Source organism: Micrasema longulum, unplaced genomic scaffold (genome assembly GCF_059751315.1).
Source record: "Micrasema longulum isolate JH-2025_06_02 unplaced genomic scaffold, ASM5975131v1 h1tg001605l, whole genome shotgun sequence".
Lineage (NCBI taxonomy): Eukaryota > Metazoa > Arthropoda > Insecta > Trichoptera > Brachycentridae > Micrasema > Micrasema longulum.
In genome coordinates this window covers 165,779-237,867 of record NW_028278786.1, presented here as the reverse complement: position 1 = coordinate 237,867, position 72,089 = coordinate 165,779, and the positions used below count along the sequence as shown (strand labels likewise).

Genomic DNA, 72,089 nt, shown 5'->3' with positions numbered 1-72,089 from the left:
GTAACTCTGTAAATGTGTCTGAATAATGGGGCCTTACTCATAAACTCGGCATAAAGTTACACTTAAGTATAATGGTGTAATTGACATGGGAATACTATCCTTATTCTATCGCTATAATACAGATGGTATTCCCATCTGAATTATCCCACTATACTTAGGCGTAACTTTACACCGAGTTTATGAATAAGGCCCATAGTGTTCGTAAGGAACTTACTCGTATGTACTTATATCTAAGATATTGTTTGTTTTTACGTAACATATTTTATTTTATTTGATTTCAAGTCTTCGAACTGGAATGTCGAGTAGTGAGTATTTTTGATACTTCTTTCGATGGAATAAAGCTGCCAAAGCTTCTCGCGATGTTTGCGCAGTGTACGGTGAAGATGTTATAAATTATTAACTATTTTGTTTCCAAAACAATGAAGGAGAATACATATGTTATTGGCTGATTCGTTCTAATTTTTTTTGGGTCCTCTTGTTTTTTTTGTTTGGCAAAAAAACGGACACAACTTATGTTAACATCCATACTTAAGGTAAAAGATTAATAATGAAACTTTCATAATTTAATACCGATCCCGATAATTCTCCGTCATTATTTTAAAGCAAATAACTTAAAATGGTATTTTTGTTACTATTCTTATTTGTTTTCTTTTTGTATTCCCTCGATTAAATGTCAACAAAAGGAGGTGTCGAAAATGCTCACTTTTGTATACTTTCATTGTTTCTCATTTTTTTTTAGGCTTGTAATCGAATCAATAATTTATGTTACGTAAAAGCAAATACAATTTCTTGGAGTACAGAAAATTTTCTTTAGAAAATCGTTTATTTTTAAAAAATTTGTTTCATTTTGGGTGCTCGTTTTTTAATTTGAAAAAACAAACAAAAATGATGTCAACAAATTCTTAATAAAATTTTTCAATGTAAAATTTATCAAATAATTTACGACAACATCAAACACGAAAGCAAACACTTTTGTTACATTGCACATAATTTTTTTTAAAATCTGTATTTCTCCATAAAAACTCATTGGTTGTAAATTAAGAAAATACAAATAGTTAAAAAAATTAAGATTATTGAATGAATGAAAAATTAAGAGTATTGCTAAGATTTATCTATTCCTCGCTCAAAATTTTTCGTATATTTGTTGAAAAATCTTGCTTGTTTTATCGGCTCTAAAAAGAACTTGAAATAACGAAATGGAAATTTTTACCGCAAAACAAACTTCAATTCACCTTTCCCTTGAAATAATATTATGAATCGTGAATATCCTGTCATCTTTTTAGATGTTGCATCCTCAATATCATGATTTTTTAAATCAAATGTTTGCGTTTGCCGCGATAAATTTGTATTTACATTGAAATAGTCGGCATTCCACTTTATACCTCGTGTACGCCATTATAAAATAATGAGAAACCGGAAAATCAAACAGTGAGTACGCTTACATCCATATTTAATTCATTAGCTTTAACATTCAGACTGAAGGCTAGATAAAATGATGTTTTTATTATTTCCGTGAGGTTGCGGTCTTTCTTGAATTTTTAGTTTACTTGATTCTACAGAATTTTGTACGTAATTTTATTATAGATCACGTAAAAATTTTTACAATGAAAATACAGACTACTCTCCGATGTTTGACATTATTTTGTTAAACAGGTGCGAAGGTTTTCAAGATCACTGTTATTAATATGGGTTCGACGTTTTGTTCGACGGATTTTTTCCGACGTTTCGGTTGCCATTGCAGAAGTCATCTTCGATGGTAGCCAAAACGCCGGAACAAATCCAACACACACGATATCACCCAAAAAATAAATATTGACAATTATGCTGTTACGAAAACTATTTTCTTCTTCTTATGGTGCCACCCTAAAAAGATAGTTTAAAACCATATCAATTTTGATTTTAGTTCTATTGTGAAACCAATCTCATGAGTTTTTAAGCCACGGGGCATATTCGTAAATACCCTATGCGTTATTTATTTGGGATGCTGCGGTATCATTCGGAAATACATATCTAATTCGTGATTTTTCGGAATCACAAAATCACCTCTGAGTAGCGCTTACTAACGTCATCAACATAAACATTCTTGTTTTCATTGGAGAATTTCGGTTACGTCATAACTGTCTTATAAAATTATTTGGTTTGCTTCGTTTATTACTTCAGGTGTCTCTATCCGGGATTCCAACACATCGCCAACGGATAACGCATCTAGTATTGACGTGTATGCAGCAAGAATATTGGTGTTGTTTTTACACAGAATTTTCATGTTTTCGTTTAACTTTTCGACGTACTTTGATTTGGACTATTTCGTACTTCCGTCTCCGCACAAAATGGCCAAACCACTCAAGTTTTCATTTCTCAATTGTATTTGTTACTTACTTCATCTGATCATTATGTGTTTTAATTCTTTTTAGTGGCGATCTTTGCCTTACCAAATGCTGGGGTATGAACCCCAGCATTTGGTAAGGTTTTCCAAGGTTTTTTAAGAATTACCAAACCCATTAAAAAACCAAGCACATTGAAAACTTTATACAACACTTTTGTGCAGTAACTTGGAGTTTGCATCCGTTGTGTGGAGCCCGCAATACATAACAAATATAGGAAGGATTGAAAATGGTCAACGAAATTTTTTTTAATACCTAGATTATAAAAACAATAAAACGCTTTGCATTTACAGTCAATCTACTAAACCAAATGGATTTTTTACATATAAAGTTTATAAAGTTTATATAAAGTTTATATTTGAAGCACTAACTTTGTGGTTATTTATTATAATAAAATAAATAAAACAACTTTGTTTTTAACCACTAATTTTTATTTTTCACCGACCGGTTTCAAAGCAAACAAGCTTCTTTGTCAAGGTTTACGTAACTAATGAATTGATTCCTTTTTATTTCATTTCTATCATGTTCACTAAATACTACACGTGAAATTAGATGAAAATAGATGAAATAAATCTTAATTATGCTTTTTATATAAATTATTAAATAATAAAGTAGACTTATTTAACCTACTCTCCAAAATTAATCTTAATGTCCCCTTTCGCGTGACAAGAATAGCATGGATGAAAAATTTTGAGACTTACTGAAAATACTGAACATCATATACAAATACGCAGATAAGGGTTGAAGTTTCTTTTATACTAAGTTAAGCACAAATTTTTAAAAGACAGTTTGTTCCCATATTTACTCTGACGTTTATCTATTGGGAGTAATCTCACTGATCATTGAACGAGTGTCGCTAAAATAAATATGTTTGCACTTTTTAAATCATATCTTTTGTTTTTATTCTGAAAGGCATATTTGGCATTTGTGCAATTTCAATTAAATCCAAAAATAAAAATTAATTTGTGACTGGTTTCATCTCTTAAATTTTTTTATCTTTATTATGTAATTAAATTTGTGTAAAAACGATACAAAAGTAGTTAAACCGCTGATTGTTGTGTTAAAAATCATTGAACAAAATATTATTGGTAAATAAATGAGATTATATTTTGTTATTTTAATTAGTTTTAATACGCAATATTATATTACTGGGGCTTTTCTTTTAGCTACAATTTAAGTATTTTGATGAACTAAATGACTTTAATGATATGAAATGTAAATATGTAGGTCTAATCAGGAGTAAATGTAGGTATTATGCGGAAAAAACTCACCTTAGTGCACAGTCAAGTGTCAAGATTCCTCGAACAGCTTAAACACTGTTAATGGCGTGGCGGTAAGTAATATAGGATAAAACTATTGCATTCACATAATAATGTAATAAAAATGCTAATAAATTAGCAATTACAACGTTATTCAACGGTATAACAATACGCTCATCAACTAAGACTTATACGATTATAATAATTACTCATAATATATTCATAATCGTCATACTCAAGTATGCTAATTACATAATTAAAATGATCTTAACCTAACATGAAAACGAAATCTACTTTATACAGTATTATTTTAGAAATTTGTACTGATTTTTATTCAACACAATTGAATGTTTTATATACATTAATATATTTAGCACAAATTAAATATGTACGTACACATTATTATATTTGTGTTTCGGTTTACATATTATAGGTAGAAGAGTTTGTGTATCTGGAAAGCATGTTTTCAAGAGATGGAAGAGTAGAAAAAGATGTTGAAAGAAGAGTGAATGCGGGCAACAAAATGAACGGAGCACTAAGCACAGTAATTTCTGATAAAAATATGTCAATCGAAGCTAAACTGGCAGTGCACAACGGAGTTTTAGTCCCAACACTAATGTATGGAAGTGAAACACGGAACTGGCAGAGGAAGGATGAAAACCGAGTGAACGCGGTTGAAATGCGATCTCTTAGACGAATGTTTGAGAAATCAATGTATGACAGGGTTACGAATGATGAAATCAGGCGAGAGTGTAAATCTGAGTCAAGTATAATTGATAAGATTAAGAAAGGGTCTCTGAGATAGTTTGGTCGCGTAAAACGAATGGACGACGAAAGAATGGTAAAACAAGTATATATGGTGAAAATGAACGGCAACGTGAGACGAGGACGACCAAGGAAGACGCGGCATGATTAGATAAACCAAAATCTTAGGTCTGGTCATGTCAAAAGCAAACAGAACCAAAGGGCATGTATGACAAGATGTATGAATGTGGAAGAGGCTAGGATTGTATGCCAGGATAGACGTGTGTGGCGGTCCATTCTCTCTGCCTACCTCTACGGAGAAATGGCGTGATAGTACTACTACCGGAAAACTTACAGGAAAACAATGCTCGAATACCTATTTATCAATATTCTCTGTCCTCACAATTTATGTAAACTACTACTATTATAAGAATCCGTTTTTCAAAAATGTATCAAATATCGGTTAAATTTATTTAAGGTTTACTAAAAATCAATTAAAAATAATTTAATATGTCAAAATTAAGAAATTGTAAGGAAATAAATCAATTTAGAATCTATTCAAAATAATTGATGTTTGTAAACGTTTAAAACACATAAATGCTTCTTACTTATTTTCTACGCAACATATTGTAGATATTACGAGGACGTAAATAAGAAAATCTTCGATAATTGAGTTTTCCTTTGCCCCATTTTTTTTTAAATGAGAAAAAAATTAAAATGGTTACTGCATTATTATTTTTTCAGCGCAATGCCTTATGAACTTTCTAGTTTAGAATATGCAGATTTTGAATTACCTGAAAATGACTTTTCGCTACCGCGCCATACTTATGCGCAATGTTTGTTAGAAGCGCATGACGTGTGACGTCAAAATGACGTGAAGCCAACTGCGATTCGTTTTGTATGTGCTCGTTTTTAAACTCGAAAATTTAGAAAGAAAATCTGTTTTTTTATACATTGTTTGTTTTTTTATCAGAATCTTAAAAATCCGTTCCGAGTATTTAACGTATTTTCTACTTTGTTTCCTATTCGCGAAAATACCCGATTTATGAAAAAAAAATGAAAAAACCTCATGCTTTAGTAATGGCCCCGATTACTCCCAATTACATATATCTTCAATTTTACCAACGAAGTAAAATTAAGTTTTCGGTGTGAAAAGCAGAATATGCATAAATTTTTTTTAAAAAACATTTTCAATTATATTTTACCAATGAAGATACTTTCAAAAGCCATGCAAATATACTCAACAATGTTTGAGTGTGTCTAAATGCCTGCAGACCGGCTGGATTTCCTCCCTAGGGAGCCACTCATATTTATTAAAATTAAATACGAGTGACTCCCTATGAAGGAAATCCAATAATGGAATTAACTTTCTCGCCATCCGCCTTTTGCGACCTTAGATAGTCAAATTTTTACTAATATTAGTAAATATTCGTCTGTAACCGCTTACCGACTTTTGATATCTACCGGTTTCGAGACGTCTCTTCGTCAGTTCATTAATTACACCAACATCCAAACACTAAAATACACTTAACCTTTAATATAATATATAATATTTACGAAATATTGTATCTACTACGGTGGTGGTAAAGGTGAAACTAACATACGTATTTTTTTGCATTGAAACTCATTATCTTTAAACCGTATTAAAATTTGGTTTTGAGCTGAGGTGAAACATTCAGTTCACTTACCTAAATTCAAGGTCTATATTTTTACGATATTAGGAAAAAATCTTTACCAATGCCCAAATTGAATCATAAAAATGCAAATATGCAAACAATAACGATTATTATTATAAAACTCATTAAAACAATCAAACTATTTATAATAGTCTTGAGTCAAGTAGGAAATAGTAAATCATCGTGAACAGCATTTTGAGTTTGTCCAAATTTTTGTAGACAAGGACTGGATTCAACTCCCCGGGGAGCTGTTTATATTAAAATATTACAACAGAGATGAAGAACATTTAAGAGAAGGTAATATATAAGTCACGCGTGACGTCATCAACCTTTTGGCCAGTTACGGGCCGTTTTATTTCTACCAAACTTAAATAGGAAATTATAAATTAAAACATTTGTTTCAGATTTTTATAGTTAAATGCTTGCATTCGTAAAAATATTCTTTAAATACTGAATACATGTAAAATCACATCCCCAGTTTATGAAAATACCTTATTGTGTCTTCCAGTTCAGTATTTATTAAACCTGTAAACAATTTAATTAAACGGGAAAGTAACGTTAACAATAAATGTCAATCTTAATAACTCTTTTAGGAGAGACTTCCAGTCATGTCTGCAAATATTTGGACATACTCAAAATATTATTAATAAAATTGATATTTAAATTTATTTCAACAGAGAGGGAAAACATTTTTGAGAAGGGAATATGGAAGTCTAGGCATTTACAGGGCTTATGAACTGTCATTGGCTGGTTTAAGTGGCTACTTTACACACTGTGTAACATTCACCATTTTGCCCATGTTTGAACATCCACATTTCCTCAACTCTTCCATCTGTTGACTTTTGTGAAGTAAAATAGCTGAAACTCTAATAAAAAAACAGAATTTTGGAAAAAAATTGATCGGAACCAGCATGAACACGATCACAATACTAGAGAAAAGAACAAAATTAGACTTCCATTTAGGAAAAAGGCAAAGTCACAAAATTCAAATTTATTTAAAGCAATTAAAAAGTATTACGAAATGGAAAAAAATATTTATGAAGAAAAAAACATATCAAAATTTGAAATAATGGTCAAGACATATGTGATAAACAATTTATAAATTAAATATATTTGCAATGTTATTATTAGAACACACATAACAATATGTATGATATGTGTGCCCTACTTTAAGATTTAAATAAATAAAAAAATATATAAAAAAACCTTTATCACGTGGGTGAGATTCATCCGGCTGAACCAAATCACCAACTAGGCAACGCCTGAAATTAACTTTCCAATTTTTATACTTCTTCTTTTACCAGGTAGTAATTAAACAATGTTTCAACAGAGATGGAATTCCCTCTCTTTTGAAATAAATTTAAATATGAACAACTCCCTAGGGAGGAAATCCACCCAGTCTGCAAGCATTTGAACATAATCAAACATTGATAAAACTGATTTTCATTTATATGAAACGGCTGCTTCTCAAAACTGTTTTTTTATCAGCTTATATTTGTAATTTTCACTATTATGTCGGAAGACTCAGATAACCATAAAAACAATCAAAGATAGATAAAAAAAAAAAAAACCACTTAAAAAAATTCAAGCGAAAGGGGTTTTCTTAAACATTCTTTTTTTAAATCATGACTGCGTAAAATTTCAACACGTGAGAGTGCTTGTCATTCAATTTCAACCCATATTAACATTACCTTCATCACTCTTCACGAAATTTTTGCGTGACAACCATTTCAGGAACGCGAGGGTTAAATTCCTGTATAATTTAAATTCTCTTTATCTCGTTTCTTACCATTTGTAAAAAAAAATAGAAAGGACAACATGAAATGTCTGTTAGTATTTACATTATTAATTTTTTTTCAAAATCCTGTGATTTTCGTATATTTTTGACAAAGATATATATTATTAGGTCATTAATTAAATCAGATATCCATTAAATAAAACTTGAATTGGGTAATAATGTATTACTCACTTTTCCTCATATCAACAGGAGCAAGCCAAATTTGTTTCAGGTGTAATAAAATGCATCTCTTAACCATGACAGATTTATTCACCTCTGTCAACGCATCGTATCGGTTACAAATGTTAAGACCGCATATAAGGACTTGTTTGGACATATGTTGATGATTGCTATTATTGTCTTTGATATTCATTTAAAACATTAATTTATTAACATATTAAAACAGAGATTAAGAACATTTTAGAAAAGGTACTTTAAAAGTATAATCATGTTTGTAGATGCCTAGACTTCTATATTACCTTCTCTAAAATGTTCTTCATCTCTGTTGTAATACGTTAATATGAACAGCTCCCCAGAGATTTGAATCCAGTCCTTGTCTCCAAAAATTTGGACAAACTCAAAATATTGTTCATTCATTTATAAAAAAATAGTTATCTCCCAACTCAATACGGGACATAAGTCCCATGAAGTTAGGATTTGCCTCAATAAATGTTAAATGAATATATTGTGAATAAATAAATAAAAAACATAATAAAATAAATAGAACAACTTTGTTTTTAACCACTAATTTCAATAACAACAATTTTAATTACAAATTAGTGGTTAAAAACAAAGTTGTTTTATTTATTTTATTAATATGAATAACCACAAAGTTAGCGCTTTAATTATAAACTTAAAATAAAAACACTTTATATTTTACGAACTTATTATGACTTTTAGGGCTATTTCTGTGTAAAGCCATAATAATCATAGGGAAAAAACTCATTAAATTAAAATAAATAATAACAAATTTTATGGATGTTAACATAAGTTTTGGCCATTTCCGACGAGTTGTAAATAACTATTATAAAATGAGAATTGGGTTGTGGTAGAGCGGAGTGCACACCTCGAACCCCTGATCCATAAGTCCGCGACACTAGCCATGGGACTATAACCTGGCTCACGAGATTTTAAAGATTTAAAAATAAACATGAAAAGTAAAACAATATGGTAAACTTTTTTAAGTCTTTCGAAAGAAAATGTTCTGTTTTAGTAGGTATTGTGTTTGATTTTACATTGAAAACATTAGTTTATTTGATTGATGATCTTCAAAACGGAATTTCAAGCGGACGAATGAGAGAATTTTTGACACTCCTTCTGTTCAATCGAGGAAATAAAGTTGCCGAAGCCGCTAGCGATATTTGCGCATTGTACAGTAAAGTGCTGTGAATGAGTGACTTATTTGTAGTAAATTAATGTCTCATTTATAACTCTTGCGCAATTCATTTGGAAAAAAAAGTATTTTTTGTTAACACCCAATTCATTTCATAATTATCATATAAACTTCGTTTAGTGTATAAAACAATAAAGGAATAAAAATAATATATATTTATCAATACAATCCAATATGTTATATAAATAATAAAACTTTAAAATTAAGAAAAAATTACCTTTAAAATTTATTTTTAAAAAGACAAAAATAATATTACCAACCTAATAATAATTTAAATAATGTTCTACAAAGTATAATTAATATGTATTGAAGTAATTAATAAAATAGCAAAATAACAGTTTAAAAAATACTTAATAATAAAACATCACTTAACTCTTACAAAGGGGAAATAAAGAAAAATTTTTCAATTAATAATTTATATTGATTATTTTCTTAATATTAACTTGTTTTTTGTTACATCGTAAATTATGCTTAACATTTTGATTAATTAACTAACCAACTAGTCCCAGAAAGAGTACAAAAATTGAAAAATATTTTTAGGCGTTGCCTATTATGGACGAATAACTCTGACAGATGAATTTTACCCGCATAAAAATGGTTTTAGCTCTTTAACTTCTCGAAAATCAGCAAATGGACAAATATAAGGAATATGGATGGTTAAACATAGGCGGGATGGTCAATTTTACACAGTGTGTAATGTGGCTGTTCAAAACAACCATTTCTTAAATAAAAAAACAAATATTTGAGTTCTCATGATTTACCCGAATCTTAAATTTTTTGATGGCCATTTTCAACGAGTTGTAAATAACTCACTATTAGAAAATGGGAATCAAGTTTGGGTAGAGTGGGATTCGAACCACGGACCTTTGATCCGTGAGTCGGAAACACTAGCCACAGGACCACAACCTGATATGAAAATGACACGAACCTAATGACAGGTCTTCTTTAAAATGTTCTCCATATCTGGCGTTAATCCAAATAACTTCCTAGGGAACGAAATACAGTCCTTGTATGCAAACATTTTGAAAAACTCAAAATATGGTGGTTAGTTCTTTAATTTATTTCATAAAAGTACATTTTTATACATATAAAGGTTGAAAAATTGCCTACCTACCCAAACCGTTCAGTTTAATAAAATTACAAGTACATGGACAAATCCTAGATAATTGTGTTGAATTGTATAATCTTAAACAAAGATTTAAAACAAAAATTAATTAAAAAATTTACACTTTACAATGAAGAGAGGAGAGGTGATAGGAAAGAAGAAGGATAAAGAAACAACATATCGATATTAATTAAAATCTAAATAATGAAGGGGAGTCTCTTAACATTCGTGGGTAGATTATTCCACAATCAAGGAGCTACTATTGTGAAATTGAAGGCAAGAAAATTAGAGAGGCTAATGAGTATTAAAAGTGTTCTCTCGTTACTAGAGCGAAGAGATAGTCCATTATCAGTGTCATCAAAATGGCAGAAAAAAGCATAATAGAAATTACCAAACAGCTTGTCGGAATCGGGTTAAGGTCCTGTAGCTAGTGTCTCGGACTCGCGGATCAAAGGTCCGTGGTTCGAATCCCACTCCGCCTCAACTTTATTCCCATTTTATAATAGTGAGTTATTTATTACTCATTGAAAATGGCCCTCAAAATTAAATATTTGGGTAAATCATAAGAACGCAAATATTTCTTTTAAAAAAAAAAAACTTCTTAGTCGCGGTCCTCATGACAGAGTATAGTGACCCCCTGTGCCACCTCGACAATTACTATTTCCCAACCATCTCTTGACTGCGTCGCACCAACCACTTGCCGCTGTCCTGACCAGATCAACCCTCGTGCGTCTTGGGTAAACATTAAACAGAGATAAACCATCAAGGTTCAACTCTCGATGAATGGACTCGTCGGTACGTCCAGCTATTTACGAAATTCGGAGCATGCACCTCATTTCAAAAGCGTCAATTCTTCGTCTTTCCGCTGCTTGAACGGTCCATGTTTCTGCACCATATAGGAAAATGGAGTAGACCAAACTCTTGGACGACCTTCATCTTTATTTGATTACTAAACAACAGAAACGATAAAAAAATATATTCCTACAAACAAGTATTAATATTCATAAAAACAATTAATAACTCTTCGCATAACTAACAGAGCGATAAAAATATATTTTTATATAACAATTTATTTTCTAAACGCTCTACTTGGGAATGTGCTGACTTCCAAATTAAATTCAAGAAATGTCAATACTCGTAAATCGACATTTCGTGTCAAGTATTAGACAGCATGTATAGAAGTAATACGTATTCTGTCATGCAGAAAACAGCATTTATTCAAAGTTGGATTTTTTAAATGGACTGTATTGATTTAATGCTAAAACAAAAATGTACATGCTTTGTCAACCGCACTAACATTATTTTATCCGTTCATTTTTGTGAAAATAAATAGCTTAAACATTTATTGATGTGGGTGTGATTTACCTGACTGAATCATTTACCTGTGTGAATTTTTCTGAATTTTTTTATACCTGTTGGTTTGTTCAACAATATTCCTTCTCTAAAATGCTTTCTATTTCTGTTGTAATATGTTTATCTCAAAAACTCCCTGGGGGTAAAATACTCTCTTTGACTTCAAACGTTCGGTCGAACTCAAAATATTGTTTGTATTTATTTTTTAAATGTAAATTCTAATTTTTTCACCTTTTTTTAAAAAACCAAATATAAATATTTGCGATCTTACAATTAGCTCGAATATTTCTATTTTGGAGCATTTCTAAAGAGTTATAAGAAACTCATTATTCGAAATAAGGAATCCAGTTGGAGTTTAATTCAAATTTATTCAAGCAAATTTTATATTTTTTTTTACCTAATTTGTTTTAATATGAGAACCATTTTACTAAGGTTTACTTTAAATTTAAAGGGCCGGAAAATGGGTTGAAAAGTATTTATATTTTAACGATATTTAAGGTTGAAGTATATTTTTTATAAAAAAAAATACCTTAGAAAACGATTGTTTTTATATTATTGTTATCAAAAACGTTTTTCACTTTGTGGTATGACATTTTACACTTATTTGTTTATACATTTGTATAAAACACTTTAATTTTGACTTACACTAAGACCGGTTTTGAGGTTACAACCTCATCGTCAGGTCAGTTTAATTCCTGACGATGAGGTAATAACCTCGAAACCGGTCGAAGTGTAACTCAAAATTAAAGTGGTTTATACAAATGTATATTCATCTAAATGATTGTTTTTATCTCTAGTTAGATTATTTTATTGTTTAAATGATGCGATTTAGAATAAAATGCATTATACTACAGCTTTAATTTAATATTTTATTTGCTACTGACCCTTGACGTATGATAGTATTGTATAACAGTTCGTACTAGATAATTCAAGTTTACGTTTTTTAAAATAAGTCGTTTAATTGGTGATTTTAAAACCCCATTGAAATCGAATATGTTTTAATTTCTTTTCAGCTGCATACATCAGACCATGTTCTCGAACACACTCCAAGTTAAATGAGTGTGCTTTGAGAGTGGCCAAGTCGGTTTCCTCTACATTTGCCAAAGGCGATCCAGCGCTTGGAATTCCATCTCTTGAACCGTTATTGGTAAAGGAGATAAATACCTTCGGAAACAGTGGACCCGATGGGATCAAGATAGTACTGAGAGATAATGTCATGACTGGAGTTGGAGATTTAGAAGTTAAAAAAATCAAGTGAGTGATTTTAATGATTTATTGAACTGATTATTTATTTGTTTTTTTTTAAATATTCAACGCTTCCAGTCCGAGCGCAGCAAGTTTAGAACATTCAGGGCCTTACTAATTAGATTTCCTTATACCAGGTTTACATTAAGAAATAACTATATCCGGTTTAACTATTTATAACCAATATAAAAAAAAGCTTATAAAAATAATTATTACCTAGAATAGCAATTCACCGGTTATTTTTTTATTGACATATTGATGAAACATATTGATTTAAATAAACACATAACGTCATTTTGTTCACCCTTTCCCTATTATATTTGAAAGGAAAATCAACGTTAAAATCGAATTTTAGCTCTTGCTTTTGTTCGGCCTTTGTTTTTTGTTATTTTAATAAACATTTGTATTTTCTCTTTTCAGCATTGATCTTATCAAAAAAAGAATAAGTATTCGTATCTTTGGAGATCTCAAATTGGAATCCATATATGACCTAAGTGGAAGATTGTTGATCATTCCTCTCAGTGGAAAAGGAAAATCTTTGACAAGATTAAGTAAGTACACACAGGTATTTTTTTTATAAATATTTTTCTTTACCTATCCACCGAATTTATAAAGTCTAGATTAGACTTAAGCGCGAACTTGTGTAAACTTTAAGTTTAGTCGAGCACTCAAGTTAAGACGAGTTCGTATGTTCGTCAGGCCTTTCACTACACTAGAGTATAAGACGCAGGTCTCCATTGTTCACGAACGAATAATAAGCGAAAACAAATGTTTTCCCTCTCTATTGCAATACATTTAGATCTAAGTTACTCTCTAGGGAGTGAAATTCAACCTGCCTGAAAACATTTGTACATACTAAAAACACTGTCGATTAAACTAACAACAACAACAACAACAACAACAACAAACCAGCACGCAGTTTCTCCGTAAGGGTAGGCAGAGAGGATAGAACGCCACATCACTCTATCTTTGCATACAGATCTCGCTTCTTCTATAATCATACACCTTCTCATGCACGCGGGCTGATTATTCCAACCTTTGACATGTCCATCTTCAAGTATTTGTTGGATTTGGTCATGCCATGTCTATTCTCGGTCTACCTCTATTTCTGCATCCATCAACATTCGCATTGTAAATACTCTTAGCCGTTCTTTTGCTGTCCATTCGTTCTACATGTCCAAACTAGCGCAGAGCTCCTTTTTTGATTTTGTCGATAATGCTTGTCTCAGCCTAACATACGGTACGGATCTCAACATTTGTGCATCTATCGTACAAAGTTTTATCACACATTTGCCTGAGAGATCGCATTTCGACAGCATTCAGCCTACTTTCATCCTCGTTTTTCCAAGTCCATACTTCGCTCCCATACATCAGGGTCGGAACCAGGACTCCATTGTAAACTGCTAATTTTGCCTCTTGCGACACACATTTATTTGCCAAGGTTGATTTAAGCGCACCGATCACTCTGTTCCCAGCACTCACCCTCCTTTCAATATATTTCACAGTCATTCCATCCCTAGTAAACATACTTCCCAGACACACAAATTCCTCTACTTGTTTTAGTATAACTACATTCACAGTGATTTCACAAATGTGAATAGTCATACATTCATTTCTTTTAAAAACCATCACTTTCGATTTATCGACATTCATCAGCAAATCGCTTCCCTTGCATACATAGTAGTCGATTAAACTAACTTTTGTAAAAAGGAGTATAAAAATTCAAAGGTATTTTCAGGCATTGGCGTTGCTTAATAATAATAATAAATTATGGATGTTTTAACACTGATAGCATGGTGAATGTTGTGGCCACTTAAACAGCTAATGACAGGATATAAGCCCTGTTAACCTTTATATTCCCTTTTTTTCCCTACTCTGTTGCAATAAATCTAAATAACTCTCTTGGAGAAAATCCAGCATGTTTAAAAATATTTCGATACACTCAAAATATTGTTAATTAAACTAACAGGTATAAGAAGAAGTATAAAAATTTAAAAATTGTTTTCAGGCGTCCCCTATAGTTGAAATGATTCATGAATGAATCTCACCCATACGATAAATGTTTCAGCTATTTTACTCCACAAAAGTCAACACATGGAAGATTTGAAAAATTGTGAAGTTTTAAACATGGGCAGAATGGTGAATGGTACAAATTGTGTTAAATGGCCACTTAAACCAGCCAATAAAAGTTCAAAAGCCCTTCAAATGACTAGACTTTTATATTCTCTTCTCAAAAATGGTTTTCCTCTTTGTTGTCACAAACTTACATCTGAATAATTATTTAGAATATATAAACGTTGATCAAATGTTATATTTATATTTCAACCTCAAATATGATCCTTTAGCATTCTGTTAATTTACTTCTACATAAGTTTGTGTACTCACATGACTCGCAAATAAATGTTTTAATTAGTTTAGAGGTATGAAAATGAGATAATAGTCAAGCTACTAGTTCTCACATTCACCGTTCTATTCCCAGTGGAGTCAAAACTTGTTTAGCACAATAACATTTATAAGGATTAACCAAGGGATGTTGGCACAAAAGCTACTGATTAAAAGTTAAAAACAATATTTAAATAACTTCGCTTTCAGTTGATTAATAAATTGATTATTTTTTTTAGAGTAAAGACGTATTTGCGTACTAACGTTTTTCAAAACTTTTTTTTATTTTTCATTTTTAATTTTTTTTTGTACACTTGTACAAAAATATTTAATTTTGAGGGCCATTTGCAACAAGTCGTACATAACTCTTTATTAGAACATGGGAATCAAGTTGGGCTAGAGTGGGATTTAAACCACAGACCTTTGAGCCGTGAGTCCGAGACACTAGCCACGGGACCACAATCCGATTCAAAATAAGAATCAGAACTATGGAATATTCTAGTGTAAAAACACCTTTTTCAATAATTATTTCTTTTCAATCATACCGGGAATCGAACCCGAGACCTCTTTCATGGTAGGTAATCGTGCTGACCACTATAACACGAGGCCGACATTCATATAACCCGTCTTTTCTCAAAGCGGGCGATAACCCCCGCTTGTGGGGGCTGAAGGCCTTTAAGGAGACAGTAAAACGCCCAGAAAAAAATGAGGGGCATGGCATGGGCATGGCCGTTGCAATAAAAATTAAGTCAGATAAACATATTACAACAGAGATAAAGAACATTTAAGAGAAGGTAATATAGAAGTCTAGGCATCTACAGGGCTTATGACCTGTCAATGGCTGGTTTAAGTAGCCATTTTACACACTGTGTAATATTTACCATTCTGCCCATATTTGAACATTTATATTCCTTCAATTCTTTCATCTGTTGATGTTTGTGAAGTTAAAGAGCTGACACCTTTATTTATGCGGGTAAGATTCATTTAATTGAATTATTTCACCTACATACTATGCAACGCCTGAAAATAGTATTTTTTCAATTTCTATACTTTTTCATGGACCAGGTGGATTTATCAACAATATTTTGAGTTTGGGGGAATATGTTAATATAAACAGATTCCTAGGGAGTTGAATCCAGTCCTTGTATACAAAAAAATTGACAAACTCAAAATATTGTTGAGTTAGATGTTTGAACATCCATATTGTATCCATCGTAAAGTGGCCACTTGACCAACCTATGACAGGTCACAAGCCTGTAAATGACTAGACTTCCATATTCCCTTATCTTTAATAATATTGTAATATTTTCATTCAAATTAAACATTTTGTCTTGGGTATGCGGCGTGCGGTTGGACCCATCCTCTGTTCTGAATACAGGTCATGTTGGAATATAGAAATTGCAGTTCCATGGAATATGCACGTTTGATTTTACGATATAATTCCGTGCACATCATGTGAACTTTCCCAATATCCAAAATCTCGAATTCCTTGAATATTGCATTGTTTGAATACCAAAGACATCCCACGTTATAACTTAAATTAGCATTTATTGATTTTACTGCATTACATAAATATCTCTAATGATTGTAAATGGAATATTTCCTTATTTTAGATTATTTTTGTTTGTACGATTTAAGCAAACATTTTAATTTTGGGACCGTGTTTCAATGGTTAAAATATTTATTTAAAAAAAAAAAAAATCTGTTGGCCTTCAAAACAGAAGAATCAAGGCATAATAAAACTACTACCACCATCACGTCATTTTCACGTAGGGGTGGGTAGGCAGAGAAAATGGACCGCCACATATGTCTATCCTGGCATACATTCCTAGTTTCTTCCACATTCATACATCTTGTCATACATTCCATTCGGTTTTGTCTGTTTTTGACATGACCAGACTTAAGATTTTCGTTTATCTGATCATGCCACGTCTTCCTCGGTCGTCTTCGTCTAACGTTGCCGTTCATTTTCGCCATATATACTTGTTTTACCATTCTTTCGTCGTCCATTCGTTCTACGTGACCAAACCATCTCAGAGACCCTTTCCTAATCTTATCAATTATACTTGACTCAGATTTACACTCTCGCCTGATTTAATCATTCGTAACCCTGTCATACATTGATTTCCCACACATTCGTCTAAGAGATCGCATTTCAACCGCGTTCACTCGGTTTTCATCCTTCCTCTGCCAGTTCCGTGTTTCACTTCCATACATTAGTGTTGGGACTAAAACTCCGTTGTGCACTGCCAGTTTAGCTTCGATTGACATATTTTTATCAGAAATTACTGTGCTTAGTGCTCCGTTCATTCTGTTGCCCGCATTCACTCTCCTTTCAACATCTTTTTCTACTCTTCCATCACTTAAAACATGCTTCCCAAATACAACAAACTCTTCTACTTGTTCGAGACATCAATAATTTATCTAAAAAATGTATTTTAATAATACACTCTGTTTTTTATGGACAAAAAACCTAAAACGAAAAAAAATATAAATTCTATAAATCGTTTTGTAAATGAACAACTTCAATTATAATATGCCGAACCAAAGCATCCGCTTTATTTTCAATTGATAAAAATATGACACTCTTTCACTTCAAACTCAAGTGGCTTCTTTTTGAAAGCGCATAAACTTTCAATCAAAATTTCAAAATGACGGGTGCGTCTCGAAACCGGTAGACACAGAAAAGTCGGTAAGTGGTTATGCACAATATTTTACTAGCATTTATTAAAATGTTAATGTTTTAAATTTTTTTTTCCAGGAAACTTGAAAGTTGAGTACTTTTTCGACTATGAACTCATCAACGGAACTGATGGAATGCAATATATAAACATTTTAAAAGATGACGTGAAATATGACGTGGGAAAAGCCACATTCAAGTTAGATAATCTCTTCAACGGAGACAAAGTATTAGGTAAGCCATAAGCTTCATAATCTTAACTATTCATATGTGGATCTCACCTGGAAACCAGCACTGCCATATCCTGAATTACTTAAGGACGCAATCACGCATTTCCTGAACGTAAACACAAAATGATCAAAACATCCAAAATACTGTTTGCATGCCGTATTTTTTGGACGCATTGTACCTTGTTGTCTCGCCTTATGACGCACCCCAAAATGCATCTTTCAATGATTAGAGAAAAAAAATGTTATGGACGATAAAACGCATCGGTTCATAAGATGCATCCGATTTTCGGTTGAATTTTTGGAGTAAAAAAGTTCATCTTATGTTTTGAAAAATACGGTACCTAGCGCGAATGTCAAATTGCTGACAGCAAGGAAAATAGAAAATTATCTAAATTTCCCGCTTGGAAATCAGAGAAAACACTATATACAACCACTCTAAAAGCTCTAGCACCTTTGGGTACCATGAATAGTCAGTAGAGTTTATTTTATTTTTTATTATTTTTATTATGGATTATTAAAAACAATGAACAATACATTCGACTTTAGTTAATTTATCACAATTTGTTATGTTTAGATATTTTTAATCAAATTTTTGTGAACACAACGTGAAGTAAGAATAAATTTCTGAATTCTTTTTTCAAAAATTGACTAGCTTCATTAAAAAACTTTTTTTTATTTTTTATTTATAAATTTTACAAAAGATACATGTTTTTTAAAATTTAATACAGATCTACTTTTATACATCTAGTAAATGTTATCACTGTAACTCTCCTAACTCCTGGCTTATTTTTGTGCTTGGAGAGTGACTTACACTGTTGTAGTTGTTTATTTATAAGAGTTTATATAATTTTAAATATACGAGTACATGAGAGAAAAAAACATAGGATGTATAAAGAAAAAAAAATTATAACAATAATACATTCATTCTAATTAAAATTCAATGAAGTTGTTTCCACACGTGTTCAAAAAATTTATTTATATTTTCTTTAAATTTATTTATTGACATGTTATTTTTAATAGATTTTAGTTCTTTAGAAGGATTATTATATTTTGTTATACCTTTGAAGACAAAGCTATTTTGACTATGACTTGTGTGGAATTTAGGGATTTTCATATTACGTTGGTATTTGAGTGACTTATTCATCTCAAATTCTTTTATTTTTTCTTCTTTATAAATTTATGTAATAGAATTTATTTTGTAAAGAGTGTCTACTGTATGAACCTTAAATATTTTAAATAGACTTTCCGTATTGAATGTTCAGGGTTTCTTTAAAGTTACTTTAAAAATTAATCCTTGTACTATTTTAAATTCTATTTAAATTATATTAATATCATGAAAGTTATGACGATAAATTATACTAAATTTTACTTGCACGTTATTACAAAATAACAATTTAAAGCGCCTATAGAATTTGAGTCAGGCAATCTGCAGATCAAGGCAAAGAATTTTGTAATTTCGTAGTGTGAATTTATTCCGTAATGAGTAGTATTCATTTTATAATCATACCGCTTTACAAATTAAAAAATGTTAAATGCATATGTATTAGAAAAAAATCAAAGTTCCATGTAAAGATTTATTATTAAACATTAATTAAAATTAATTTATGTATTGACTTAATTTTAAAACATTGTCTAACAAAAAAACAAGACAGCGATTTGATGATTTTATATAAATACATTAAGACCGGATGGACGTTCTTGATTAAAGGAATCTCAAAACTTATAATGTTCCCGAAACTCAACAAATGAAAGCAACGCTTTTTCATAACAAGATAAATAAATATTTATTATTACTTTATCTTATCTTTCCAGAGACTACATTAACTTGGCAACGAATTAAGCTGTATTGATATATTTTGCTTTAACTCTTCAAAAGCTGTTATTTAAAATCGTTAGAGCGCGGTGATGTAACATTGTGTTACCTCAAGCAAAAGACGGAATATTCTGTAGCTCAAAAATTTGAAAAAAAAACAAAGGGACATTCTATTTCATAATTCATTTTACATAATTTATATTAAAAAAAACATTAACCCTGCTAAAGCAAAATAAATTAAAAACATAAATACGCCAGTTGTCTATCGTCCACTATCAAATATGTTTATACAGTTCTTTTTTTTAAACCACATTTGAAGAAACTTTTCCCTTCTCTTCCTTAACCTTTTCTTTTTTCCTGTCTCTTAATCCCTTTTCCTATATAAACAGATATTGGTATTTCATTTTTTTTATCTATTTTTCAAATTTTATTTCTCGTATCAACTTATCAATCGAAATAAAAAAAGTGTTTTTCGTATTCACCTAAATTTACAACATTCATATGGACGGAAGTTTAATATTAATTTTTATAATATTGCGTTTTTTTATTAAATAACTTTAAAAGGGGAGTTTTTATGCTTTGGATTTTACAGATCGTTGCGCTGATTGTAAAGTTGAAAAGAGATCTGAATACCGTTTCAAAGGCTTTATTCGGTCCAAAAAAGACACGAATATTCGTTAAAACGTTTATGTGAGTTCGTCAGGAGTTTGTTTTTCAAACTTATCCTTCATTGTCGACCAAAGTCCTCTACTAGCGTCCTTCCTACCTTAAAATGGAATGAGAGATAAATATTTTTTGTCGCTCGTCCAAAGATCTTTTGTTTCCTGATTTGAATCCATGTAAAAAACACATCATTATTTTTAGTTTGACAAACCATTCGCGTATTTATAGATCCTTTTGGTTTAATATTATATGTATTTGTAGAAGTTTTGATAACGGATTATGAATCACATCAATTTTTATTCGTTTTCAAAGTAGTGTATTCTGCACCGTGGGCTAAAAATAAGGTAAACTAAGGAAAAAGAAAATTTTCAAATTAACGGTTAAATTTTTCCTACAAACATTTACCGAGGATTTTTTAAAAATTATGTTAATTTAATAACCGATTGGTTTATTTACTACTCTAATAAGATAGTAAAATGATATTGACAAAAAAAACTGTATTTTTTTATTTTCTCTATTTACGCGGAGCATTTCAAATTTTTGCCCACAATATTATAATAAATAAACATGACATTTTGACTCAAATCCTTTTCGATTCTATTTATTACAAAAATTTACATAACCACGCATTCCTTTATTATCAATTTTATCGGTAAAAATCTTCGATAAGCAGCTTACATATTTGTTTTTTATTGGTTTTCTAATTGACTCGTTTTTCTTTTTTTTTTTCTATTAATTTACATTATTTTTTAATTGTATTATTCTTGTGTTCCAAGAATTTATAATTCATGAAAATTTCCGTCGTTTGCCTAATTGAAGGTAAACTTTTGGTAAAGTTTACTGTTCATCAAAAATTTTTAAAAAATGTGTCCCTTTTGCTGAATACTAATGCATCCATAAATTTGGTCATTACTCCTTATACAATCCGACACTTGAATACCAAAATACTTCTAAATTTGATCATTATTTATTTCTAGGTGAAAGCACAAACGCTCTTTTGAATGAGATATGGAAGGACGTTCTAGAAGAAGTCGGACCACCCGTAGCTCAGGCACTTAAACAAGGGGTCACGAACTCCGTCAAAGCCTTTTTGAAACACGTGGCGTATGAAGAATTCCTTTTGCCATAGTCCACCCTGAACTATTGGCAGCACAAAATGAATTTCTCAAGAGACAAATAGTTTTTGAATTAATCTAGTTCATTTAATGTATTTTTTTCGAATTCTTAATGTCTCATCCAAAGAATATACATATTTGATGATTATGTAATTTGTCTATAAGTAAAAAAAAGTATTTTTAACATGAAATTTTATATGGTTAATGGAAAAGGTATAAAATTATTCTGAAAATTTAGTATGTAAGATGCTTTGTGATTTGAAAACAAGGAATTGTGTATAAACCGTTTTTACTTACATGTTTATGTTTTTTTGAAAAATAAGTACAATATTTATACAGATATAGTTTTATATTTATTTCGTTGACGTGTACTTTTTTACTTTAAAAAAGTTTTTTTTCTCTAAAAAATGTCTTTTCACGACAAAAAACATATGATAAAAAATAACTTTATGTAGGATATTTTATTTTAGCTTTAACATACCAGTAGCTCAATAACAAATAACTATCATAACTATCGACGTGCTAATAAGCGACGTGGTAACTATTTCTCACCATGGTTACTTATCGTATTCACAATCGTAATGCAACATCCGTGAACACCTAATATTAAATGTCAAAATAAATATGTTTCCCGACGTATAATCCTGCTGCGCAATCACATATTTGAATTTCACCGGTGTAAATATAGAACATATTCAAAAACGGCTATTTTAATTTATTTATAATTGATCATGCTATTTATTGCATTTAGCCGGTGGTTGGCAAACCAAATGTCATGAAAGCAGTCACCATAGAAATTGTTATTTAATTTTCACTTTTTTGTAGTGGATACTCCTTACTTTTTTGCAAATGCAATATATTGTATTATTTTTTATAGTAAACACCGATTTTTCGCCAGTGAACAGTATTTATTTACGAGGAAAACACGTCACGAGCGTTGACTTAGATATTACACACGCGTTGACTTATGACTGCAATAACTTAAGCATGTTCATTATTGTTCATTGCAATCGCTTACATGCTTAGCATATTTTTAAGCAGATCGATGGTTATTTGTGATTGAGCTACTGAACATTTAAGAATAAAGGGTGAGTATTATCTTTTCAATACAAGGCAGTAAAATAGGTTCTCTTCCTCTCTCTCTTGCTCTTACCTTACTCGCCTAACTCCCTAAACAACAATCGTAGTATCAGTCCGCATTTTTGCGGGTCCTCTTCGGCTGGTATTTTAAACGTTCTCACGGGGGTAGCGTACACATTGCTATCACGTAATTTAAGTTCAACTTATACATGCTAGTAATGTTGTCTTTGCCCCCGAGAGAGCATTCAGAATCGCACTGCTGATTTACATTTAAATATACCAAAATAAAAATAGCCACAGAGAAGCAACGCTTTTTATAACAGTCCCCAGCTACAGTTTTTTTTGTATTGATTTATGTAATTACATAATTAATACATATTTTTTTTACAATCTACTTTCAACTCTCTTTTACAAACCAATTTGTCCATTTGCTTTGCTTTTTTGGCACAATTGGCCCTAAAACACAATAATGACACGATGGAAATGTTTGTAGACAATAGTCTGGATTTCACCCTCTCGGGAGTCATTAAGATTAACAAATTACAACGGGGGTGGATAATACCTTAAAGAATTAAATATGGAAGTGTAGGTATTTACAGGGCTTATGACCTGTCATTGGCTGGTTTTGTTCAAAATGGTGAATATTACACAGTGTGTAAGGGGGCTACTTAAACTAGCCAATGACAGATCATAAGCCCTATAAATGCCTAGACTTCCATATCCCCTAATAATATTTGTTAAAAATCTTACATTTGTACAGCAATACGACAGGGTTAATCCATATATCGGAAACAATGTTCAGAATAAATAATCAAGATGAGGTTATAATGAGGACACTAAATAAAAAAACCAGTTACTGTAATTCTTTCTCCAACATATATCAAGCTTTATAATGATTAAAAATAATGTTTCAGCAAAATCCCCTTTCTAAAAATTCTCAAGCTTTAATCAGACCTTTTGATTTTGTTTTCATCATTTTTTGCAACTAGCCCTGAATCGAGAAGATTCGAAATATTGTTTTTTTTATCGGTTGCTGGCCGTGAAAATGTAAGTATTTTACCTGCCCAGAGGAAAAGGATTTACGAGAATCGCTAGAAAACAAAACTCAGTTTATTACCCCTTCAATCAAGGGTGCGTGCACAGATAAAATATACCCCCATAAAGTATCGAGAACAAAAACTACCATAAAACAAAATATATGACTGCACTACCCTAAACCTGTTCCCGCAAAATACCGCAAACTGTATTTAAGTGGTATAAAGTGTCACCCTGTCATTAAAAATAAATAAAATATGTACCAATATACACATTTATTGTAATTTATTTTTAAATTTTGCATATAAAATAAGTTGCTGTATTAAAATACTTATTTGCAAAATATTTATTATTATCTCACTACAGAATAAAGCTGTTTAAAAAACTCTGAAGGATAGAGTAATTTGTTCCAAATCATATAAAGGTGATTATTCTAAATGGCAGGAATCATTATACAAATTATTTATTCAGATATTTTTGTTTAACTTTACAATACGCTCATGAGCCCATGGGGCATTTACAAAAAATGCACAGGTACATACAATTAGGTTAAAAAATACAAACATAGTAAGTAGTAATTTTAAAAATAAACAATGCTTTTTTTTGTATACATGTATAAACAAAAAAGCATGCTGCAATACAAAATAAAAAGTGAAACTTAGCATGGTAAATAATAAAAAAAAATATGGAAATGGGAAAAATGTTAGAATTGAAAAGCAAATTATAAATAACTTGCAAAGAATTTAACCAAAAAAAATGGTATTAACAAATTAATGTTAAAAACAAATAATAAAAATTAGTTTACAGTAAGTATATATATAATAATATAATTTATGGTACACAAAAATATTTTTTAAATTAATTTCAGAAAGAGATAAAATAATAATAATAGATAAGATAATAATAGAGATAACCTTATAAAATCTAGGTTGTATAAATCAACTTATCCTAGTAGCGCCTTTGAGATAAAGTTTGATATTACATCTATACTCGTGGAAAACAAACCACAAATTGACCATATCGTGTCTGTCCATCACCGTTTTTGAAGAAAAGTGGCATGGTTACTCGGATTGCAATGTAGTAATTTATTCTTTGTTCAAAATAGAGCAATCTGTCTTCATTGGAGAAACCCAGAACTGAGATGGACCTTATACAATGAATTAATTTAATTAAAATACTTGGTATACTTTCCCATATTTATTTGACTAATAAAATTAGGGCATTCACTTTCTAACGTATATGTTCAGACTGGTAAACATTATACAGAGCTGAATATATTCATACAAAACAAAATACTATCTTAAGTAAGTACATTTAGAAACAATTACGATCCAAACTATCAAGAAAAAGTACTAAAATCATACCGTCCATAATTCTGACTAAACCAATCCTGACATATGCCTCCGAAACCTGGGTTATGACAAAGAATATTGAGGGAACCATTGCATCTTTTAAAAGAAGAATCCTCAGAGTTGTCTTTGGCCCTGTGAGAGAAAACAACCATTGGCGTCGTCGCTACAATAGAGAGCTATATGAAATCTACGGAGCGCCCGAGGTAATCAACTCTATCGAAGTGAGCTGGCCATATAATTAGAATGAAAGACGAAAGCCCCATAAAATGTCAAACACTCTCTGTGCCACAAGGACAAAAAAGGCCAGAAAAGCCCAAAATGCGACGGATGGACAGCATCAGTGCAGATATGACAATGTTGGAAGTGTGGAACTGAAGAGGAAAGGCAGCCGACCGGAAAGAGTGGAGAAAACTCCTGGATTCAGCCAAAGCCTACCCAGGGCTGTCGAGCTTATGGTGATGATGAAGTACATTGTAAGATTTTATGGCGATACAAAAAAAATTCTCTACAAAAGAAACGGACAATATTTTGAGATACATTTTTGTTTGCGGTGTACTATAATGGAGAATTTAAATATGCTTAAATATTTATTGTTCTATTATTTATTTATTTAACTTTTTGTACATAATGTTATTTGTACATTAGCGAACTTATTATCAAATGGCAATTTCTTCCAACCAACCAACCATTAAAATTTTAGTTTTATTTTCATAAGTCAATAGAAAATAAAGATGAAAAAGCTAAAGATATATAAAAATATAAATAAATGTATTTGTTTATAAATTGCCTTAAATCTATTACTCAACGGAAAAGGGGAAAAAAGAGGCAAGAGGAAAGGAGGAGAAATTAAGGAAAAGAAAGGAGATGTTTCTTCAGACGTGATTTAAACAGAGATAATATAGTAACATCGTTGATTGTGGATGGGAGATGATTCCACAGTCGAGCCGCATGGACACTATATGAGTTAGAGAAGAAGGAGAAATTGTGGATCGGTATTATCGTTCTGTAAAGGGTTGTTCTTGATGAAATTGTGTTGTAATAAGGTCAGTTATCACATGAAAACAATATAATCCCATCAAGATTGTCAATAAATAACAACACAAATAATATCTGTTCAATTTTCTCGGATGTCTACTTACGAGTAGTTGTGAATTTTGGTTATTGATGAAAGTTTGACTTATTTTATAATCTTAATATCCAAGCAGAATTTTGTAAATCTCTTTTTTATTTAACATCTTGTTTGTTGGTTTGCAAGTTTCTTAAGAATATATTCATATGGAATCCTACATACCGTACTGCCAACGTAAAACTATCGTAACACAAAAATTGTAGATATGAATAAGATATCTAATAATGTAGAGCCGTTTTAAAAACTCACAATTACTTGTTAAGTAAATATTACAATAATTCAAAATAGTTTAGTCTTGATTTTTTTACACCTTACAACAGTTAAAATCATAATGTACCAAGCTTATGTTAAAAGCAAATTGAGTTACATGATCGCCTTCGGGGGAACCGGTTACAAGACAGACAAAACAAGGATACAAAGACAACAACAAAAAAAAACTAAATTAACATCCAGCATACCCTACATGACCCCTATGACTGAATTGTATGAAAAAACACATCAGTTTGACATAAAATACTTGACGAAAATTGAGAGACATAAAAATTTTACCCTAAAATGCAATGGAATCATATTAAACGATGGCATAAAAGTAACCAAAATTGACGACATCCACAAACATAATTTATTTTTTTATTTTATTTTATTTGGGATTTTTACAGCTATTACATAAACAAAATAAGTAGAAAAATCTTAACAATGCTAAAGCCAATTAAAAAAATCCACTGTAAATATAATGACACATAATGTATAAGAAAAGAAGTTTAGAAATTGTATTTGTGTGACGTTTGTATTCATGTGTATGTGAATGTGTGTATGCGTGAATGAATGAGGGAGAGGATACATGTGCGTGTGGGAATAAATGAGGGAAAGGGTGCGTGTGTGTGGGTGTGGATGTGTAAGTATAAAAAATAATTGTTTAAAACTTGTAAATTGTATCAAAAATGGTACAATAAAGACCTGAGTAAAAAGTTACAAACCTTTTTGTTAAAATTCAAATGACGAAATGATATAAATTGTATTTTTTTTTAAAGTATGTTAAATTTCAAAACCGTAGTCTGAAAAAAAGAAAAGGGCATTTTATTTTAAAATTTAACTGATACACATTGAATGAATAATGTGCGACGAGTCCTATACAATACGGTAGGTAACCACAAAATGCAGTAAATACGAAATAATGACAACAATTAAATAAGGTTTAAACAATACGCGAACGTTGATTGAAAACGAACACACAAATTCATATTATATGCACCTACATAATATATAAATAAGAATAACATATTAGTTTAATAGAAATGATTCGGATTAAAAAAATCAGGTGTCACAAACAGTTAGCCCGCAGTACGGGGATACATAATTATATTAAAAGATCTTCTCACTGTACAATTTATATTTGTTCAGGGATAGAGAGCGACGGAGAGGAGGATGCGGATAAAGACAATTTATTACCTATGGCAGTTTTGATGAATTTAATATTTTTGGTAAATAAGTCTATGTCTTTAAATTTCCTGTAATACGTATCCATAATACGGTTAATCGAAGCGTTTTTTGACGAATTTGTTCTGCATTTAGGTATGTGGAAAAGTTGTGTATAACGCGTTTGTCTCTGTGGTGTACCTTAAGATGAATGCGGGTAACCAATTCGGGGGAATCTATTTTATCAGATATTATGTTGGTGAGTAACACTATATCAGCCGTGGTTCGTCTATCAGACAACAACAACACTATGACATTAAAAAAGTAAAGACAAACGTAGGACAGTAAAAAATACATTACAATGGACTTTAACACAGCAATGACTTACCTTACCACTAAAAAATTACACTGGAGACAAATTTAAAATCAACCTGAAAAAGCACACGATGACTACACTAACCAGACGACATATGACATGACTAGACATTATAATACTTATTCTATAACCTTGAGGGGTTTTATAAAAAAATAAATAAGAAATGTAAATTTAAAAAATTAAATTGTATTTTTTATTTGCAGCATTACGTTAAAAAATTTATTTCAATTATATCATAATGTATTTTAAAGAATTTTTTAGAACAGTCTTACTTTGGGTGCGAGTTACAAAAAGTATGGTTTCTTGGAAAAATGTACTCAGTACTTCTTTTAACATGCCAATATCCTTAGTTGCCATGTTACCAAGGAATGAGATTTTTCCTGATGATTTTGAGTACAACCTAATGAAAATCACGTTTTTCTGAAAAACTTTTTATTTTCAAACTTTTAATGCGGGTTTCAGATGAAAAAAAATGACATTTTTACGCTGATTTGCGCTTAAAACGTATTTAAATTTTTGTTTCAAAAAAGCTGATATTTAGTCAGTCCCACGTCTAAGGATTTATTTTTTGTGAAATTATTTTTACGATAAAATAAAAAGCGTATAAAAATAATAAAAATTATAAGAATCAATCTATATACCTACATAAAAATGATTTAAATACATTTAATTTTTAAAGTAACATACTAAATAACAATAAGGCGATTCATTCAGCATTTACGATAAAATAAAAAGCGTATAAAAATAATAAAAATTATAAGAATCAATCTATATACCTACATAAAAATTATTTAAATACATTTAATTTTTAAAGTAACATACTAAATAACAATAAGGCAATTCATTCAGCGCGGAGCAAAAAAAGGCAGTTTTCAAACTAAACTTTAGAGTCTAATAATAAGTTTAACATAAAAAAATTTAAAACCACATAAAAAAATGAACATTTACCTAGTGGATCAATGAAGTAAAAATGTTTTTTTTAAATTTTATTTGAATAAAAAATTGCAAGGAAAAGTGCACTTATCGTTTTTTTCAATATTTTCAACGAAACGTTTTAATATTAAGATATAATATGACAATATTTTTTATTGCAGTTATTAAAAGATCTGTTATTTATCTAATCAGTTGAATAGTTTTTTTTTCAAAAAAAGCGTGTAATTTTCGTTAAACACAATTCTTTCAGAGTCATTTCGAGTTAAATTGTTGAAACTAAATCGCTCTTTCTTATGTATATTACTTTTAAAAGTGATTTTTTTACATTTTTCTATACAACATACATTTCTCTAGTAGTGGTTTTTTTTTATTTTTCAAAAAACGCTAAAATATTCATGTCATTAATATTATAAAATCATGTATTTTCATTAGAATCAATCATATACAAAACGTACAGTTTAGTATCAGTTCTCTCGGGCGTTTACCAGTGGCGAGCGGTGAGTTGTTAAATTGGTAAGCTATGAAAATTCTCATAAAATGTCCATAGCGGTAGTATGGCATATAAAAAACAAGTGTATTTTATATTAAATAAATAATTCCTAACAATTGGTTCCAGCGGCTAATAGTTTCAGTAAAAATATTTTCTAATGTAGCACAAACATTTGATTTAAAAAATACAATTTAAAAAAACATAATTGCAAAAAAAAAAACTGAAACCCCTGAGGACTCGAACCCCCCGGCCCGCCTTCATAGTTAGAAAGCAACGACTCAACCGCGCAGCTATTTCGCGTTTTCGGCTAAGCGTCGAAAAAGTAATTAATAAACTAGATAATTCATTAGCGCACCAGTGCATCTTTGGTTAAGTCAGACTATTATAACTTGTCTTGAAATAAAACATTATTTCTTAATAAATGATAATAATTAAATAATTTTAAAGTATCCCTTACCTTACCGAGTGCGATAGTTCACCAAACGAAACATAAATTTCGTTTTAAGAATCATTGTTTCATCGACTTTTATATCACATTAGTATTCACAAAACGACATAAGTTATACATGTTATAATTCTTCATATATATTTATTCTTAACACTATACACTATTAACGTTTTTATCATAACTCTAACTAAATTTTAAAAGTTTATATGGATACTGAAGAATAACCTACAATATTCAACTGTCATCGTATGCACAAAAACGAATTACAATAAAAAAACAATTGGCGAATCTTTGTTTTTTTAAAACCCACCAAAGGATTTATACTATATTATGGATTAAAATATCAATTCGTTTCGATTAAAATATCAATATGTTAATAATTTTAAAGCAAATTTACTTTCAAACCACCGAAACAGAAGTATGATCAATTACTGTCAATTACTTACTTATTATTGTAACTTTCGTGTTAAGACGTACGAATTATATTCGTTATCTCTTTCTCACACATAACGAGTGCGTATATTGTCACCTCCCTTAGACTGTCGTCAGTCAAATTGATGTATTTTAAAGAATACTAGCCCTTATGAAAAAGTATTGAAAGACTAAACTGCATTAATGAAAGCTGCAAAATTTTACTGTAATCGCAAGTGTAATTTTTCGAACGAGATTCTAAAGTTTTAGGTTAAAGACGTATTTGAATTAGTGATTTTAAAGTGAGCAGAGTAATCTCGTGTAATCCAGTAGTGATAATTTTGGCCAATAGAGGCGCAACTGGTCGCTGTATGGAATAAAGGAATATATAAATTTACTTACCCAAGAAAAGTAATATATTTTTTTGGTGATGTGTTTTTTCCTAATAATACTACAGTATTATAAAATATTACTTACGATGTCAAAAAAATATGGCAAGCTGCATGTAATCGATTATAAGGAGCATTCGCCCCTGGCGTTTACTGAGTACGGACGTGTGTTCTGTGTCGAATTTTTCGAGACGTTTTTTCTGTGATTTTTTAATTGAAAATGGGCTACAAAACAATTAAAGATAAAAGTTTTACAAGAAAAAATAAATGTCGTAGCAAGACCAAAAGATTTGACAAGATAAATGATGAAAGAAAAAGGTAAGAGTTTTTTTTTATATTTTTGCATGTATAACTACAGTGTGTTTCGGAATCAAGTATTCTTTAGCATATTATATGTGAGGCGCAGAGCTTCATAGAAACTAAAATGACTTTACCAACCGATTAATTTGTTTTCTGAGGCCTTGAATTATCCAATAAATATGGATACTTGATGTTATGTTGATTGTTAGTGCGTTTTTTAAAATAACCATTTTAAACCTCTACCTACCTAAACATAAACTTGTTCTACAGACAAACATATTGTTTCCAGTAGTTTAAATGTAGATGATAATGCAGAAAATTACAATTGCGATACTCTTTATTCATCCGTATGTATTGTCATATATTTAATTACCTAATTTAATTAATTATAAACAACTAACTAGTAACTAGCCATTACGGCATTTAAGCAGAGAGGATAGAACGCTACACCAATCTATCCTGGCGAACTTATCTTGTTTCCTCCATGTTTATACATCTTCATCAGAAGATAAGGTGCATAAGCACGTTATCTTAAATTATAGTGACTTTTCATATGTCCACCTTCAAGCACTTGTTATACTTATAAATCCAGGCATACTCGCATCATATTTATGCTATGCCTTATAACTAACTAAATAACTAACCATTACGCTATTTCTCCAAAGGAATAGACATATAGGATAGAACGCTATACCTCTCTGTCCTGGCACACGTGGCATGCTTCTTTCACATTCATGCATCTTCTCATGCGCGCACGCCGATTATTCCGACATGGGACAACTCAAATATTTATTGTACTTGATCATGTCACGTCTTTCTTGACTTGGAACTATATATTTATTTGAGTCAAACTCGGATTTTTTGGTGATTAAAAATACATATTAAAACGAAAATCACAACTTATCGCGTTCCTCATTAAGGGTTCTTTTCTTAGAAAACTCAATTATGTTAATTTATTTATTTATTTATTTATTTATTTATTTATTAACGGACATTGTCCATGTATACAATTTATAAGGTTTAAATATTACAAATAAAAGAGTAGTTTAAAACATTTAAAGAAAAAAGAAAGAAGCATTGACAAACATAAGGGACATCGAGACAAGATCTGGACTATTTATTTAGTGCTCGTTTAAATCGTTGTAAACTTAAACCAAAAAAGTCCAGATCCTGTCTTGAGTTAACAATACGACAAAGGCGGGTCATTGGAGAATTTAGGCCATAGTTTGTTCTATGCTGATCGATGAACAGTACTTCATTGTTTCTCAATCTACGAGTCGGAATATTGAATTTTACTTGTCCCAGTAATGATGGAACATCGATTATACCATTTAGTATGCCGAACATATATATGGAGTCAATATTAGTTCTACGTTTTTGTAGACTAGAAATATTTAACATTGACTCTATTTCGGCATAAGAATAATTATCTCTCTCTAGTCCAAGCATCCACGCTATTTTTCGAAGCAAGCGATGTTGGACTGATTCAATGTGATTTATGCGATTGACATAGAATGGAGACCAGACCACTGAGGCATATTCAAGAAGAGGGCGAACAGTTGAGCAATAAAGAGTTTTGATTGTACGGACATTAGTAAAATCAGAGGATATTCTGTTAATGAAGCCAAGTAATTTCAGTGATTTATTTACTGTATTATCTATATGCTCGTTGTATGTCAGTTTATAGTCCAAAACAACTCCTAAATCTCTGATGGACTTGACTACATCAATTTTGGAGTTTTCTAATAGGTACTCGAAGGAAATTGGTTGTTTTGTTCTATGAAATGACATTATTTTGCATTTTTTAATATTTAGTTCTAATTTATTGACTTTACACCATCGGTTAAAAGAGTTAATGTCTGATTGAAGAAGAAAGCAGTCTTGTAAAGTTTGAATTATTTTGAGAATTTTGTTGTCGTCCGCGAAGAGCCAAAAACGAGAGTAAGAGAATGATTTAGCAACATCATTAATAAACAAATTGAAAAGCAGGGGTGCCAAATGAGCACCCTGAGGTACACCCGATGTAACATCAATACTGGTTGATAAATAGTTATTTATCCGAACATTTTGTGTCCTACTAGTTAGATACGATTTAATAAATGATAGTAATGGATCTCTTATTCCCAAGGCATGTAATTTATACATGAGAATTTTATGATCTACTTTGTCAAATGCCTTAGAAAAATCTGTATAAAGAACATCAATCTGCTGACCATTTTCGAGTGCTTTGACAATAACCTGGGTATAATCTACCAGGTTAGAGGTGGTTGATCTGGCAGATCTAAATCCATGCTGTTCATCGATCAGTATATTCTTAAACATGGGCGTGATTTTGCTAGCAATTATAGCTTCAAACATTTTAGGGATACAAGATAATGTTGAGATAGGCCTATAATTGCTAACATTAGATTTATCGCCTGATTTAAAAATAGGCCTTATATAACTTATCTTCCATAAGGATGGAAACTCACCAGATGACAGAGAGAGATTAAACATGAATGAAATTGGTTTAGAGAGAGTGTAGCTACAATTTTTTAATAATAAATCTGGAATACCATCAGGCCCAGTGGTCTTTTTACTAGTTAATTTGTTCATAGAACGGAAAACATCATTATTAGAAATTGTGCAACTGTTTAAATCTATAGTATTTGAATATTGTAAAGGGATAGCGCAGCATGAGGAATTATTATTTGCAAAAACGGATGAAAAATGAGTTGCAAAAAGATTTGCAATGTCGGCACCATTAGTTGCTCGTCCGTCATTGAGGAACATAATTGACGGTATATGGTGATCGCTACGCTTATCCGAAACAAATCTCCAAAACTTTTTCGGGTCATCGTTTATCATCTGCTCAGTATTGCTAATAAAGACACTGTAACAGATTCTTGTCTCTGCTTTTACCATTCCTCTCAATTGGGAAAATATTTGGTAATTTATTAGGTTGCCAGTTGATTTATATAATTTGTGATTTCTTTTTTTTTCAAATATTAAGTTTTTTAAATACGGACTGAACCATTTTGGAAACTTTGGTCGGATAAAGTTAGCTTTGGGGATGAACATATTTATTGCTTCATTCAAACATTGGTTAAAGTTAATTACAGCCTCATTAATATCAGTATAAGAAAAAATAGTGCTCCAGTCATAGGACAAGAAATATAAGTTTAACCCATCATAATCACCTTTATCAAACTTGTAATGCGCATTATCGTTAGGCTTAAGTGAGTCAATATTAAAGGCATGCGTAACATTAAAATCAAGTGGTGGGTGATACTTGTCGATGGGCAACAAAGGATCAATAGATTCTAATACAGAAATGTTAGGTATAGTACTGAAAATCAAATCTAGACAGTATCCTGAACAATTTTTTACGAAATTTAATTGATACATGTTCATGTAAGCAAATGAATTTACTACCACCGCTGTTTGAGGGGTATTGGGGCTTTGTGTTTTAACTCCACTTCCATCATTAATCCAAGATACTTTAGGCAAATTATAATCTCCACATATCAGCACAGAAGCTGCATCAGTGGAAACTCGCTCTACCAATTCTGTGTGGGCCTTGTAAGTATCAATAGACGAAGAAGGTGGAATATAAACACAACCAATAATCATTTTTTTGGAACCAACTGAAACACATAATATAATTTGATCTGCAATATTGCTAGAAGACTCAACGGTGTAACAAGAATACAATTTATTTACACATATCATGACACCACCGCCTCGTCTTTTATTTGAAGATACTGAACGATCGCAACGAAATATATTATACTCAGCTAGTCCTAGTTCGGTTGACATGATATTGTCAGATAGCCAGGTTTCCGTAAAAAATAGAAAATCGTATTTACATCCTGTAGAAAGATTACATCTCAAGGTATTTAACTTAGTGTTTATGCCTCGAATGTTTTGATAGTAAATAGAGAAACTACGTTCGAGATTCCGACGTTTTAACTTTGGACTAAAAAATTAATCCGTGACAATTCTTTTGTTTCGGCAGATTGACGGGCAGGACAATCTCTAGTTCCCGTTACGTGGGTGGCGGGTTTCTTAAAGAATTTGCATGTGGCACATATCGGAGACTTGTCAGGGTTGGGGCAGGCATCACGGTTATGTCCGAGTTTGGCACAGTGGGAACAAGTAGGTGAGTCAGCAGTGCATCGAGATGCTATGTGGCCATAAAGTTGGCAATGACCACATCTCAAGTAATCGACCCAGTCTCTGACTTTGTGTAGCTCCCAATCAATGGCCAACTTGGAGAAAGAAATTAAAGAATGTCGCACAGAGGGAGGAACTCTAAATATAAATGTACATGTCCCTGTTCGAGGGCCAGATTTATGTGACATTATGACTTGTTTCTTTAGATCCTCGAGCGGTATACCTGTCTCATCATGAGTCTGCAGATGTATCGCATTAATGACGTCATCGGGTGAGGTGTTTTGTTCCAATCCATGGATGGCAATGCGTGGGAGCCTATAAGTCGCCACTGTTGCTTTTAATCCAGCACCAGATATTTCAGGGTTATTAGCAAGCTTTAAAGCTTCTCCGTGAGAACTTGGGTGAATGACTATTCCCCCACTTTTAATTTGCTTCACTCCTGTTATTTTAACACCTATTTCAGTAGGATTAAGTGCGATCTTCATTTTTTTTAGAGTTGATTCTGATGTATATGATTTGAACATAATAATTTAACGTTTCCTATTTTATTGTCTTGTGCACTGTTGTATATTGCGAATACCATATTTTTTTATATTTCTTCAACAGGTATCTGAAACAATACTAAGAGAAGATGTTGGATCTTGTTTGGACGTAAGAAATAAAGAAGAGGACAATTATCATTTTAGTATTAGTAGACGCAGAATAATTGATTTGGGGTTTGTTTATGAACAATTACAAGAAATAGCAAAATATGACCATGCTTTACAGTGCGCCATTATCAATTCAAAGTTTAGATTACAAATTCGGAAAGGTTTTTACGTCACATTTATTGTGAAATGTAAAATAGAAATTTTTCGATACATTCAGGTTGTAATGAATCAAATAAAATTGACACAAATCACGCGCTGGTTTCTGGAATTATGAGCATAGGTAGCGGATTTTCTCATCTAGAGGAATTTACGTCGATGGTAAATATTCCTTGCATGAATACTAAAACGTATGCAAAGGTCCATGAAAAAGTTTGTGATTGGTGGTCAATTAGTGCTCTAAAACAAATGAAAAATGCAGCGAAACGAAAGTCTGAATACGCCGAGTCGATTGGAAATGTGAATAAGGATGAAATACCATTAGTTACAGTTGTTGCTGATGGTTGCTGGTCCAAGCGATCATAACTTAATAATTATTAGTTGCAGCTATAGTAAGCCAAACATTTTGGAAGTCTTATATATGGAAGTACGATATAAATTTTGTATGACATGCGCTCTTACAGTAAATACAAATATTGTAGCAATTGAACAAGATTGTTTTCAGAATCATATTGGAAGTTTGACCAGTATGGAATCTAGCATTCTGGATGAGGGTTTCCAAAAATCAATAGAAATACACGGTGTTATTTAGATGCCAGGCCTTACGCAGATCTAACTGTAGGAATCATTTGCTTAGAAGTTATTTCATAAAATTGCGCAACTTGACTTCTGATACCAGATATCCTCTTAGCAACCGAAAACATTTGACTGGCAAGCTTTTGAAATTAAGAACTGCTGTAAAATGTGCAATAAAATAAAGAATAAATGAAAAAGTAAGTGATAGCCAGAAAATTTCAAATTTATACGGCGACATACGCAATACTCCAAATCACATGTTTGGTGATCACAACAAATGTGCAGAGTATTTTTGTGAACGGACATCTTCTTCTTAGATTTTTTATTGGCTTTTTTCACCCCTAACTGGGGTGTTCTAGCCAGATGTGAACGGATATCAGAAGAAAACATTCGCTCGCCCAATTTATCTAATTCCACTGAAATGGATAGGATACAATACTTCCTTCTCAATTAGTGTCACATTCACGAAGTCTTAAAGCAAATTTTGATAACAATGCTGTAGAGAAATATATTACATTTTGCTTAGATTATTATATGTTGTATATAAATAAAGTGTAGCTTCAACAAAAAGTATTTTAAGTATTAGATAAAATGGGTGTGCTTTTATTAATAATTAAATGGTATTATTTATCTTGTTTTTGCTTTTTTATTAAGAATAATATATTTGTCAATGTAATTGGATATGTATTTGGATAAATAATAAAATATTCATCAATGATAAAATATTTGTTTTTTATATTTTTTTTATTTATTTAATCATATCCACCACATTGATATATCAAGACTAAGGAATAAATAATAATCCAAAAACGATAAAAAAAAAAATACGAAAATTAATGATAGATAGGTGAGTACATATTTATAATCCAAATATCATAAATGAATTGAGCCGTGAGTCCGTACTGTAACATAATACATATTTATATTACAAAAGTATCTATTGGAGCTCAAATTCAAATTCATGGCCATGCAGGTTTAAAAAATCTCATTTTTGCGGTTGCTTAGCGGACAAATATATTGTTGTCTCTTTTTAAAACCCACTTCCGTCATATGACAGAAACGAAATTGTGTTTGGCTGGATAAACCGCCTTAAAAGAGCTTATGAAAAAAAAGGAAAACTTATCAGTATTATGTACTGAACTATCTATAATTTTTTGATCAAAATATTATATGAAAACCAATATTTGACTCTAACTTCATAAAGGCCATTTATGCATCGAACATTCAATTCTGTTTTGTCGCAAGACTCGATCGTTGTCCATGTGTAAATAGCCTGAGACATTGCAACCGAGATAGACGGGCAGGCTATCTCTGCGGAACAATAATTGACAGGCGCCGTGGCGCAGTTGGTTAGACGGCTATCTGTGAAACTGGCGTCGCGGGTTCGATTCCCGCCAGTTGCAAGAAAAAAATCCAAGAAAGATTTTTTTCTCAATTGGTCTGGGTGTTGTGGTGTATTTTTCATTACCTTCTTCCATATCCCCTCTATTCCACCTGCTGACAAGCCTCAAAATAGAGGCTTAGCGGGTTATTCCTTTAAAAAAAAAAAAATTAAAAAAATAAACCCCCAGTATCGAGCGCGGCCGCCAGCAGCCAGCCACATCCTTCTGTAAAGACAAAGGGATAGAACTTTTTGATAATAGCGATTTTTCTGGCGTAAACGTGTCGCTCCCAAAAATATTTCTTACAAAAATGGACGCAAAAAGTTTTTTATGATTATTATTCAGTTCGTTCTTTGACAATTTCGATACATCTTAGTGTGAAATTAATAATATTTATCGCGAATTCGCTCGTAACCCAGTTTTTTGTTCTGCGCAGTCAAGGCTACGCACGGAGCTGGGACAAGACGATGTTGTACTGTCCACATGTAAGCGGCCCTTTAAAAATAGTTTTATTTTATTTTAACCTTTCCTCTTGTTCCAGTTATTTATTGCTTTGTTTATGCATTCAAAGCTTTTTTCCTAGTATTTATTTATTGTACAGGAGTTATTTTTCACGGGTCTCGGTCCATTTTTATTATTTTTTATTTTTTTTATTACCAAAATTATCAAAAAGTCAATGTTTTTTTCAGCATTGGCTTTATTTTTTATTACTTCCTCTCGGTTTTCAAAATTTGTCCGTATTGTGTGAACATTTGTTTGCAGTGTAACCTCTCGGCTCAAACATAGGACAATCATTAATATATGGAGAATGTCCTGAGAGATGAATCCATCGCAAAGGTAGCAATCATCATTTCTTTTTTTTAAAGCTATAAAGATAATTTCGCAAAGCACCATGATTTAAAAATCGATTTGGGACATCTGATCAAATTGAATACCAATACCAAATATACGCCACAGAGCAAACGGGGTATTTTTAGATATGCGCATATTTTTCAGTTTTTTTTTACAAAGTAAGTATGTATTTTTTGTATTTTCAAAAATATTATTAATAGGTAACCTTAAACACATTTCCATAAAAAAGTGTCAAAGTGTCGCGTGAAGTTTGCCCAGTCTACAGAGAGCCATTATTTTCTAGAAGTGTTATCTGCGTCATGAAAACGCAACAAAAAATATAAACTATACTGGGAAAGGTAAAAGATTGAATTTAAAACATTAGCAATATTCTAACCCTTTCAGCCCGGGTGTTCATTCAAATATCATCATTTGACCGTTCTCTTTTGTTGCCTAATGGTGGATAGAGCGCTGCATTGGTGCACCGAGATGAATGTAAATTGATCAGTAGGTTAGTTTTTAAATCAGGGTCAAAAAATAAAATCCTTGGGGCACCTTGTAATTTAGATCTACTGTGTTCAAAAGGAATTTTTTTAATTTAAAACTTAATTTAAGGGGTTGAAATTACAACTCATTTTTTTAAACAGGTAGAAACGCACGAATATAATAAAAAATTATTGCAAAAAAAGTTTAAAAAACATGCCAACTATATTTACAGGAAGTTTAATGTTATATAATATTAAAATAATGTAAATAAAAAAGTTATTAATAAAATAGCAACAGTACAGAGAAAAATACAGAGATAATAACTTATCGAATAATTAAATAAAATTTTGGTGTTTACAAATATAATTAAATTTTTCAGAAATATCTTTAAAATTTTTGTTTTTAATGTTAATTATATATTTCAGTGTGTTTTTTAGTAAAAAAAAATAAAAAATTTAAAATATTTATTTTTTATAAAAACACAAAGTCCTCATTTATTTAAAACAAATCGTATTTTTACCATACGATACACGTGAAATCAATAGTATGCGAGCTTTCTAAAAAATAGCAGTTCCGTGAATCGGAGCAAATAATGTGTTGGATTTGATTTTAAAAACGGTTTTAGCATATTCATCATCTCATCATCTTTCCCTATCCGCACCCAATGGTGCATAGGGCACTGCATTGGTACACCAATCGCAGCGTATCTTGATCATTTTTGTTACATGAAGGTAAGATGATCAGTCTTATGCTTCAGGTACCAGTCCAGGGACTATGAAATATTTTAGTGTGAAAACACCCTATGAAATAAATATATCATATTAACCCTTTCGGGAATCGAACCCGAGACCTCTTGCATGGTAAGCAAATGCGCTGACCATTACACCACGAGGCCGACAGCATATAAGCATATTACAAATATTAATAAAAAACCGTTTGTTGAGTTGGTATACAACATAATAGAAAATGGAAGCATGCATATTATTAAAAAATACCACAGATAAAAAAGATTTCAATAGTACTATATTTAAATCTATGCGATTTCTCGCGGTAGTCTCCTCCAATGGTCTTTTTCCTTAGACAAAATTGACTAAATTCAAAAAACAGTTCCAAATTTTAGAATATAGTGGTATTTACAATATATTTTTGATTTTTTTATACATAATAAAATCGTGCAATGAAATTTCACATAAAGGTGTAAATAATAATTATTATTATGAATAACTTATATAGCTCCATTTTCGTAATATAATACCTCAAGGACGCTTTACAAAGTGATTATATAAATATATAAATTTAATTTTTCCTTTTTATTTAAGAACAATAATGTACTTTTCCACCACATGCTAAGAATTTATTCAAATGATTTAGAGAACAAGTGGGTTTTAAGTTTCTTCCGAAACATCACTTCACTCTCACAGTTTCGGATTTCTGCTGGGAGAGCATTCCATGCCGTAGGGTTTGCGACCGTAAATGCACGTTCGCCGAATTTAGTGCGCTGTTTGCGTAGAGGTATAATAACTTTTCTTTTCGACGTAGATGTAGCTGATCTAAGCGTAAGACGTCTGTCAGCTAGTTCATCTGGAATGAAAAGTTCCCTTAGATATTCTGGAGCAGAGCTGTGCAGTGACTTATACATAAGCCAACATAGTTTGTATTCTACCCTCTGTGGAAAACGTAGCCAGTGCAATTCCCGAAGTAGTGGAGTGATATAACTGAATTAAGAGATTCCAAATATAAGTAGGCGAGTCATTTTATTCATTGGTAGACCTGCGTAGATACCATTACAATAATCGACTCTAGACACTACAAACGCATTTATGAATTGACGGGTGGCATCAACTGGCAAATTTTTGTGGATGCATTTAATCTGTCTCAGCTGGTAAAAGCATGAACTTATCGTTCTACTAATTTGAGCGTCAAGAGAAAGGTCAGAATTAAGGATGACTCCCAGTAGTTTAACGGTGGGTAAAGCGGTACTCCTTACATCGGGTAGTGCCGTATCCTGAATCAAATTCTGTCGTCTGGCTGAAGCCATCCATTGTTGTACCGTTTTAGATGGATTAAATGTAAGTTTATTTTCAGCCATCCAGTTTCCTATTTTCTCAATGCATCCATTAATCAAATCAACATGCACATTTCTCTCGCTCGGTTTACAATAAAAATAAATTTGCGTATCATTTACGTAGCAGTGAGACCACAATCCACATTCTTTGATAATATTATCTATATCTTTGGTGTACAGGAGATAGAGGAGTGGTCCGAGTACTGATCCTTGGGGTACTCCAGTAGACATTTTAAAGTTGTATGAGCTATTACCCTGGAACACAACGTGTATTAAAATTATAATGTCGTATTTGAGGAAACAAAAAGTGTTGTGGCCAGTAGTTGGATTTACGCGACAGTTGTTCCCGGTAAAGAATGAACAAATTAAATTGACTCGTACCTTCACAGTAATAACATTCGTTAATTAATGTGCAGTTTGATGTCGCGCCGATATCTATCGAGATGGTTTTTTGTTTGGTCGGCAATATCGCCTGATTTGCCGATGTACCGTTGTCGTTTCAAAAACGCGTGAGAGAGTTTGGCTGGCGCTTCGACTTGTGTTTATCAAGACAGGCTTCTTCTTGAAGATATTTATAGCTGCATTGTGCTAATCAAACCTAAATAAATCATCCCAGAAAAGTATTCACCAAAATAAAAATCGTCGCATACACCATAGGATATTCTAAGGTCAGTTTTTCTTTATCTTTTTTGACGGCAAATAATGTTCGTACGAGTATGTTGAATTGCTGGCATATGAACAACTAAAGCATAGCTTTAAATAAAGTATAATAATGTTAATTGAATCGGCATTCACTTCGTTACACTTCATTATTAATTATTGTGAAAATAAAACTTTGTTATTGATGTTACACAATTTTTATTCTTTTACAGGAAGACTACTACAGTTTCGGGAGAGCACTCCTCCCATCGAAGGGTGATATAAAACTAATATAGTAAACAAATTACAACAGGGATGGAAAATACCCTGGAAAGGGAATATGGAAGTCTAGGCATTTACAGGGCTTATGACCTGTCATTGGCTGGTTCAAGTGGCCACTTTACACACTGTGTAACATTCACCATTTTGCCTATGTTTGATCATCATAAGCTATGTAAATGCCTAGACTTCCATATTCCCTTTCCAAGGTATTCTCCATCCCTGTTGTAATTTGTTAATCTCAATGACTCCCGAGGGGGTGAAATCCAGTATTTTGACTACAAACATTTTGACAAACTCAAATATTGTAATATAGTAAACACAGAATATTGTTCACAATGTCATAGAATTTAAACAAAAAATAAACAAATTAATCAGTGAAACTTAGAGCAGGGGGGTTGTCCAAACAGCGCGAAATTTAAAAACTAGGCTAAACGAACACCGCCGTTGCCTGACCAATAATAATTTCTCGGAATCCGCGAATCATATAATAAATAGTAACCACTCATTTCATAATCACACCTTAAAACTCCTGCATCAAGAAAATAACAAATGCAGTAATATAAATAATAATCTAATTATAATAGAAATTCACAAAAATTTAAATTCTGATAACAATCTAATCAATTATCACACATTTAATCACTCCTAACCTTTATTGACTATGTTCCCTTTGCGACCTCCCACACTCCACTTACCCGCTTAGACCAGCGTCTGTTAACAATCTTAGCCGAGCGATGTCTTCCCACATATTAAATCTGAGACTCAAGCCCGTATAATATTGGTCAGTAAATGGTACAAGATCTTGTGCAGAATTTGGTCACATAAATATTGTGTCTTAAATATACAAATTTGATGAAATCTGTGGTCAAATTCCAAAAACGTAAAACACGTCCTATTTTTCAAACAATATTTGAGCCAATATCTGCGCGCGCATCCCACAATAATATTGTTAACTGTCATCTGTCAACTTCAATTTTCAAGGCTTATTAAATTATTTCTTGTTGCTTGTGTAATTTTATTTATTCAATTTAAATGGAAACTTAGAAAGATTATTATAAAATCAACAATTTGTTTATTGAAAAAACAAAATAAGTATGAAGATATTTACGAGTACCTACATTATGTTTTTTTTTAAGTTTTCTTGAATTGTATTATTTTCTAGATATTAATATAAATCAATGCTAGTGAGAGAACAATTAGCAAAAATTGTAAAAGGTAATTAATACCGGAGCATTCCTTTTGCTTTTTTAAAACCGTAATCTAGAAACGCTGTGCCAAATAATACTATTCATCATTTTTCCACATCTGATCTTTTGTTGGATCATATGGTGTCCATAAAGAGCCTCCGGGCATTTCTGTCAGCTCACAAAATGGGTTCGCGTCCCGTAGTTCTCACTTGAACTGCCGAACTGAATTGATGTTTTTAATTCAGATATAAATATATTAATTAAAATACAAATAAAAGTACACGACATTTATGTTTGAATGCATTTTATTTCAGAGGCAGTTGAAGAAGAAATCTTACCAATAAATATTGTGCCGTATATACACAGATTGGATGAAATATGTGGTCAAATTAGAACACGTCCTATTTTTCGTACAATATTTGAGCCAATATCTGCGCGCGCATCCCACTGTTATATTGTTAACTGTCATCTGTCAAATTGGTGCGAAGGTTTTTACGGTGACTGTTTTCAATATGTTTCTTTTTTGGGTGATACCGTGTTTACCCTGAAGATGGCTCCTGCAATGGTAGCAGAAACGTCGGAACAAATCCAACACACACGGTATCACCCAAAAAAGAAACATATTGTCACCAGTAAATTTCAATTTTCAAGGCCCATTAAATTATTTGTTGTTGTTTGTGTTATGTTTTTTATCCAATACACAAATTGAGAAAAAACTAACAAAGAACAAATCAACGATTTATTTATGAAAAAACTTAATAAATTAGTAGAGAGATATAAGTACATAAAGTTTTTTGTATGTTTTCTAAAATTTTATTATTTTTTAGAGATATTAACCAAAACTTATGAGATAATATTTAATTAGTCACTCTTTTTAAAATGAATAATTTTAAACACGCACTTCATTTTTAATTTTAAAACCATGATTTAAAAACGCTGTTCTAAATAATGTTATTCATCCTCATTCTATCGCTCCCTTGTTGGATCATATAATGTCCACAAAAAGCCTCTATGCATCTCTCTGTCAGCTGCCAGTTCCTGCGCATCCTCCCAAATAAGGTTCGCGGCCCGTAGTTCTGACTTGAATTGCCGAACTGAATTAATTTTATGAATTCAGATGAAGATCCATTTATTTATATTTAAAAAGTAAAAGTTCACGGCATTTTTCTTTGATTGCGTTTTATTTAAAAGGGAATAAAAGAGATCATAAACAAAAAGTAATGCTTTGTTTTAATTTTTTTATTCGTCAAAAAAACAAATTACTGGCAAACGCATTAAATTAAATATATAAAGCCATTTTAGATATATAATAGACATTTATTACAAAAGCAAAGAGAAATACTGAGGAGATAATTTTATCGTAGAACTCAATATCTATAAATATTATGTTTTTCCAGTATCTATGTAAAATAAAATAAATCTGTGGTCAAATTCAGAAAATGATAGAACGCGTATTTTTCAACCAATATTTGAACCAATATCTGCGCGCGCACCCAACAATACAAATGTTACGTCTGTTCTGATGAAAAGTAAGAATATAATACGACTTTGCTATTTTAAAACGCGGATCTTTTCAAATTTTGTGATATGAAAAAAACCTAAATAAATATTTCATAATTATGTATTTTTTAAAGATTTTTCTGATAAAAATTCAGTTATAAGTAGTATATAACTAAAATAGAATTTATTTTTGACAGGCAGATTACGCCTCTTGAAATTTCGATTAAAAACTACAATTCATGTTTAAAGACAAAGCATTCAAATAAAATATACTAAAACAATGATTTTGAGGATAATGAATTAAATGGGAAAGTTATTAAAATAAAAAAATCTCACGTTTTCCTTAAATTCTATGTTAAATTATGCCTTCAATAATCGAAGAAAACATTTAAAATAGTTGAGATCAAATCTTTTTTTTGGCATTGAGTTTTTTTGTAATTTTTTAGGAAGAACATTTTAGGTACACTGCAGACTGTAAATATTGCAAAAGCTGCTAAGAGCAAATGTTCACAATCCATGTTGATTTGGAAGCCTTGGGTCGGTTGTTGATCGCAAAAATAATAATAAATGGTCGGTAACAGCGTCGTCACTAAATAGCTCGATTTGCGAACTGTCAAATGTCAAACAGCAAATGGCGTCGAATACTACGTACTGCGCATGCTTACGCGTAAGAAACTGCCCAAAGTAAAACAGCTAATAAAATGGCCCAAGATTTGGTACAATAATTATTGTTCAAAAAACTGCGCAAGAACTTGCACAAGATCTTGTACCATTTTATGGCCTTTAATTATTGTTACTTCCACTTATGTGCTAAATTTTAAGAAATAAATTGTACTTAACGTCCTTTCCCTCATTTATCATGTTTTCATATCTGTATTTTAGATAACTATCCATTTATATGCTTACGCCTTAGATAAATAGAATAAAAAAAACCCCTGCTCTAAGTTTCACTGATTAATTTGTTTATTTTTTGTTTAAATTCTATGATATTGTGAACAATATTCTGTGTTTACTATTTTAGTTTTATATACTTGCTATACTTGTTATTCCTTCTTTATTTTTTCTTTTTTCTCTTCTGCCATTGGCATGTTTTTATACTTTTAAACTACTTTTAATTACTTATATTATATATGTTAATAAAATCAATATATTGCTGCTCTTACTATAATGTGTCATTAATTTTAAAGTCAGTTCAAATTGACAGTTTTTTAAATTGACCTAAATTTAAATTTACTGTCTTATATTTCACTTAAAGATTCTTCTCATCGTTTCTTTGAATCCCTTAAAATAAATATGTGTTTATGTTTTTCCTTTTTTAAAAAAAATGTTATTAGTATTTTATTTTATTTTTACATCTGAGTATGTTTTTCATTCTTTATTTCCATTCTTATTTTTTAATTACTCTTACAAATTTTCTTCATTTTTAATATTATTTCCATTTGTAAATACTCACTACAAACTACAAACCTTAAAATATATTTTTTTCACTTAAATTTTAATTTTTAAACAACTTTCATTTATGTTTTCTTTTTCCTTCTCTTTTTTATACTTTCATAATTAACCTGACATATAATTGCTTTTTAATATGGAAACTTCACTGGTCCATTAGAATTAAGTCTAATTGTGTAAAATATTAAACTTTTTAACTGTACTGTATGTTTCCTGAATAAAAGAAAATAAAAAATAAAATAAAAATTTATCACCCGTCGATGGGAGGAGTGCTCTCCCGAAACAATAATAGTGTTCTTATTTTTAAAAAATATATAAAAAAATTGTAACACTAATACCAAAGTTTTATTTTCATAATAAAGTGTAATAAGTTATGTCTATTTATTTATTTAACTTTTTGTACATAATGTTATTTGTACATTGGCGGGTTTATTTCCAAATGGCAATTTCTTCCAACCAACCAATAAAATAAACGTTTTATTTTTATAATTCAAGTTACAGAACATATTCAATAGAAAAAAAAAGATTAAAAAGCTGAAAGTCTATAAAAATAGAAATAAACGTATTTGTTTATAAATTACCTTAAATCAAAACTATTACTCAATGGGAAAAAGGAAAAAAGAGAAAAGAGGAAAAAGGAAAGGAGGAGAGATTAAGGGAGAGAAAGGAGATGTTTCTTCAAACGCGATTTGAACCGAGATAATGTAGTAACATCTTTGGTGGTGGATGGGAGATGATTCCACAGTCGAGCTGCATGGACACTATATGAGTAAGAGAAGAAAGAGCAATTGTGTATGGGTATTAAGAGAGTGCCTTGAGAATGAGAACGAAGAGGTAAACCATGAACTGATAAGCGTTGAAATTTTTCACGCAGGTATATAGGAACGTTAGGACTATGAAGTACATTGAACAGAAGTGAGAGGGAGTGATAGTCTCTTTTACACGCACCAGAGCTTATTATACAAAAAGTTTTAGTTATTTTCTGGAGATGAAGTCTCTTGACTAAAGGGATTTTTCTTAATTATATGCCATTTTCATTCGATATAAATATTTTTTTAACATTCCGATGTTCCATTACATTAAATAATTCATTTAAAAAAAAAACACACTTATTAATTCCATAAGAAATCTGGAAATGTTTTAGTCTGGCAACCCTAAAATGTACTTCAGTGCCTTACCATTACGCCAATTTATACCTGTGAGTCTGTAGTATGTTCTTCCACAGAAGGTAATTCAATTCAGAAAGGGTTTACCACTTTAACGTCATGGTCATCGTTAAATTGAGACGACTTACCTTGTTTATTTCGTACCCTGATGATACTTGAATTTTGTCAGTAAATAAATATAACACCTTCAACAAATACCAAATTATATTTTCTTAGGTGCCAACAAGAAATCGTATATAAGGAAAAAATTGAGTTACGCATACCATTTCTCATCAAAAAGCTTGCAAGCTGTTATTACTTATTATTACTTTGATCGAGTTTGAATCCACATTAAAATGAAAAGCATTTTATTTTATTACATCAGTAAGTACATACTTTGTTATATTTTTATTACGTATTTTATTAAACATATAGAATTATAACATCGTAGCACGGAAATAACCGTGGCACTACTTGAAAAAATATTTTTTTTGTTAAAAAGGCAATACATACTTGCGCTTTCAGTAAACTAACATTCATTCGCAAAAATAAAGATACAGCTAACGAGTAGTTCCCTCACTTATGCCATCTGGTATTAAATGTTTTTTTAAAATAACAATGACATATTGATCATTGTGTCCCTATTATATACATATATAATTTGAGTAAGAAAATTACAAAGACTTTCTACTTTTAAGGCCACATAAATGTAAATATTATTAATAATCCTGTCATCAATTGTGCGGAGAGCAAATATATTCAGAAACGTTTGTGCATACTTAACTCAAAAATATCAATTTTGTAAATGTGAGTTTATTATATACGGTTATACATGGTTTTTCGGGGCCAGACCGCGAAACTTCAGAGGAACAGACCTCTTGCATGGTAGGCAAACGCACTGACCATTACACCACGACGCCGACTTCTATATTCCTTTCCATAAAATAAACGTAGTTATACAGAAAGCAGCCAGCCATAGAAAAGTGAAACTGAAATAATAGCCATTTTGTAAAAAGAGTGAATTATAAAATTTACACAATTGTTTGAATGTTTTTGACTTTAACAAACGATAAACAATGAATACAAATTTTTTTTTTATATATTACAAACAAGAATCTCATTGTGTATTTGACCAGTTCAAAATATTTTTTAGGTACCATACGATTTTTATAGTTTTGTGGGTGTTTTCTGCAAATTGAGAAATGCCGTTTTTGTGATCAACACCTTTTTCCGGAGGTGATTAATACAGTTTTTTTTATGTGAAATCGGTCTGGCTGTTTTTAGCAGAACATAGAATCGACTTTACTGCTTCCAATAACATTAATATCTCATTTTCCCTAAATTGTGGACTGGCTGCTTTCTGCATAACTACGTTCAAATGTTCTTCTTCTCTGTTGTAATATGTTAATATTAACAGATTTCTAGGGGGTTGAATTCAGTCTTTGTCTAGACAAATTTAAAACATTGTTTGTATTGAAGTTATTTATATGAAAGGTAAACAAAATGGGTACATTATTGTTAATTGCCCACGGGAAAAAATGTTCTGTATCTTATGGAAGCGAATTTTTTTAGTCTTATTTTGACGCATCAGACAGGCGGGCCACTTGAAATGGTTACGCGGTCGACCGGTCGGCGCTATGGTCGTATTTTGTAATAATTCAATGTCTTGTTTTAGCCATCATTCTTATATCGATTACAATGCAATATCCCAGAATAATAAAAAGAGAAGTAATGATAGATGAAAAATTGCTGGAAGAGGTTTTTGGGAAATCATTTAAGAGGTTAGTATAATTTTAAAAAAATAATAGTTATAACATCAAAAAATATATTTTAATGTTTTATTTTTTCAAACGCTTTTTCAAATTTCAATAACAAATATTCAATACTTTTAACACAATCCATGTTCATGCTGTCTAGAACTCTAGTATATGCTCGGACAAAAGAACCTCAAATTAACCTTACGTACCCCACCTTGCAAACCAATGCTGTCTTTGCTGTGGGAAATTTTAGAATCAACGTCGGATTCCTTTCCCCTCTGCCAAGGATCCTAAGAACAGTTAACACTTTGGACACCGGCCGAATACGCATAGAATTTACCCTGTGCCCGGCCCATTTTTGTGAAATTTCATGCTTTGCGAATGGTTTCTTAAAAGTATCATAATTATGAAAATACTAGGTTAAATCAATTCAAACTTCGCATATTCATTTGAAATAATTAAATATGTCATTTTTGTGTGATAGTTTGGCCAACATTGACCTTTATGGAGAGTCACATTGCGCATTGCAATAATCGCACATATACAGGGCTTCACTCCTTTTTTTGTGCTTTGTATCCCAGAGCCGTGTAAACACATGATTATAATAACCATGCGTTGTGTCCCGATCTCGTGTTTTTACGCGGTTTACCAGCAGTGAAAAAGTACTAATAAAAGTCACAAGATGTCAATAAAATGTACTTTTTTAGACAGCTGGAAAACCACGTGAAAACACGGGACAGGGACACAACGTATGGTTATATAATCGCGTGTTTCTCCGGGATACAAAGTGCTAACGAAATCTCACTAAACAGTACTATCGACGTGTTCCCACTGCAAAAGCAAACATTCGAGAATCAAGCGGTGTTATCACTCCTGACTTGAGATGCCACACTTGCCATGTTTGCCTAGATCTTGCCATGACTATACCTATTGTAGATTTAAATATATTAAAAGATTGTTAAGATTATTCAATGTATTTTTTATGTCAATCTATGCGGGGTTTCATAAACCTGTTGATAGAGTCATTCCATGTCCTTTCCCCAGTTTTTTTTTTGTTTTAAAAAAAAATATTTGAAAGTTCAACAAGGATGCATGAAATACAATCAATTTGTAAGTAAGCATTGGTATCATTCTTCACATATATCCTCAATTATAGAACTCCACCATCTTTCATAAATTATGTAAAACTAGCTGAACCCGGCCACGCTTCGCTGTGGCTTTGTCTGATAAAAAATATAAGGAGTGAAAATAAAATAGCCGAGCAAATATACATTTACTAAAAAAACACATTGCTTAACTTAATATCTTAATTTGCTATGACTATGTAAAATATAAGGAAATGCCTTTTTTTCAAAAATTTAAATAAATCCATTGATTACTCTCCGAGATTTGCGACCACAAATACACGTAACTTAAAAAATTATGTATATAGGTGTGTCGCTTAATAAAATCAATTTGAGGTACAATAAACATTGAGTTAAAGATAAGACTAATATTGTTTTTAAAGAAAAGAAAAGAGAAAATCAAAAGAAATAAGAAGTAATAAAATAAAAGATAAATTAATTTACAAACACACAGTTAGAGCATATGGCGTCCACAAAAAACCCCCATGCAACTCTATTGGCTTCTAGTTCCTCCCAAATCAGGTTCTTGTCTCGAAGTTTTGACATAAACTGCCGTCAAACAGTCAGCAGTAGATGTCGAGGATGTTGAGAACCTGATGCCTTGTAAAGTCAGCAAGCATGGTTAAGGCTCCTAGTAAGCATTTGCAGTACATGGCCCAGCATACCGTATCGCCTCAGCTTAGTGACAGTCGTCACCGGATTTTGCTGCGTCCGTTCTCTTAGTACTTCATTCCAACAAAGTCAAACCACCGTATACCCAAGATTATTCTGAGACAAATGTTCTGCAATTCTCATCCGCAGAGGAGAATATATGTTATGCGGGCGTTATATAAGTGGCATTTGGTTTTTACTGAGTAAGTATTCGGTCTCTAGACAGCCTTCATTCTATCGAATGGCGCCTGTTACTTCTAGCCGCACTCCTTTTTTTTTTTAATTTGCCATTTTCTGTTACATTAATACCCGCATAATAAAGGTTTCAGCTCTTTTACTTCACAAAAGTCAACATATAGAAGAGTTGCGAAAATGTGGATGCTGAAACATGGACAGAATGGTGAATGTTACATAGTATGTAGAGTGGCCACTTAAACCAGCCAATGACTGGTCATAACCCCTGTAAATGCCTAGACGTCCATATTAATTTCTCAATAATGTTTTCCCTCTCTGTTAAAATAAATTTAAATATAAATAACTCCCTGGGGAGGAAGTCCAGCCATTCTGCAAGCATTTGGACATACTTAAACATTGTGCAATTTATGGCGTTTGTGTAAAATAGATAATGTGATTTTTTTATCAGTTTTATTCCAGATTGTACTATGGAATGTATCACAAGACAGGAGTATAACCCAATTTGTGGTTCTGATGGTGTGACATATGAGAATAATCATCATTTTGACTACGCGAAAAAATGTCGATCAGAAAGTAAGTACAACCTAATAATTTATTCTAAACTTTTGTATTTATAGAGACCTTTTTAAACACATACACACAATAGGTGCGAAGGTTTTCACGGTCACTGTTATCAATATGTTTCTTTTTTGTTTCAACATGGTTTCCTGTACTTCATACTACTAAAATGAATAAAAATGTGCCTACTGCCGACTGCGACACGGTACAAATTACTTGTACTTAAACACATACTTTTTTATACAAAATACTCAGTATACCCTGAAGATTAATCCTACAATGGTAGCCAAAACGTTGGAACAAATCCAACACACACGGTATCACCCAAAAAAGAAACATATTGACATAAACACAAGTTTTAATACGCATTATTTGCACTTACCCGATTGCGTATTCGTAAAAACCCGACGCGTTATCCCTTCAGGATGTTTTGGTATCCACCTGACAGACGTATCGTATGGAGATCCCTGACGCATTATCCACTCCTGTAATGAGGAACTTCAGCCCTACGGGAAATTGGATACAATACAGGCGGCCTCCGTTGTGTAGTGGTCAAGACGCTTGACTCACAGACGGAAGGTTCCGGGTTCGATTCCCGGTGAGAACACAAAAATTAAATGTGATTTTTCTCAAGCCTGGGTGTTCTGTGATGTAATTCACCGCTGTAATTGGGCCTCCTGGCCTGTTGTGGTGCAAAAATAAAATAAATAAACAAAAAATGTTTTTTTACGCGGGGTAAAAATTAGAGCATTTAATGTCAAAGTTTCTTGAAAATGTACAGAAAAAATAATATAAATATTTTGATAAAATCGCACTACTTTAAATGACGTCACTGGTTCATGTGAATCAACCTATAATCTAAGAGCTATGGAAGATTTCCGGTCTGCTTGTCGCTTCTGGACCAATGGGAAGAACTGAATGAGAATAAGCGAAAATGAACCTCTGACGTTACACGCGGATTTATTTCAGAAATACAAAACTTTGAAAAATCGTAGCGCCTATAATACGATATATAAAAATTTAAAAAAAAATGACTAAGTTTAACAGTCTATTAACAAATATTTTTTTTTTTTAAAAACCACTGAACTTCCTCATTACGAAAGAAACCAAATTATTTTATTAGATATTGATGGCTTAGACTCAAATAAAAATGGGAATGCTTGTGTTGAGTGACGTTAGCAGGCGTTACTCGGGGGCGATTTCGGTACGTTATGAAATGAAACAGAGCTTATTAATCGCTAGCGCCCGAACGGTTCTGAAACATCCCGAACGGGAGACGTATTTTCGAGTGATACCGAAGCAACCCAAATAGATAACGCGTCGGGTATTTACGATTATGCAACTCGAAACGTCACTAACCTACACCCTCACCATAATTCCTGAAACTGATAATTTTTTTAAATTCTTTTATTTTTTTATTTATTTAAATCTTAAAGTAGGGCACACATATCATACATATTGTTATGTGGGTTCTAATAATAACATTGCAAATATATTTAATTTATAAGTTGTTTATCACATATGTCTTGACTATTATTTTAAATTTTTAAATGTTTTTTCTTCATAAATATTTTTTTCCATTTCGTAATACTTTTTAATTGCTTTAAATAAAATTGAATTTTGTGACTTTGCCTTTTTCCTAAATGGAAGTCTAATTTTGTTCTTTTCTCTAGTATTGTGATCGTGTTCATGCTGGTTCCGATCAATTTTTTTCCGAAATTCTGTTTTTTTATTAGAGTTTATAATTTTATGAACAAATATCATTGTATTGTAAAATATTCTTTGTTTATATGTTAATAATTTCATTTCATTTACCATCGACTTTACCCTCGTGTATCTGTTTTTTTTCAAAATGATTCTAAAGGCTTAAGGCTATTTTTATTCATATCATCACACTCCTGTCCGCATTAGGTGGTAAATAGGGAAACTGCATTGATAAAATAAATGCAGCGCAATTCTATCATCTCCTTCTGATCATAAAAAGGTAAGGTCTTACATGTAAAATCACCTTATTACCTAAACTTGGACCCTCCCAGGAATCAATCCCAGGCCCTCTAGCATAGTAGAAGAACCCACCAACTACTACACTACTAGGCGAACAAACTTTTTTCCATTCGATTTCATTTTCAAGATTTTAACTCGAAATTTCCTGTGGAGTTGTAAACGCTTGTTCATGATTCGGATTCTATTACTCATACGAGGGAGAACCTAAAAAAACGGGAATTTCGTCATAACTTATTTATTTCTGAATATTTTTACACCAAATTTTATTTCCACTTTCTTCCTTGATTACAACGCACCTCTGCAAACGATCATTTCGTTGTTCAAAACATTTTTTAAATTCACATATCAGGATGTTATTTAGGCCTTCCAGCGATTTTAGTTTTAAAGCGAAGTTATGGCGAAATTCCCGTTTTTTTTGGGTCCCCCTTCGAGTATATTACACGAGTACAAAAATGTATTATTCATCCTAAGACACAGGCGTAAACAATATTGCAATGAAAAATCACATATTTATTAAATATTTCAAGTCAATCTTAGGTCAATCGGTAGAAATTAAAATTTAACGCTTACATTCAACAGCGATATACATAATCATCGCACACGATCTCATAATTGTCTACAATTACCCCCTGTACACTCCTCTGAATTCGGATTGAGGTCACTCCTTTACATTGCCTCTACTTAATACAACCTACTGCCTATTCCCCTTAAAACAATTTCTTACCAGTGTACGAATGGAAATAAAATTACACTAAAAAATCATTTCCTTAAATTATTTACCGATAACCCTTGACCTATGTAAATTAATGTTAAATAATATATTATAATTGGTTTTTAAAAAGGTTTCCGAGAATCAAACATTTTTTTAAAATTATGTTCTACTAAATGTATTTTTATCTAATAATATTTAATTGTATCTATCCTAGAAAAATGGGACTACGATTATTTTTTGTACATTTTTGTAATTTGAAATAAATAAAAAATTCTCAGAAAAAGAATATGGGGTTAGTAGTAGGATTAAATTAAACGATATTTCAAATTATTAAACATTTTTAGCAAGGGTCTCTTATTTAAATCGTTGCTTGGGTTAGAAGGTTATTTTTGACAACGTTTTGGATTCTTATTTGATGAGATTTAAAAAATATATTTAGCTTATTTTTTAGCCTTGATAAACGAACAGTTGTGCTCTTATACCGGTCTGCATACTAAATTTGTTTTAGTGATTTTGCAAAGAGAAAATAAATATTATTTTACATGGAAAATCACAAAATGATAATTTGTTTTTTAATATCCACAAATTTTGTGGATTTACTTTATCAAACAATGTATGTCAGTGTGTAAAGTGGCCACTTAAACCAGCCAATGACAGGTCATAAGCCCTGTAAATGCCTAGACTTCCATATTCCCTTCTCGAAAACTTTTTCCCTCTCTGTTGAAATAAATTTAAATACGAACAACTCCCTAGGGAGGAAATCCAGCCAGTCTGCAAGCATTTGGACATAATCAAACATTGTTGAGTTGTAAATAACTCACTATTGGGAAATGGGAATCAAGTTGAGGTAGAGTGGGGTTTGAACTTCGGACCTCTGATCCGTGAGTCCGCAACTCTAGCCACGGTTCCACAACCCGATTCGAATTGTTTTCACTGCATTTTTTTTTCATAAATATTTGTCCGCCTTGTGGTCAAGTTGATTTCCATTTCCAGGTTATGTAAGTTTTAATTTAATTAAACAAGCTTATTGTAATTTTCAGTAATATTTAAACTCTTTTTTTTCATTTTTTTCATTTCATTTTTTTTTGCACCACAACAGGCCAGGATGCCCAATTACAGTGGTGAATTACATTACAGAACAACCAGGCTTGAGAAAAATCACATTTTTAATTTTTGTGTTCTCACCGGGAATCGAACCCGGAACCTTCCGTGCGTGAGTCAAGCGTCTTGACCACTACACCACGGAGGCCACTACACGTGTCAATATATTTCACTGTGCCTGAACTAGTGCCTACATAAAACGTAAGACTGATCACCTTACCTTCCATGTGACAAAGGTGATAAAATACGCTGCATTTTTTTACGAATCCAGTGCCTTATGGACCACAGTATGCTAAAAGGGGAATGATGATGATATAAAAATATTATGAAAAAAATCTTTTTTTTTTTTTCAGAGATTACATTCAAACACGAAGGAATTTGTTAAAATACTCATGTACAGTTTATTAAATAAATCAGCGCTGTCCGACTGGCGGCCCAGAACTTCTTTTGCGGCCCGGGAATTGTACATTTTACAACAAATTTTTCATCAAGCATTGAGGAGCAAAACTTTTTCAGAAATAATATTTGACGTGACATGTCCGCCGAAAGAAAATATAAATTTGTGCTTAGAATTACCCATCATACATATAAACATTAAAAAAAATACTATCTATTATGCTTAATATAAAAAATACCCTTCAAAAACAAAGAAATATGTTACTTAATTTTTCCAGGTTCCAAAGGTTTTAAAAAAAAAAACAGTAATTTTTGATAATCATTGTTTAATAAGTCCACTTATATTCACCACACATTGTCACATACATAAAATACTCACACATCCATACAAATATACACACACCCTCACACAATATATATATACTAACGCTCACTAACATGTACAATAGTAACACTGATACACTACAACAAGTACTTAGAATAAATACGATTGTGTTATAATAAAAGTTATCCTCGTAATGTAATTGGAACACATTATATGTATATATATATAAATATATATACATATAATGTGTTTCAATTATATTACTAGGATAACATATATATATATATATATATATATATATATATATATATATATATGTATGTATATAAATATATACATTTATATATATATATATATATATATATATATATGTATATGTTTATACTATTATAAATATATATATTTGTATATCAGACTATTATGATAAGGGTTATATATATATATATATATATATATATATTTCTACGAACATATTGAAACCACTTTATAAATTCTATAATGTGCAAAAAAGACTCAGATTGTGTGCAAAAAAAGATTGTGTTTTGTCCTGACCCTGATCAGCCTCTCTACAAATGGTGAATGTTACACAGTGTGTAAAGTGGCCACTAAAAACAGCCAATGACAGGTCATTAGCCCTGTAGATGCCTAGACTTCCACATTCCCTTCTTTAAGGTATTCTCTATTACTTTTGTAATGAGGAAGTCCGGTATCTTTTTTTAATTTTTCTTTCTTAATACACTATTAAACTAAAAAAAAATATATTTTTTTACATATCGTTTTATTAGCGCTATGATTATTTAAAGTTTTGTGCTTCTAAAATAACTCCGCGTGTGACTTCAGAGGTGGTTCTCTGTTAGTTCTTCCCATTTGTTCGTTTACGGTAAGCCAACCGGATATCCTTCACAGCTCTCATATCATTGATTGGTTCATATGAACCAGTGACGTCAATCAAAATCGTGCGTTTTTATTAAAATACCTATATTTTTTTTCGTACATTTTCAAGAAACTTTGCCGTACAATTTAAGGCTCTAATTTTTACTGCGCGCAAGAAAACATTTTTGTATTCAATTTCCCGTAGGGCTGAAGTTCTTTGCTTGTTAATATCAATAAATTTGTTTAAATAAATAAATTTATTTCATATTTGTTATTCCCACTTTCTATGATCTACAAGTAAACAATATGTGATTTGCTTTGCCAAGTTGAAATCATTGGAATGCAAAATACATCTGCAATAAAAACACCCGACACGCAAATACAAGTTCAAATCTACATAAGTACAAAAAAGTGTTGAATGTTAAAGCTGGGTCACTCCACTTCAATGCCAACACCGTAAAACAATAATTGATTAAATACTGTATTTTATCTTCAAAAACATATTGTTATTCTAAGAGATAATTTCAACGGAAATGGTGAATCTTTTGGAATTCAATGCTTTTTGACGCCTTAATATCCTTATTTCCTTCTCAAAATGGTAATTCAACTAATTTTAATTATACATTGACCAGCTGTTTTCATATGAAAATATATTTTAAAATACCCCCAAAAATTCTTAAAAGGACTAAATTATCTCTTTGGAAATAAATTCAATTTGTTGCAACAGAGAGGAAAAAAAAATTCTGAGAAGGAAATATGAAAGTGTATGCATTTACAGGGCTTATGACAGCCCCTCGGGGATATAAGATGTGTAAATTCTTAGACCTCCATATTCCCTTCTCAAAAATGTTTTCCTTCTCTGTTGAAACAAATTTGATTTATTTTTAATCCCACTATTTTCCAAGGTAACAGGCACTGTAAAGCAAACATTATATGTGTTTTCTTTATTATTTTGATTCTTAAACTCAAAAATACTTTAAATCATGTTTTCTTAATTGGCATAACTCGAAATAATGACAAGCTTTGTACTTTTCTTGATCGGCCAAACTGATACGACTTGATAAATTTTATCAACAAAAAATGTTCTCCCTCGAAATGATACACAAAAAAGTTCAATGTTTCATTTACGTAAATGACACAATTCAAAATAATATAGTTTTGAACACTGCCAACACGTAGTCTGTTAAAGTAACTAACTAACTAACTAACTAACCTTCACGCCATTTCCTCGGAGGGGTAGGCAGAGAAGATAGAACGCCACACCACTCTGTCCTGGCACACTTCCTTTGCTTCCTTCACATTCATACATCTTCTCATGCACGCACGTCGATTATTCCGACTTTTCACATGACCACTTTCAAGAATTTGTTGTACTTGATCATGCCATGTCTTTCTCGGCCTTCCTCGACTTCTACAACCAGACACATTCGCATCATAAATCTTGTTAGCCGTTCTTTCATCATTCATTCGCTCCACATGACCGAACCATCGCAAAAGACCTTTCTTAATTTTGTCGATAATGCTTAACTCAGCCTTGCATTCTGCTCTAATTTCGACATTAGGGCACCTATCATACATTGTTTTTCCGCACATTCGCCTGAGGGATCGCGTTTCAACAGCATTCAGTCTACTTTCGTCCCTTTTTATCTAACTCCATGCTTCGCTTCCATACATTAGGGTTGGTACCAGAACTCCATTATGAAGTCTGTTAAAGTAAGTCAAAACATAAAAGCGATTTTACAGTCCGTTGATTTTTTATCTTAAAAACTACGCTTTTAATGATTCATAGAGGAATATTCCCAAAATAAATCTAAAATACTGTTTTTTAAGTTGTGTCACTTTAGAAATACATGTGCGATGTATCTGAGTGCCATTTTTCAGAAAATCATGATTGTCTTATTTATTGTGTATGCAGACAATTGGTAGAATTCCATATTTAATTTGGTAATGTATCCAAAATAAAACAAGTTTATTGGATTATAATTCTACTTTATTTTTTATAAAATATACAAAGGGTATATTGTGACGCGTTTCGTCTTGTTAGGACATTTTCATTATTTTTAGTATATAAGGAAACTTTGTAAATATTTAAGTTAGTTTGTTTGAAAATGTCCAAACAAGACGAAACGCGTCACAATATACACTTTGTTTATTTTATTAAAAATAAAGTAGAATTATAATCCAATAAACTTGTTTTATTTTGGATACATTACCAAATCACGATTGTCAATGGTCACTTTATATTTTTTGATTTTTAACTTCATTACCATGGTTTATAATTTTAAAATGACTTGTTTTGATCGTCTGATACGAAGTTATATAATTATTCAATCTTTCGTAGCGTATACATGTACTAATTTGTAGGTAGTGTAATATTTTGTTAAGAAGTTTGCAATAAATCCGTCAGATGGCAGCTATTCGCTGACCACTTATAAACATAATATAAAATGAAGGCAATATATTATTTTGTATTAGAGATGCGCCGAGTACAAGTTTTACCGAGTTACCGAGTACGAGTTTTACTCGGTTTGATGTTTGCCAAACCGAATACTCAGCCAAATATTTCAGTCCAACCAATCAAATGCAATGTTTGGGGCGCGAAAACAGGTTTAAACAGGTTCGCGGTTGCTTCCCCGTTGCGTACGACCGGCACTCCACCCCCCGTCTCGTCACGGCTAATCAGTGGCTCGTTATTTTACAACAAAATAGCATTCAGTGCGCGTCAAATTGCATAAATAATTGATAAACATTATTCCTCTTGTCCAGAAATTGTTGACAAGATGATTTCACGCAAAATATTGCGAATTTGGAAATTTTACGATGAGATTGAAGAAGATAAAACCAATGTGAAATGTTCCTTGTGCAATTCTTTGATTTCACAAAGTAGTGTTGGAAGTAATGCTTCTACGGCGGCGATGTTAAACCATATTAAAATTAAACACAAAGAAGAGTCAAAAGATTTACAGAATAAACCTCTATCCGAAATATCTCTGAATCGCGAGGCGGCTGCTTCAACTTCGTCGTCGGAATCGAATGCAACAAAGGTGCAACAAAGCCTTCAGGAGTCATTTGCTGCAAAGTGGGACATAAATGATTTGCGGGCTAAAGCTCGGGTTTCCTAGGACAGCGGTGCCCGTATTTTAACGGCCGTAGTGAACATTAATACGGTTGACAGCCGTCGTAACTGTGACTAGAGAGTGGTTTCCTATAAAAATGGTGTTGATAACACCGTTAAAAAATAAAACCACTCTCTAGTCACCACTACGACGGCTGTCCACCGCATCACCGTTCACTACGGCCGTTAAGATACGGGCACCGCTGTCCTAAGAAACCCTAGCTTAAAGAAATCCACAAACCTGTCGCCGAAATTTCCGATTTCCATAGTGGAAGATAATGGGTTTCTAAGATTAATGAACGTCTTAACGTTTTCATTATTTTTCCCAAAATATTATATTACTTTAGTTAAACCGAGTATACTCGTCATTTAAACAGAGTTATTTGGCCGAGTACGAGTTATAAAAAAAACGCCGAAAACGCTGAGTACCGAGTGTTAAACGAGTACTCAGACCATCACTATTATGTATAATCTACCAAGTACCTACCTAACCTTAATAAATATTCGTATTGACATTTGAATGATTATCTCTTTCAACATTGATCAGTTTAAAAACTTGTTTTATTTTAATTTTTTATTAGGTTAACAATGTAGAAGTCTTGAGGAAACTAATTGCAACAGGGAATTGTTTAAATGTATAAAGCTCCGTGCGATTTCATATCTGCGTCACATGCAACATGGATGCAAATATAAATTCCTCCAATCAATAAGCAAGACTGTTGGACGACGTGGACCAAACGGAAGGCAAACGTCTTGTCTGCGCATCATACCTGGAGACTGGACCGGAATGAGTTGTGTGGAGAAGTTGTTCCGAGCAGAGCAAGATTAATTAATTTATTATAGAGAGACCTTTTTAAAATTGATTGCCAACGTCACCGTCGGGGACACCAAGACAAGTACAAGTACAAAAAGACAATTTTAAACCATAATGTAAACTTTAGAGTAATAATACGCCACCGGCTAATATAATCGCCCATATGTCCATACGTATTTTTCGTCCGAAAAACATTTTTTGATTCTATCAACTACGAAGTTAGCTCCAGTTTTCAGCAATACAACAAGCCATGTGTACTCAAGTCGAGAATTACAACCGCAAATCAAAACCGTTCATCACGCGTTTGTTGTCAAACTAAAAACTAAACCAAAATTTTTGAACGCTTCTGTTTTATGCAATTACTGAATAGATAGGAATTCAATATATTTGTGTATGAAAGGCTTCTCGTTAAGCGGGAGCGAATTATTACTCCAAGATATAAGCCTAATAATTAAAATATTAAATTATTATTTGAATGATTATAGCAAAAATTTGCCACAGCCTTATGTTTTACTGGATATACCTACGTATTATGTATTGCAACAGAGAGAGTAAACATTTTAATAATTAAACACAGTGCTTATGACCTGTTTAATAAGTTTTGCTCCTCAAAAAACTCAATTCTCACTGTCAAAGGTTATTTTGTGTGTCTTCCTTCTATAAAAATCAAATTTGGTTTCAAACCTTGGTGTATTCCTTGAAAAAAAATTGTCTTATACTTTCCATGCTAGGAAATCTGTGAATTTGGGAAAGATGGCTTTCCACAAAGTTGCACGCTTGGCCAGAGCCAGCTGGGGAATGTCTTTTGAAATTGCAACGGTGTATTATAAATCCATTTTCCTAGGCATCGTATGCTATGCGCCTGGCTGTTGGGCACACAGATGTGAGTTGCAATATTTCAGGTGAATTATTTTAAGCGCACAAAGGCAACCCCTTCTGCCTCTTTTAGAGCATATAGGACATGCTCGATGGATGCACTCCCGGTTCTAATGGGCTTGTTCTCTTTGGACTTGAAGGTTCAGCAAAGATCTGCAAATTTTCACCTTAAAAAAAGACGTTCCTCTGTTATTGATGGCGTCCGTCCATTCCTAACTTAAGTAATGTCTCAATCGAATATTAAAAAAATGTATTAAAATGCTCTTCTTAATGCTCTGCAATCGCGATGGGAATCTTCTCCTTCGGGAAGGGTTACCTTTCTTTTTTGCCTTCAATCCGTCAGCGCTTAAAATCTTCTTGGGTTATCTCCGATCACTGACCTACGCAGTTTTTATCAGGTCATGGTAAATTTAATTAAAAATTATTTGTTTTTAATATTGTTGACTCCCCTTTGTGCTGCTGCGGTTATCCTAACCAATCTTCTGAACACATCCTGTGGTCTTGTCCCTTTCTCCCTCTCTATGGAACTTCTCGCTACTATCCGTGGCCCTGTTATAAGTTCTGTTTGATATACAGATCTGGTGGCTTACAAAAATAATCTCAAGGCTTTTAACAAGTTTTGAAATCATTTCGGCGAATTGATCGTGTCCAATCAAATTAATCCCAGTCAGTGAAGAATTATATATCTCAATCCAATGAAGTACATATTATGTGCTATTGGATTACTTTCTTTCAGCACAAAGATGCTTAGACTACCAGATTACAGATATCTCCTTCGTTCAGGTTTACTCGTTTGACAACGAGCAAATTTTCCGTGTATGTGGGCACCGCCAAGGAGACTTATGTCCTCAGATGCGGTGTGCGGTATGTGATGGGCAAGCGGACCACTTTATACACCATTCTATCAATGTTCAAGCATCTACATTTCATGTACTCTACTATTTGTCGAAGTTTGTTGAACAAAAAAGCTTAAACCTTTTTTTATTGATATGAGTGAGATTAATTTCATTATTTTACACCAACTAAGTAACGCCTGAAAACACTTTTTAATTTTTAAAATTCTTATTTTTGTACCAGTAAGTTTAAAAAACGCAAAAAGAACAGCAATCGCTTAAAATTGCATTACCATATTTATTATCGTCAACTGCTTTATCACAATTTATAATAATTTTTGATTTAGTAAAAAAAGATTGGGATTCTGAAGTTTTTTAGCCATCGGGTGTGCAAAAAATTTTTTTTTTATATTACCATGATAAGGGTTAATCACAATAAATCTTATTTAACTAACATAAATCTAATTTACCGTACATTTACCCTCGTGCGATTCCAACACTTATTTTGAGTATATTCAACTGTTTGTAGACAAAACTGCGTAACACATTAAGTCTTCTGGTTTATTAGAAAATGTCGACTTTACTATTGTGTTTTTTTTTCTTCCTCTCTTTTTTGACACTTTTAATGCTTATATTATTTAGTTCATTTATGAACAGTTGATTGGTAAATTTTATATTTGACGGCCTTCGTGGTGTAGCGGTGAAAACTCTTGACTCACGCACAGAAGGTTCTGGGTTCGATTCCAGATGCGGTTGACATTAAATATATATTTAAAAATCTGTTTTTTTAAGCGGAAGACTGATCATTTTATCTTTAAATAAAAAAATGATGAAGATACGTTGCGATTGGTGTACCAATACACCGTTGGGTAAAAATATGAAATTGTGATGATTTATAAATAAAATAAATTAATACAATTTAAATCGTTACACCTCTATACTTATTTATTTATTTATTAGAAACTTTATTCTTATCCTTAGTGGTGAGGCTCAGTGCTATGCAAGCTTCTGACGTCACTGCGACCTGTGAAGATCTATTGTGACGGGTCCCCGTGAATCGTTCTCGCCCTCCAAGCCCAGGTCTATAAAGAGCCTGGCTACTGTGGGGAGGGCGAGAGTTTACATTTTGCAAAATCTCCCCCTCAAACCCCAGGTCCGTAAAGTATCGGGCTTTTAGGTAGGAGCTGAGCTTATTAACATCCTCAAGTTTAACCAGTGGTCGCCGGAGTTTGAGACTTCTTTTATAATGTAAAGCATCACATTCACATATAATGTGTTGAGGAAAAGTTCATTCTAGCAAGCTGCTAGTTCAATCTGCAGTGCCCTGGGCGGGCTCTAGTGATAACCCTCACTTGATTTTGGCTGAGCTTTATTAGGTCAAAAGCAAAACTTTGCTTATTGAAACATTCAGTCAACAATAATTATTTATCATATATTTTATTAATATTCAAAGCATTAACTTTGTGGTCAAACATTAAACTATATGTTATTAAATATTTGTTTATAACCACATACCAACTTTTATTTATTTAGTTATTGCACAAAAATATAAAACCAAACAAAGTGCATTTTAATAAGCAGATGCACTGATTATGACAAACATGCACGTTTGTCCTTATCAGTGCATATGCTTATTTGTACATTCGCATGTGCATGTGTTTCCTAATCAGTGCATGTGATTTTTAAAATGCTTGTCGTGATGGTTTTTTTATTTTTGTGCAACAACTATGGTAAAGGTGTATGGTGTGTTTTACATGTTGGTTTAATTAGTGTCCTGACAAAGAGACGGGTACGTTTCGAAACCGGTAGACAAAGAAAAGTTGGTAAATGGTTATTTACAAATATTTAATTACATTTTTTTATATATTTTTTTTATTTATTTGGATAACCAACAGCTATAATTATATCATATTTATATAACAAAACAAATAACAAATAAGCCAATTACAGGTTTTCACAAGTAGCATCACAGTAAGTTAAAAAAGATTCTCGAACATAAAATGAATAGTAATTAAATGTAAATTTAAAAGTAAAGAAAAAAATACTACGAGTTATTTCGAAAGCAAACGCCGCACGTTATTAAGAATATTTTCAAATAAATCTATGTTAAATGATTTATTTATTACATTAAAATTATTAAAAGTTCGCCATAAATATGAATTTTGCCTATAATTAGATAAAACAAGAGGTATGTGAAGAAGAGGGTTATTTCTTAAAACTTTTGAAGGAACATTGATAGAAAGTTTGCAAAGTAGTTCAGGACAGTCAATTGAACCAGAGGCAATTTTAAGTAAATAAATTATATCCGCCATTTCACGACGTTTTTGCAGAGGCAGTAGGTGATGTTTTTTACATATATGAATATACTGGTCAGATTTAAACTCAAGTTTCAACCGGAAACACATAAACTTAACGAATTTTTTTTGAATATTTTCAATGCGTGATATCTGCACATTTAGTATCATATATTTGTTTACCCCCGTTTGAAGACGTCAGATATAACTGGGCGCTTTTTTCAGTTTTTGGATGATCCTAGCTCCCAAAAAAACAATATATCAAAATAGCAAAACAATAAAAAGACACGTATGATAAATATCTATAGTGTTAAAAAAAATCATTGCTATAATCCAGGGAGAAAATATGGGTCTACGTTTGTATGAAGAAAAGTAAGACCGCGTTACCTCTTAACTCTTGTGTGGCTGTGCTGTCACACCAGTCGGTATACTCCTACGATACAATAATTGATATATATCTCTTATTTTTTAAATGATGAAATTATTTATTTTACAATCTTCAAATTGACATTTTCTCACTGGATTTGGAAAGTAAAATTTGTATAAGTATGCTGAATTTAAATACAAAAAATATTTAACCTTGCTACGCGAAGTTTGATGTCCGCAAATACAGCAATATATCTGTATTGGAGAGAGCACGAAGATAGCACACATAACGAGGAAGACAGAGACGCTGTTCTGTAGCCACCGTAGCCGGTGTTGTGTGAAACAAATTCAGTCGGTTGGCGACAGTGATGGGGGACGCGAGCGTTCATTATGAGCGGTGAATTTATGATTTTTATTTTTTTTGCAATAACACGGCTAAATTACATGGTTTTTAAAAATTAATTATGGAAAAGGAATTATTCAACTGTATGTCTCCATGTTTTTTTTTTAAATATCTAAGCCATAGAATTAAGAATAGTCCAGAAACCGCATACGCACATAACACAGAAGGCGACTAAACTACTCATAAATGAGTAGGTTTACGTTTTGACCCATTAGTTTCTTTGTAGACGTCGCTCAGTACGCAACTCCTGATTTGAATTCAACTATGCCGTAGTGTGTCCTTTTAAAGTGTAGAAATACTGCTAGGATCTTAAAGGAACAGTATGCAATCACATTTCATGTGTAATTAGCAAATGATTGTGTATGTAACAAATGCATTACTTAAAAATGGAATTAACTTTTCATATTGTCAGATTGTCGAAGAAACAAAATGAACATTTCTTACCCTACTTTGCTCATCTAATGAGAGAACTAATGAAAATTGGATCTCGGATTAAACAACTCTATCATGGACATTTGACCGACATTATGTTTAAAACATCAAATATTATTTGACATGATATAAAAATATTCGTTTTATGTAAATTAAAATTTGTTTTTTATTTTAAGTTCAAAGTTCATTAATTGAATTACTCTTATTAAATTACCCTTTACTTATTTACTCTGTTGTGTCAATCAATATTTCCGCGTGCACAATAAAATTCAAGAGAAATTAACAGATTGCTTTTTTTACCTTACATTTGTGTTATAATTATATTTTTACCATCGTGCAACATTACGCGGCGGCATCACGAATGCGCGCGGTGAAAGTAGGGCATAGTGAGGGAATCATTGGATACAGTCCGATGTATTCAAATATGATTCTACTCTCCTTCTTTCCTCAGATTCGCGGACGCCTAGGTGTGTAAAATATGGTGGGACAGGCAACTGTTCCTGTGAGATGCTCATTCAGTTGGGACTGTGCTTCCTTCCGAGCGGAATGCACACGTTTTTTGTTTCGTCCTCCCCTTGCGGGGGTGGTATTCGGATCCTCTGCCTCTGACCACCCAGGGAGTTCTTCTTTATTCAAAGCCGTTCTCTTATTGTAAATAGCCGTGTTTTTACTCATGTTTGTTGTGTAAGTTATGTTAGTTATGTTACTATAGTTTAAAGAAATTGTTTTTGTATATTTGAAGACGTTTATTTATGTAAACTGCTTGGGTACAAACATATTTTTTGAATAAAAAAAAACAGAGGCATTAAGGGAATCCTAAGAGGTAGGGAAGACGTATTGGCCTCCTATCCATACGTCCTCCTCCCCCCTCCTTAATTTGCGTAGAATTTGTATTCAAATAGGAATATTTATAATAACTTTCCTCTATGCGAAGCTGACAAAAAGTCCCCCAGGACTCTATAACAGCTGCAGGTGAATGGTGGGCCTAAGGATCTCCCGTCTTTCTGGACCATTCTTAATTCTATGGTCTGAGCTTTGGAATATTCCGTGTTATGCTTGTGGTAACACGATGTTACATCACCGCGCGCAAAGGGATTATTTAGCACAGTCTTTTAAGAGTCAATAGAAGTGAAATCTTGCCCTTGTCTCAAACAGTTGGACAAATTCAAAACATAATTGAATTTGTTATCATTTACTAAAAACAACATTCCAATGTAACATAACTCGAACGTATGATTTATTAATTGAGTGACGTGCATTGGAATGAGCGGACGGTGGGTAAGCCACCGGGGAAAACCTAACGTGCAAAATAACCCGATATAAAAGGTTCAAGAGTCTAACATTCTGTTTATTCTTTATTTCCTTTCAAACCAGTCGTGCGGTGTCGTGTCGCCGGTTCGTGCCAGAACCAGAAATAAATCCGCACATATTCTAAAGTTGTTCGCAAATTTATTTATTCATTCACGAGTGACAGCAGAAACAAAATGGCGGAACGAATTGTAATTTTGTCTACGTGCTGTGAGTCCTGTTTTTGTTTTTTGTACGTTCGTTTGTTTTTGCTATGGTAAACGTTTGTCTTTTGCTGGATTTAGACTTTGAATGTTTTAGGGTAAAAATAAACTAAATCTGTTTTGTAGGATATCATTTGAGACTTTGTTTAAATGTAGTGGATTTTTTTGGACACGTATGTGCAAATGTTTGTAAACAAAGTGTTTTTTTACGGAAGTTAAGTGGTTTAGTTATTATTTTTTTGTAAATTTATTTTAATGACGTATTCTTATTGCGATGAATTTTTTAATTTTGAAATTATTCAGCCCGTGACGTCACTAGTTTACGTCAGTGAGTTTTTGTGACATTTAAAAATAGTGCCCCGTAGCTGTCAAATGTGTGTACTAAAAGTTGCAAGTTTGGCTTCCCGGAAAACGGAAATCTATCACAATCATGTTAACGCAGAAAATGATAGGGTGATTTAAAAGAACTTGTGACGTCCTTCAAATTTGTTCATTTGTATTATTTTTTTACAATTTAATGCTCTACTTTTTACCGTGTGTAAGAAAACATTTTTCTTCTCCTCCTTCACCTCTGGTTTAGTAGGCAAACACGCTGGCCATTATACCACGAGGCCAACAAAAATATATATACTCGTATATTGTCTTAAAAAATTTTTTTTTCAAATTAACATTATTTAATTTTATTCGTTTTCTTAAACATTTCTTACTTAACGTTCGTTTAATTTCAGGGTTTTTGATAATAACATTAATCATACCACACGGAAATTTTAAAGGTGCCCATAACTAACAAAATTGCAGTCACAATTAATAACTGGATGTGCCAATAAATGGCTGAAATAGTGTAGTTTCAATCATCTTTATTTATCTTTAAAAATTGAAAGATCCTCTAAATATCAATTAAAAGTTTAAAATCAACTAACATTTGTTGATGCAAAAAAAACGTTTACATTCAAATGATGATTGTTTTATGTGTAAATAAATATTGACTCAATCAACACGCTTAAAGTGCCAATCATTGGTAGTTTTACTCTATGTTCATTTAACATGACTTTTTTCTCTCTTTTCGATTTAATCAATTTGTCATGTATACTTTGTAATGTATTGATAATGAATTGGATACTCTGCACTCTTCTTAATGTAAATAAAAAATATAAATGAAATGAACATCAAACTCTCCCTTTCCGGTAATGGGTAGCTAGTACACATGGCGTCTAATAACTTTTATATTTCCATAAATATAATAAATTATCAGTTGGGATTTTCGGTAGTTCTCCTTTACACATTTACGTATCGGTTAATTTTTATAATTAAATAATGAAAGCTTATTGGGAACAGAAAAGGCATTTTATCTAAAAATCTAACTAAAACTCTGGATGATTTGACATGATTTTTTTTTAAAAATGTTTTTAGACTGTAATATTTCACTGCTCGACTGACACTGAAGCGTACAATTTATTGATCACTTTACTTTCAATGTTTCAAAAACGAGCTGCAGTTAGATTTGCAATGCAGTGCCCTATGCAATACTGAGTGCAATAAGAGAAATAATGACGAATATTTTTTTAAATCTTTTTGTTTGTTAAAAAAAACAATAAATGAAAAGCAATATTTTAATATATTGCCATTTGACATTTTTTTTGTTAAAAATATTGGAATACTTAATTATAAGGCGAGGTTTCTCGAAAACGTTTGAAGAAAATTTATAAAAATGGAATACTCTGAAACGTCACCGGTTCCTGTGAACAATAACTATTCATGTCTACCGGTTTCGAGACATACCCGTCTCTTCGTTAGGACAATCACTACACCGACAGCAAATAATAAAATATACTACAAACCGGTAGCTAAAAAGTCGATAAGTTGTTGTACAATAATATTCACATACATTCGTTAAAACGTTCGACCAAAAAACAAATGCTTTAAACATAAATTAATAATTGATAAAGTTTGTGAAAGATGTCCGGTTTCCTGTTAGCCATGTTTTTCAACGTTTAGTGAGTATTGACGGGTACGGGTTTTTTTTTAATGTCAGGAAAACTCGCTTGAACTCGTGACATCACGGACGGTATAATTTTAAAATTACAAAACCTTGAAAATCATAGATAATACGATACGAGTACATAAAAATACATTTTTTTTTGTTTGGCTTTGTCTTATAGTCAATTGACAATCTAAAAAGTAGCATTGTACCCTTTTTCTACACATTTCGCGTAGGTAATCAAAACAATACTCCAAAACTTGCCTCGTTGGTTTGATTCTCGCCAGTTTATGAAAAAAAAAATTTTTCTCAATTGGTCTGGGTATTGTGGTGTATTTTTCACAACTTCCATCTATATTCTATACCCTCTCTTTTCCACCCGCCGAAAAGCCTTTAAAGAGCTGTTTAACGAATTATTCATATTTAAAAATCAATAAAATAAATTATTATTATTAAATTACATACTAAGTTCATTTTTGCACCAAATCAGCCAACGCCGACGGTGAATACTCAAACATGTATTTTCAAAAGTTATTTATAATATTTCAAATATTTATTTCTTAAGAGGCGGACTATTAAGGTTAATTAATATTAAATACTAAATTAATCAAGAGTTATGAAACAAACAACTAAAATACCAGTTTTAGTAATATAACAATCGTAACAACGATGATAAAATCTTTTCAAATTTCATCATAATTTCTTCTATACACACCCACTGATGCATAAGGCTCTACATTGATACTCTTAATGCAATGAAAAAAATAACATTGTATTTGGATTACTTTTCTAACGTTAACGACAAGATAAGATGATCAGCCTCACGCTTCAGGTACCAGGACATACGCATTTTTTAATTTTTTTTTAATTCCAGTAAAATGGCTATAAAGTGCAGAGCCAATTCTACCATATAAACATGAACATAAATATAAACATAAAATAAAATTTTATATTGCAGCACTTATGGTGGTCTTAACATATCGCGCCATCGCTTGAACAACGGTGATTGGATCCACTCTGCAGTGGCTTGGAGAATTTCGTTATTAGACTTTTTTAGGCGTTCCCATAGGCTCCAGGCTCTTTGGCGAAGCAGGGCAGCGAAGGTGTTTATTCGTCCAGCTGTAAACATTTCAGAGGCACTGCAGTACCTAGGCAATCCGAATAATTGTCGGTATGAGCAATGAAGAACCGCAGTAAAAACACTGCTTTCACATACCCTAAAATCATTTAAAAGACCAAGGGCCTTCCTATCGGTTTCTCTTACTAATAAACTTTTTTTGTCAGTAAACGAGTTACTTTCGATCATTTTTTAATTTAAACTTTAATTGCCCCTTTTGTTATGAGTCTAGAATTTTTTTTATGGAAGACATATGTTGGATATTGTCATTTTTTCTCATGATCATTCAGCAGGGCCTCGACAATCCGAACACCCAACATTTAAACCCTGTGCAGATGTACGAAGCGTTCGAATATTATGCATGCAGATATTTTGAGAAATAAAATAAAGTTTTTTTTGAGTCAAAGTGTTTTTTAATCATGCAAAATGTTATATTTTTATAATATAATGCCTTTAATTTTAATTTTACTTTTAAAAATTGTTCATTAAAGGCACCATGTCGGGTGTGCAAAAACAATGAATTTTACTAACAACTCGTACATATTATAAATAAAAATGACGTAAAATAATCTTAAATTTTAAGTTTAAATAGGGTCTTGATTTCCAACCTTGTAATATAACGCGTCAACCTACACAACAATCCGGATATATTTTCAATTAATTTCCTTATTCAGGGTATTTATCTGAGAGCAACCAACGAGTAAACAACACTATTCGAGGATTCTGGTTCTATTTAAAACACCCTACTGTTCACTCCATCCCCCTGGATACAGAGAAATGATATTATTAATCGATGCACTCTAAATTTAAAAATATAAATATTCAAAGAAAAAGAGCGGTATTTTTTTCAAGCTTAGTTACCTTTTAAATAAATTAAATTTTTCAGGTTTCAGCTCTTTTACTTCACAAAAGTTAACAGATGGAAGATTTGAGGAAATGTGGATGTTCAAACATGGGCAGAATGGTGAATGTTACA

The 72,089-nt window shown here is 31.8% G+C and overlaps 3 protein-coding genes across 3 annotated transcripts in view; all 3 read left to right on the top strand.

Annotated features, from left to right (window-relative positions):
• The window catches only part of LOC148274691 (protein takeout-like), a 24,351-nt gene extending 2,195 nt beyond the window's left edge, over positions 1 to 22,156 (top strand). The window contains exons 2-5 of the mRNA XM_088236772.1: positions 12,702 to 12,942; positions 13,354 to 13,484; positions 18,077 to 18,229; positions 21,679 to 22,156. Coding sequence (XP_088092898.1) covers positions 12,702 to 12,942; positions 13,354 to 13,484; positions 18,077 to 18,229; positions 21,679 to 21,830 — 677 coding nt within the window. The 3' untranslated portion in view covers positions 21,831 to 22,156. The remainder of the gene's footprint in view (positions 1 to 12,701; positions 12,943 to 13,353; positions 13,485 to 18,076; positions 18,230 to 21,678) is intronic.
• Positions 22,157 to 47,969: 25,813 nt separating this feature from the next.
• LOC148274690 (protease inhibitor 2-like) lies at positions 47,970 to 56,433 on the top strand. The gene is made up of 4 exons (XM_088236773.1): positions 47,970 to 48,062; positions 49,354 to 49,459; positions 51,854 to 51,978; positions 56,134 to 56,433. The coding sequence occupies exons 1-4, from the start codon at positions 48,035 to 48,037 to the stop codon at positions 56,163 to 56,165; spliced, it is 291 nt and encodes a 96-aa protein (XP_088092899.1). The 5' UTR covers positions 47,970 to 48,034; the 3' UTR covers positions 56,166 to 56,433.
• An 11,111-nt stretch (positions 56,434 to 67,544) lies between these two features.
• The window catches only part of LOC148274689 (uncharacterized), an 18,667-nt gene continuing 14,122 nt past the window's right edge, over positions 67,545 to 72,089 (top strand). The window contains exon 1 of the mRNA XM_088236771.1: positions 67,545 to 68,025. Within this exon, the coding sequence (XP_088092897.1) occupies positions 67,992 to 68,025 (34 nt within the window). The 5' untranslated portion in view covers positions 67,545 to 67,991. The remainder of the gene's footprint in view (positions 68,026 to 72,089) is intronic.

What these genes read in the sequence shown, in the direction of transcription:
- LOC148274690 (XM_088236773.1), top strand. Translation starts at nt 48,035, where the DNA reads ATGAAAAGCATTTTATTTTATTACATCA. An exon ending in TTTGGGAAATCATTTAAGAG is followed by an intron (nt 49,460 to 51,853) that starts GTTAGTATAATT and finishes TTTTTTTATCAG; the next exon opens with TTTTATTCCAGATTGTACTA. An exon ending in GAAAAAATGTCGATCAGAAA is followed by an intron (nt 51,979 to 56,133) that starts GTAAGTACAACC and finishes TTTTTTTTTCAG; the next exon opens with AGATTACATTCAAACACGAA.